Consider the following 72,089-nt stretch of genomic DNA (forward strand, 5'->3'; position numbering starts at 1 on the left):
GGGCCAGCAACGGGAACCTTCTTTACAGTATCAAACAGACGTGTGATAAGAGCAAGGATAGTCTGTCTGAACCGAATGTACCATTGAATCATATCATCAAAGTACTTGATATCATCCGCTGTGTTCTGCTTGCATCTGTGGATGATCCCTAAAACGTGCTCCAAACAGGCAGTGGTGTATAGATGTTTGTCAGCCAAGGCGAAAAGACATTTCTGTCCTTTGTTCTTGGTAAACATGACCGAATTCCTCCTCGAGTCAATCTTCCCCATCTGCATCATGTTGAGATCATTGGCAGAGCCAACAGGAGATATTGTAGGTTTCTTCTTAAATACGCTCGCAATCTCCTGATCCATCAATGCAACTTCCATGATGTAGCACACGAGAATCCTCTTGAAATGGTCGATGATCCGACCGTATTCAGCTTCGTTGGTGAGGAGAATGTTGTGCAAGATAATCCAATCATGGGGATTAAGGTTGGGAAGATCTGCAAGTGAGATGGCATGTTCGGTCTTGGCAGATCCCCGAAGTACCTTGAACCGAACGTTGATGAAGTTACCTTCACTGTACGGCTTCAAGACCCAAACGTTGACAATTTTCTGAGCGCTCCAAGTCTGATATTGGGGTTGAGCAGCCTTCAAATAGAAATCGATTAAGTCCCGATCAACCTGTGGATGAGGATGAGGGAACTCTGCAACGTTGGAAAAGGCATGAAAGATAAAAGCCTTTCGGGTCAGTGGCATGTCGAACTGTGAGTCGATAGTGTTAGACCGATCTAAAGAGATCACAGGTTCCAGCCACAAGATACTCGGTGTGTCGATGGCTTCTTTAATCATCCTCTCAAGAGTCCAGGAAGGAAACAGAGTTTTCCTGCTCTCAAGAAGGTCGTGGGCTTCCTTCTGTTTACGTTCGGCTTCTTCAGCCTCTCTTGCCACACGAGCACTGATGTCAGCCTCATTGTGTCGACTTTTGCGCTTCAACAAGTCGGCAATTGTTTCTTTATCATCATCTTCTTCCTCCTCAGCAATCTTTTTGCCTTTGTCTTTCACACCAGAACCGGAGGCTTGGCCTACTGGAGGAGGTTCGGTTGTGTGTGTTGTTGTGGAAGTAGGAAGTGGTTGAGACATTGTTTCCCTCTCTCCCCTTTTTTCAGAATGGACACGAAATCAAGGAGCCCTTCGATTTTGCTGAGTAGAGCGAGGGCGGGAGCGAGCTTCTCTACAAGGTCACGCCTCACAGTGTAGTTAAGAATTGGATCATGTGCTTCTAGGATGTTGGAGATGGCAGAGTGGACATCCGAAACACACGATTTGATGACCTCGCTTTCAGATCGAAGAGATTCAATCTCCTGTTGAGAGTTGGAGAGTTGAATGCTCTTGACCTTCAGAGCGGTAGTCTTCCTGGCTAGAACATCCATGAGAGTGTTCTCGGCAGCCAAATCTTCTTAAAGCTTGGAGAGACGTTCTTCGATGGTTGTTCGAAAAGCTGACTTGTCGTCAGAAATTGTTTGACGAAGAGAAGCAAAGGACTTCAACTCAGTTGCGACTGATGTTGCCAGCTGGTGGACAATAGGTTCTAGCGTAGTCTTGGCGGTGTTGGCACTCTCCTGTAGAGACTTCAACAGGGAAGAGGCATAAGTAAATAGTTTATCGACTTTTTCGGTCGCAGCCTGACAGGCTTTGGTAGAGGCATCTATGGCAGTGGTGGCTGAATCAAGTGAAGCTTGCTGAGCTCTGGAGAAAGCATCAACAATTTTCTGAACTGCAGCTTCAGATAGGGATGACTGAGAAGTGGAAGAGGAGGCGATGAGTGAGTCAATTTTGTCATGGAGCTCCTGGAGATGCCTTTTAGTGACAGGAGCGTCGTTATCGTCGTCGCTTTGTACTTGAAACGGGCTATAGTAGACCGAGTCAAAAGTCATATTCTCCCCGCCAAGGAGTGTTTCTTCCTCATCTGATGCGTGACCAGGAGAAGATGGTGGTGGTGAAGCTGGTGGTTCGGTAGTATGGGTAGGTTCGGGTAGGGTAGTTTGTTTGGGTGTAGGTGTGGGTTCGGTTTCTGGAGTAGTTTCGGGTGCTGGGGTGGATTTAGGTGCGTCAGTATGAACCCCCGTATCAGATACGTTGGTTCTAACATCTGCAGTGGTGGTTGTGGTTGCTTCGGTGAATATTGGTGGTGGTATTGGGATGGAAGTGGGTGGTATTTGAGTAGTGGAAGTTATGGGGGGAATAGAAATATGAATGGTTTTAGGTGGAGAGGAAATTGGAGAAGTAGAGACATGAACTTCAGGGGTTGGAGATCGTGGTGGAGTGTTACCACGTTGATAGCCTGCAGAATCAGAACTGTCACCCTCAGACTCGCTTGAGGAGGAAGCGATAATCAACTTTCGTCGCGGTTGGGTTTTTCTCCTCTTCTGATGTGGAGACTGAGCAGCTCTGGTGGGTTTCCTCTTCTTTGGAGACGGTCCTTTCGCCCCCTTGGCCACTTGTTTTCCCTTATCAGCCTTCTTTCCTCTTGGAGCAGGCTTGTCGGCGTCATGAATTGATTTTAGCATCTCCGGAGTAAGATCCCTCGGACCAGAACTTCTGAACTCCTTGTACGTCTGAATGATCATGTTGTCAGCCGGAACATCACCATACATCGTTTCTGGGATAGACCCATTGAATGGAAACTTAGAAGCATCCGACACAATGATCTTCGTGGTATGGAAGGTACCAATCGAAGACATTGGAGCACCAACGACAATGGGGACGTGGTACTTGTCCATCACCCATTTCGTGATAATGGTCCAGAACCGAGCATACGAGATCTCTAAGTGTCTGGAAGTGGAGGAGAGACTCTGAATAAGTTGTTGCCACAGAACTGACCCATAGTCCATGTTGATGCCATTGTAGATCCCATACATGATGGAGAGAAATAATCGACTGGCTCCATCAGACCCGGCGCTTCGTTCAGATAAACCCTTGAACAGAACAGTGAACATCCCATTCCACTATGGAGGTAGGCACGACTTCTTGAATTTCGTCACCGTAGTAAGCACCTCCGTGTATCCCATGTTGTAGAACATGTTGAACAGATGAACCATGGGGATTGATTCCGGATTGACCCTGGAAGAATCCACGTCAAACCCTAACAATGAGCAGAACCGCTGCTTTGAAATCGACGCCTTGTGCTCATAGACATCAAAGAAGATTCTGTCAACGACCTTGTCGTAGTGAGCGGTGGCAAAGATCCGTGACAAGAATTCCATCGGAACAGTTTCAGCAAAGATGGGGTACATGAATGCGTCATACGATTGAGGAGTTAAATCGATGATCAAGCTTTGCTGTGGGCGAATGGGCAAAATGTGGGACGTTGCGTGGACTGAAGAAGAATATGCCATTGTTTTGAAGAAAGTGGAAGAGATGATGAACAGTGAAGTTTGAAGGATTTCTGGCTCTCTGGAAATATAGGCACGGTAAAGAGGTAAATGGTGGGTTACTCTGCCTTTTATAGTGAGGGTAAAGGAGAGAGAAAAATCTTCCCAAATCTTCAATTGAAAAACGAAGGGTTTTTCGGAAGTGACTGATTCGTGACAGTTGGCGTGCCGATGATCACGCATGAGAGAGAATGTCAGGCCCTAATAACACGCCTTCCCATCAGGCGCCGTTTGGAGATGAAACGGTTCAGATTCGCACGCTTCCCTCTTGCGCTGTTTGAAATCAAATCGATTAGACTCCCGCCTGAGTCATTATGTCGTCATCTTATCCCTTTAGAATAAAACAACATCTTTTAAAAAAAATTCTCCCACGTGGATCAATATTTACCACATCCTTTAATAAATCACCAATCCAATTAAATGCCTTGTAATTAATAGAACCTGAGTTTTGGAAAATCAAAGATTTTCGTGCTTAGGGTGTAAAAGAAAAGAAATAAAGCAACACTTTTGGGAAAATATGTGATGTCAATAAAGACATGAAACAAATGATCCCGGGCACGAATCTCTTCCTTCAAAGTCAAGAGAGACTTTAAAGTGTTTGTGTGGTTTCCCGTTGAATATCGATCAGACACTTATTAAGAAGTGTTGAAAGGCTTCTTTTAATTAGGCTTATGAGGGTGGATATCGCTTCGATTCAAAATTCCTAATCTTGATATAAGACAAAAATCGAACGAAGTACTTGTGAGACCGGTGTAGTCTGTTGAACAAGTAGGTTGGAGATAATTTAATTTGGCTAGGAAATTTATAAAATCTCAACAAAAATTAAAATTGGATCCCAAGGGAAGAAATGTTATGGGTGTTAACAATTTCATAGGAATCACTCAAAAGAAAATTAGAGATTTCATGTTGTACGTTCGTCAATTCATTAGTGAAAGCTTGAGCAAATTAATTGTTCACCGTCAATGCATAATGGGTATTGAATTTTGGGTTTCACTTAGCACGTAGTGACACAAAGCTAAGATCATAAACACAGAAATTGTGCAACCATAAACCTCAGTGGTAATTTCTGAGAGTCTCAAGGGTTACGTTTGTGAAACGAATGTGATGGAGAAATGCAATGTAGATGGTGTAAAGAAATCAAAGTACCTCTGCTATAAAAGAAAACAGGACCAAGCAGAAAACTCATATCTCATGTGAGAAGAGAGTTAGGTAGCTCATGATTAGAATAAATAAGAAAGCCTAATTGGGAAGACAAGGTTTGTTTATACCAAGTCAGTAAGGCCTATTATTCAGAATCAAGTGAGGCTTTGGACACATACAACAGCATGCTTCTAGGGACACTTAGCTAATGAAATTTTATACCCACAAGAAAAGGAAAAAAAATAAAATAAATAAAATAAAATAAAATAAATAAAATAAAATAAGATAAAAAAAAATATTTTTGGAGTTTTTGAATTTATGAAAAGAAAAAAAATATTTTTGGAATTTTTGATAAAATAAAAAAAATAAGACACACAAAAAAATGGGAACCGAACCCGAGCGTTCGGTCTATATCGGTTGAGAAAAACTTTGGAACCGAACCCGAGCGTTCGGTTTATTTCGGGTGAGAAAAATTTTGGAAAATTTATACATAAGATCTACAACCAAGGAAACTACCTTTGAGTGATGAGCGAAAAGCAGATAATGCAACCGAACCCGAGCGTTCGGTTCATTTCAGTACATTAGCACAAGACCCGAACCCGAACGTTCGGTCTATTTCGCTTCTTGCTTTTGAGCTTGAGAGGTAATTTTTGGTACTGACTCTGATTCCATCATACCTAGCCCTTGTAGTATTTTGTTAAAAGATGCTTCAGGAAGAGCTTTGGTGAAGATGTCAGCCAGTTGATCAGTGGTTCGAACAAAGTGTATTTCGACGTTCCCATCTTCCACATGATCCTTAATGAAGTGATACCTCAGTGCTATGTGCTTAGTCTTGGAGTGTTGTACTGGGTTATGACAGATCCTAATTGCACTTTCAGAGTCGCAATATAGTGGGATCTTTTTCATATTGAGTCCATAGTCCCGGAGCTGGCTTTGGATCCAAATCACTTGAGAAGTACAGGAGGCAGCTGCGATGTATTCTGCCTCAGTGGTAGACAGGGATACACAGGTTTGTTTCTTTGATTGCCAACTAACCAACTTCCCGTCAAGGAATTGGCAGCCTCCAGTGGTGCTTTTCCTGTCGAGTCCACAACCTCCAAGGTCTGCATCTGAATAGGCTTGAACGAAGAAACCTGAGTTGGATGGATACCATAAGCCGAGAGAGGTAGTTCGCTTGAGATACCGGAGTATGTTCTTCACTGCAAGCATGTGAGGTTCACGAGGATTTGCCTGAAATCTAGCACAGTAACAAACAGAAAACATTATATCAGGCCTGCTAGCATTAAGGCACATTAAAGAACCGATCATTTGGCGATATAGCGTAATGTCGACTGCTGGCTTATCCAAGGATGGAGTGAGCTTGGTGCCGAATGCCATTGGAACTTTAACCTTTGAGTCTCCCATCATGCCAAATTTATCAAGGAGAGTCTTCGTGTAAGCTTCCTGGTTAATAAAGATGCCTTCGGGTCCCTGTCTAATATTTAAACCAAGGAAAAAGTTAATTGGACCCATTGAGCTCATTTCAAAATTAGTCTCCATCAGCTTTCTGAATTCAGCCGTTAAGCTAGGATTCGTTGAGCCAAAGATGATATCATCGACATAGATTTGAACAATCATAAGGTGGTTACCTTCCTTCTTACGAAAGAAGGTTGGTTCAACCGAACCTTGTTTGAATTTGGACATTTTTAAAAACTTGGTTAGCGTTTCATACCAGGCCCTCGGTGCTTGTTTCAGTCCATATACCGCTTTGTCCAGAATATAACAATGATTGGGGTATTTTTCATTGACAAATCCAGGTGGTTGCTCTACGTACACCGTTTCTTCGAGTTCTCCATTTAGAAATGCGCACTTTACGTTGATAGTTAGCTTTGTTTACTTCTTTTTATAGTTTATTTTAGCATATTTCATCCATAATCTAGTTAATTTTCATGCATATTTTCCTTTTTGTTATTTTATGACTATTTCGGGCACTTTCTAGTTTCGTGAGCTTTATTGCAGATTTCATGGAGACTAGTGGAGCGGGAATGTTCGGGACGTATGGAAAGCGATGGGAATTGGTGGAAAACAAGGATCTTAGGCTTGATGGGTGGTGGAGATGATGCATGGAGCGAGCTTGATGATTATTTGAAGGCTTGGAGAGAAATAAACATTTAAATTTGCAAGATGCGGGAGTATATTCAAGCATGCATAGATTATTAATCGGGCGAGTTTGCGAGATATGAATCATTTGGAGAAGCCAAATTGGGCTTAAATTGAAGAAAACTTGAAGAAAAATGGGCTAGGAGCTGATTGGGCTCGCACTGGGCCAAGTGGGCTATGCTATGGAGGCCCAAAACCTCAAAGATGCTACATTCAGGGACCACCCGCGCAACCCACCCGCGCAACAGCACGCGGGTCGCGCAACCTCCTGCAGGGGCAATTTCGGAAATCCATTTGGAAGGCTATTTGAGGAAGGTTGGTGCCCATCTTTTGGAGACTCTTAGACATCCGATTTTTGGAGATTCTCTCTGGAGTTTTGAAGACTTTTGAAGGCCAAGAACACTTGAAGAACATCATATTTTTACCTCTTGATTCCTGCTTAATGTTTGGTACAGTTTTCTCTAACTTTGTTTCTTTGGGTTTAGCCATGCTTGGCTAAACTAATCTTGGTTGACTTTTGGTTAATCCTTTGAACTTTTGTTGAATGTTGAAGAATCCATGAACATGTTCTTAAATCTTTATGGGAATGTTTTGTGTTTTAACATCTTATCACTACTTGTATGTTTTAGTTCATGAGTTTAAATGTGTTTGTGGTGATTAGTTGGCTAATTTCTTGATTAAGTAAAGGATCCTCAAATTAGCAAGCAACAAATGATTTTTGTGTTGTTTTTGCTTCACACAATCATAAAAACATTTCCTCCAACATGGTGGTGAAAGCATTTGACCCCTCTTGGATTTGGTGACTTTTTGGTTCTTAATGCTAGTTGACTTTCACTAATTACATGCTATTTGGAATTAGTGACTTTGACTAAGGAAATTGTTATGAGCTTCTCTAGCCATTTCAACAATTAAGAAAAGTCTAGGTAATCTCAAGCTCCTTGGATTACTATAGCCAAATTAAGGATTTAAATCAAAGTATTGCACCATTGGATTCTAATGATATGTTCTTCAAAAGTCAAAGTGAGGAAACTTTAAGTCAACCATCTCTCCCTCATTGGTTTTACATCAAACTCTTATTTTTGTTGCATTTGTCTATTTAAATCATTGTTAATTCTAGTTGTTTCAAGTATTTCAAAACACCAAAACCCCCCATTTTATTTTTGTTGTCATTTTCAAGTATTTTTACAAAGAGATTTTTCATAGAGTTATAAATTGAACCAATCTCCGCGGATTCGATCCCTTTACCACTATACACTATTTTAGTGTGTAATATTTAGGGTTATTATTTGTGTTGGCCTCGACAACCACCAAATTTTTGGCGCCGTTGCCGGGGATTGGTTTATTTTTAATCAATTTGTTTCTCTATGCCTAGATCTCATTGTGCAGGTACTCAAATTTAAAATCCCAAAATAAAAAAAAAAAAAGAAGTATGGTTCGGAAATGAACACTCCTTGCACCGAAGACCAACTTTCTGAGCTAGCTCAGTTAGTTATGATGATTGAAAGTAACCAAAGTGTACAGCCCACACCTCTTCTTCGTGATTTTTGCGCCCAAAATGGACATCATTCCGACATGTGTCCATATTTACAAGGAGAATGGGAAGAAGTGCAAGAGAAAGGAAGCTACTACTGGTCAAACCAATGGAGTTATGATCAGCCTCAACATGATCAATGGTGGGACAACAACCAAGTTTGGGAAAATAACCATTACCAAACCCATACCAAACATGGGGAAATAACCAATACCAACCAACTCCACTGTTCCAAGAACCCTATCCTTACCCTCCTCAACAAACTGAAACGCCAAGCATGTCCTTAGAGGACATTGTGAAAAGCATTGCCACTTCTACCCAAATTTTCCAGGAAACAACTCAAGCTAGCCTCAAAAGCTTAGAGCAACAAATAACACAAATTGCTCAATCAATTAGTATAATGGAAGCTCAAGAAAAAATACCATCTGAAAAGAGCCCATCGCATAGCGCATGTTCCATTCCTTTGAATGATGAGAAATTTTTTGATGGCCCAAGAGTGTTATATGAAGAAGAGGAAGAAGAAGTAGAAGTGGAAGAGGTTGTTAAAGAAGAAGAAGAAATTGAAAAAGCTGACAATGAAACTATAGAGGAAGTGATATGGGTTAATGAAAGAGAGGTTGAGCCGCCCACTAGCATTAAGAAACTAACTCCATTGGTAGACCAACCACAAGAGATGGAAGCGATAAATTTGTCGGACTCTTCAAAGGATACGTATCACAAGAAAGAAGACGCCCAACCGGTCACCTACTCAAAAACCATGTCAAAGAAGGAAGAGTTGGTCACCTTAATGAACAAGTACAAGAAAGAATATGGTTGGATGATTGCTATTATCAAAGGTTTGAGTCCGATATGGTTCTCCCGTAAAAAGAAAGTCAAATACAAGAAAAGAGTCTCAATGGAGGTGTGGAAATTAAAAAATGTCGACATGGGGAAAATTTACAAGGTTAATGGACATCGATTGAAGCCATTCAATGAAGTTTTTGATTCAAATGTCCAAGATGTCGTCCATTTGGACGCCCCAAAGTGTTAAAGTGAAGTTTGGAGGCGTCTCGCCAAAGACGTTAAAGAATGGCATTTTTGGAAAGCATTGTGTTTTTGTGTTTTTAATTTGAATAAATGAGTTTGGAAGATATTTTTGGGATTTAAAAGAGTTGTTTTTGAAGAAATCAAGAGTTTCTAGGTGTTTGGGGCTGTTCGAAGCAAGAACGGGTGAAAAACGAAGAAAAATGAAGCGAAAATGAAGATCAGCATCAGCGGGTTGCGCGACCCGCGTGCTGTTGTGCGGGTGGGTTGCGCGGCCAGGTGTGATGAAGCGACATTGGCCCAAGACTTAACTGCAAGGTCTGCGCGACCCGCGTGCTACTCTGCGCGACCCGCGCACTGTGCTGAGCAATTTGGGCTATTTTTGGCTATTATTTGACCAGGTGTTGACCAAAGGTTTTAATGAGTTGACCTTTTGACTTTTTGTGACCAACATTGACCGAAATTGACCCTTTTTGACCCATAGATTAAAATGTTCAACTTCCCTTCTTCTTCATTTAATCATCTTGACCTCCCACTCCATTCCTCTTATATAACCTTCCAGCAACCACCTCACCGGAAAATTCAAGATTGTCGGAGTTCTACTGGTTGTAATTTCACGAAACCACCGCCACAAACATCTCCCGTCATCCAATCCTCCGATTTAGGTCATTTTTGCCCTTACCTTAAGCATTGAGGACAATGCTTGTTCTTAAGCTTGGGGTGGGGCATTTCATTTTCCTTTTATTTTTTCATGCATTTTTAATTAGGTTGCATAACATTTTAGTTTTAAGCTAATTTTCATTCATTTTTTTAAATCCAAAAAGATTTTATTTTCTTCTTTTGTACTTTTATATTTTTGCATAACATTTAGCTTAGGGCATTAGCATTCATGCATTTTTGTTGTCTGTTTATTCTCACCCCTGGATGCCATGGAATAGGTTCACAGTTATTGTATCATTATTGGTCCAGGATCTTGTTGTTATCTCACCCATCGAATCGGGACCATTAGCTGCAGTTTGGGATTTCATACTTGGGATCAGATGCTGGTAGCTTAAAGGGGTAAGTGATCATGGCCAGGTAGTTTTCATGAAGAATTATGCATACAATACTAATGACTGTAGGATATACTATAGCAATGGATGTCTTAGCCTTGCGGTCACTACCGCCGAGAGGATCACACTTGATCATGTTTGAACTGTTAGGATGAAGCACTAGTGCTTGTCCCCGAGTAGAATCCATATCCGGTCTCTTTACATCACCATATCTTTTTGCGATTTTCTTAGGATTTTAGAGAAGTCTTTTAGTCCGCATGTGGACATTTTCATTATTTTTGAAAAAAAAAATCACAAATTTGAAGAGGAGCTTACAGTATATCTTTATGCTCCACACATGGTCATTTTCTCGCTTAGACCATTCGGATTATATTACTACCCTTTCGGTTCCACTTACACACTTTAGGAACCAAATTTTGAGTCAAAGGGTTGTTATTACATTACCTTCAAGTATAACAAAAAAAAAACAAAAAAAAAGGGGCAGGCAAATTCCCAGCTGCAGAAATCTGAGAAGGGTGACCGGTTCAATTATTGAACTAAATCTTCCAACATTTTGGTCACCCAACGTTTGATATTCATTTATTTAGGTATGTTTTATTGTATATAGATCGAATTGTTTTTCGCAAATTGGTGATGTTAGGGAGACTGTCGAGTCAGATACTACGGGAGGTTTGGGCCAACACCAAGTGATCCGATTCCTACAACGGTGCCCGAGCGATTAAACCTAGTTACACATGAGAGAAACCGGCAAACGTGAGATCAGAGTGTACACTTAAAGAAGAGCTCCACCCGAGCCCATCCAGCTGCTTTCTCCCTACTACAGATATTCTTCATTGTATGCATGTTCCATTGAGGCTGCGACTGCTCATCCCTCCTTACTCACCTAAAGGAGTTATCCTGGTTGTGGTTTATGGTCCCTTTGTCATCGGATGAAAAATTCGTGAGGTAATAGCAAGATCAATTCTGACCATGTTGACTAACGGTGATCAGGTTCTGCGGCTCTATCCATTCTTTTTATTTTCTCTAGGATAGTTCATCCCGAGTTCATTTTAGTATTGTCTTACTTGAGGACAAGTAAGGTTTAAGCTTGGGGTGATTTGATAGTTAGCTTCGTTTACTTCTTTTTATAGTTTATTTTAGCATATTTCATCCATAATCTAGTTAATTTTCATGCATATTTTCCTTTTTGTTATTTTATGACTATTTCGGGCACTTTCTAGTTTCGTGAGCTTTATTGCAGATTTCATGGAGACTAGTGGAGCGGGAATGTTCGGGACGTATGGAAAGCGATGGGAATTGGTGGAAAACAAGGATCTTAGGCTTGATGGGTGGTGGAGATGATGCATGGAGCGAGCTTGATGATTATTTGAAGGCTTGGAGAGAAATAAACATTTAAATTTGCAAGATGCGGGAGTATATTCAAGCATGCATAGATTATTAATCGGGCGAGTTTGCGAGATATGAATCATTTGGAGAAGCCAAATTGGGCTTAAATTGAAGAAAACTTGAAGAAAAATGGGCTAGGAGCTGATTGGGCTCGCACTGGGCCAAGTGGGCTATGCTATGGAGGCCCAAAACCTCAAAGATGCTACATTCAGGGACCACCCGCGCAACCCACCCGCGCAACAGCACGCGGGTCGCGCAACCTCCTGCAGGGGCAATTTCGGAAATCCATTTGGAAGGCTATTTGAGGAAGGTTGGTGCCCATCTTTTGGAGACTCTTAGACATCCGATTTTTGGAGATTCTCTCTGGAGTTTTGAAGACTTTTGAAGGCCAAGAACACTTGAAGAACATCATATTTTTACCTCTTGATTCCTGCTTAATGTTTGGTACAGTTTTCTCTAACTTTGTTTCTTTGGGTTTAGCCATGCTTGGCTAAACTAATCTTGGTTGACTTTTGGTTAATCCTTTGAACTTTTGTTGAATGTTGAAGAATCCATGAACATGTTCTTAAATCTTTATGGGAATGTTTTGTGTTTTAACATCTTATCACTACTTGTATGTTTTAGTTCATGAGTTTAAATGTGTTTGTGGTGATTAGTTGGCTAATTTCTTGATTAAGTAAAGGATCCTCAAATTAGCAAGCAACAAATGATTTTTGTGTTGTTTTTGCTTCACACAATCATAAAAACATTTCCTCCAACATGGTGGTGAAAGCATTTGACCCCTCTTGGATTTGGTGACTTTTTGGTTCTTAATGCTAGTTGACTTTCACTAATTACATGCTATTTGGAATTAGTGACTTTGACTAAGGAAATTGTTATGAGCTTCTCTAGCCATTTCAACAATTAAGAAAAGTCTAGGTAATCTCAAGCTCCTTGGATTACTATAGCCAAATTAAGGATTTAAATCAAAGTATTGCACCATTGGATTCTAATGATATGTTCTTCAAAAGTCAAAGTGAGGAAACTTTAAGTCAACCATCTCTCCCTCATTGGTTTTACATCAAACTCTTATTTTTGTTGCATTTGTCTATTTAAATCATTGTTAATTCTAGTTGTTTCAAGTATTTCAAAACACCAAAACCCCCCATTTTATTTTTGTTGTCATTTTCAAGTATTTTTACAAAGAGATTTTTCATAGAGTTATAAATTGAACCAATCTCCGCGGATTCGATCCCTTTACCACTATACACTATTTTAGTGTGTAATATTTAGGGTTATTATTTGTGTTGGCCTCGACAACCACCAAATTTTTGGCGCCGTTGCCGGGGATTGGTTTATTTTTAATCAATTTGTTTCTCTATGCCTAGATCTCATTGTGCAGGTACTCAAATTTAAAATCCCAAAATAAAAAAAAAAAGAAGTATGGTTCGGAAATGAACACTCCTTGCACCGAAGACCAACTTTCTGAGCTAGCTCAGTTAGTTATGATGATTGAAAGTAACCAAAGTGTACAGCCCACACCTCTTCTTCGTGATTTTTGCGCCCAAAATGGACATCATTCCGACATGTGTCCATATTTACAAGGAGAATGGGAAGAAGTGCAAGAGAAAGGAAGCTACTACTGGTCAAACCAATGGAGTTATGATCAGCCTCAACATGATCAATGGTGGGACAACAACCAAGTTTGGGAAAATAACCATTACCAAACCCATACCAAACATGGGGAAATAACCAATACCAACCAACTCCACTGTTCCAAGAACCCTATCCTTACCCTCCTCAACAAACTGAAACGCCAAGCATGTCCTTAGAGGACATTGTGAAAAGCATTGCCACTTCTACCCAAATTTTCCAGGAAACAACTCAAGCTAGCCTCAAAAGCTTAGAGCAACAAATAACACAAATTGCTCAATCAATTAGTATAATGGAAGCTCAAGAAAAAATACCATCTGAAAAGAGCCCATCGCATAGCGCATGTTCCATTCCTTTGAATGATGAGAAATTTTTTGATGGCCCAAGAGTGTTATATGAAGAAGAGGAAGAAGAAGTAGAAGTGGAAGAGGTTGTTAAAGAAGAAGAAGAAATTGAAAAAGCTGACAATGAAACTATAGAGGAAGTGATATGGGTTAATGAAAGAGAGGTTGAGCCGCCCACTAGCATTAAGAAACTAACTCCATTGGTAGACCAACCACAAGAGATGGAAGCGATAAATTTGTCGGACTCTTCAAAGGATACGTATCACAAGAAAGAAGACGCCCAACCGGTCACCTACTCAAAAACCATGTCAAAGAAGGAAGAGTTGGTCACCTTAATGAACAAGTACAAGAAAGAATATGGTTGGATGATTGCTATTATCAAAGGTTTGAGTCCGATATGGTTCTCCCGTAAAAAGAAAGTCAAATACAAGAAAAGAGTCTCAATGGAGGTGTGGAAATTAAAAAATGTCGACATGGGGAAAATTTACAAGGTTAATGGACATCGATTGAAGCCATTCAATGAAGTTTTTGATTCAAATGTCCAAGATGTCGTCCATTTGGACGCCCCAAAGTGTTAAAGTGAAGTTTGGAGGCGTCTCGCCAAAGACGTTAAAGAATGACATTTTTGGAAAGCATTGTGTTTTTGTGTTTTTAATTTGAATAAATGAGTTTGGAAGATATTTTTGGGATTTAAAAGAGTTGTTTTTGAAGAAATCAAGAGTTTCTAGGTGTTTGGGGCTGTTCGAAGCAAGAACGGGTGAAAAACGAAGAAAAATGAAGCGAAAATGAAGATCAGCATCAGCGGGTTGCGCGACCCGCGTGCTGTTGTGCGGGTGGGTTGCGCGGCCAGGTGTGATGAAGCGACATTGGCCCAAGACTTAACTGCAAGGTCTGCGCGACCCGCGTGCTACTCTGCGCGACCCGCGCACTGTGCTGAGCAATTTGGGCTATTTTTGGCTATTATTTGACCAGGTGTTGACCAAAGGTTTTAATGAGTTGACCTTTTGACTTTTTGTGACCAACATTGACCGAAATTGACCCTTTTTGACCCATAGATTAAAATGTTCAACTTCCCTTCTTCTTCATTTAATCATCTTGACCTCCCACTCCATTCCTCTTATATAACCTTCCAGCAACCACCTCACCGGAAAATTCAAGATTGTCGGAGTTCTACTGGTTGTAATTTCACGAAACCACCGCCACAAACATCTCCCGTCATCCAATCCTCCGATTTAGGTCATTTTTGCCCTTACCTTAAGCATTGAGGACAATGCTTGTTCTTAAGCTTGGGGTGGGGCATTTCATTTTCCTTTTATTTTTTCATGCATTTTTAATTAGGTTGCATAACATTTTAGTTTTAAGCTAATTTTCATTCATTTTTTTAAATCCAAAAAGATTTTATTTTCTTCTTTTGTACTTTTATATTTTTGCATAACATTTAGCTTAGGGCATTAGCATTCATGCATTTTTGTTGTCTGTTTATTCTCACCCCTGGATGCCATGGAATAGGTTCACAGTTATTGTATCATTATTGGTCCAGGATCTTGTTGTTATCTCACCCATCGAATCGGGACCATTAGCTGCAGTTTGGGATTTCATACTTGGGATCAGATGCTGGTAGCTTAAAGGGGTAAGTGATCATGGCCAGGTAGTTTTCATGAAGAATTATGCATACAATACTAATGACTGTAGGATATACTATAGCAATGGATGTCTTAGCCTTGCGGTCACTACCGCCGAGAGGATCACACTTGATCATGTTTGAACTGTTAGGATGAAGCACTAGTGCTTGTCCCCGAGTAGAATCCATATCCGGTCTCTTTACATCACCATATCTTTTTGCGATTTTCTTAGGATTTTAGAGAAGTCTTTTAGTCCGCATGTGGACATTTTCATTATTTTTGAAAAAAAAAATCACAAATTTGAAGAGGAGCTTACAGTATATCTTTATGCTCCACACATGGTCATTTTCTCGCTTAGACCATTCGGATTATATTACTACCCTTTCGGTTCCACTTACACACTTTAGGAACCAAATTTTGAGTCAAAGGGTTGTTATTACATTACCTTCAAGTATAACAAAAAAAAAACAAAAAAAAAGGGGCAGGCAAATTCCCAGCTGCAGAAATCTGAGAAGGGTGACCGGTTCAATTATTGAACTAAATCTTCCAACATTTTGGTCACCCAACGTTTGATATTCATTTATTTAGGTATGTTTTATTGTATATAGATCGAATTGTTTTTCGCAAATTGGTGATGTTAGGGAGACTGTCGAGTCAGATACTACGGGAGGTTTGGGCCAACACCAAGTGATCCGATTCCTACAACGGTGCCCGAGCGATTAAACCTAGTTACACATGAGAGAAACCGGCAAACGTGAGATCAGAGTGTACACTTAAAGAAGAGCTCCACCCGAGCCCATCCAGCTGCTTTCTCCCTACTACAGATATTCTTCATTGTATGCATGTTCCATTGAGGCTGCGACTGCTCATCCCTCCTTACTCACCTAAAGGAGTTATCCTGGTTGTGGTTTATGGTCCCTTTGTCATCGGATGAAAAATTCGTGAGGTAATAGCAAGATCAATTCTGACCATGTTGACTAACGGTGATCAGGTTCTGCGGCTCTATCCATTCTTTTTATTTTCTCTAGGATAGTTCATCCCGAGTTCATTTTAGTCTTGTCTTACTTGAGGACAAGTAAGGTTTAAGCTTGGGGTGATTTGATAGTTAGCTTTGTTTACTTCTTTTTATAGTTTATTTTAGCATATTTCATCCATAATCTAGTTAATTTTCATGCATATTTTCCTTTTTGTTATTTTATGACTATTTCGGGCACTTTCTAGTTTCGTGAGCTTTATTGCAGATTTCATGGAGACTAGTGGAGCGGGAATGTTCGGGACGTATGGAAAGCGATGGGAATTGGTGGAAAACAAGGATCTTAGGCTTGATGGGTGGTGGAGATGATGCATGGAGCGAGCTTGATGATTATTTGAAGGCTTGGAGAGAAATAAACATTTAAATTTGCAAGATGCGGGAGTATATTCAAGCATGCATAGATTATTAATCGGGCGAGTTTGCGAGATATGAATCATTTGGAGAAGCCAAATTGGGCTTAAATTGAAGAAAACTTGAAGAAAAATGGGCTAGGAGCTGATTGGGCTCGCACTGGGCCAAGTGGGCTATGCTATGGAGGCCCAAAACCTCAAAGATGCTACATTCAGGGACCACCCGCGCAACCCACCCGCGCAACAGCACGCGGGTCGCGCAACCTCCTGCAGGGGCAATTTCGGAAATCCATTTGGAAGGCTATTTGAGGAAGGTTGGTGCCCATCTTTTGGAGACTCTTAGACATCCGATTTTTGGAGATTCTCTCTGGAGTTTTGAAGACTTTTGAAGGCCAAGAACACTTGAAGAACATCATATTTTTACCTCTTGATTCCTGCTTAATGTTTGGTACAGTTTTCTCTAACTTTGTTTCTTTGGGTTTAGCCATGCTTGGCTAAACTAATCTTGGTTGACTTTTGGTTAATCCTTTGAACTTTTGTTGAATGTTGAAGAATCCATGAACATGTTCTTAAATCTTTATGGGAATGTTTTGTGTTTTAACATCTTATCACTACTTGTATGTTTTAGTTCATGAGTTTAAATGTGTTTGTGGTGATTAGTTGGCTAATTTCTTGATTAAGTAAAGGATCCTCAAATTAGCAAGCAACAAATGATTTTTGTGTTGTTTTTGCTTCACACAATCATAAAAACATTTCCTCCAACATGGTGGTGAAAGCATTTGACCCCTCTTGGATTTGGTGACTTTTTGGTTCTTAATGCTAGTTGACTTTCACTAATTACATGCTATTTGGAATTAGTGACTTTGACTAAGGAAATTGTTATGAGCTTCTCTAGCCATTTCAACAATTAAGAAAAGTCTAGGTAATCTCAAGCTCCTTGGATTACTATAGCCAAATTAAGGATTTAAATCAAAGTATTGCACCATTGGATTCTAATGATATGTTCTTCAAAAGTCAAAGTGAGGAAACTTTAAGTCAACCATCTCTCCCTCATTGGTTTTACATCAAACTCTTATTTTTGTTGCATTTGTCTATTTAAATCATTGTTAATTCTAGTTGTTTCAAGTATTTCAAAACACCAAAACCCCCCATTTTATTTTTGTTGTCATTTTCAAGTATTTTTACAAAGAGATTTTTCATAGAGTTATAAATTGAACCAATCTCCGCGGATTCGATCCCTTTACCACTATACACTATTTTAGTGTGTAATATTTAGGGTTATTATTTGTGTTGGCCTCGACAACCACCATACGTCCATTTGGAAGACCTCAAAGTTCTTGTGTGCAGCATAGGAAAGAAATATTCAAACAGATTCCAGCCTAGCCACATGAGCAAAAGTTTCCTCATAATCGATTCCTTCCTCCTGGCAGTATCCTTTCACCACTAGATGAACTTTGTTTCTAATCACATTGCCTTCCTTGTCCATCTTATTTCTAAAGACCCATTTGAGGCCAACAACCGAGGCATCTTGAGGAGTTGGAATGAGGCGCCAGACTTTATTTCTTTCAAATTCATTAAGTTCGTCTTGCATAGCTTGAACCCAATCGGAGTGATCAAGAGCAGTGTTAACTGTCTTTGGTTCAACTTTTGAGACGAAGGAGTTAAACATACAGAACTCTACTTTTGAAAATAAGGAAGTTTGCTTAGCCTTTAGTTGAGATCGGGTCAGGACCTTTTCAGAGACATTACCGACAACCTGTGAAACAGGATGATCTCTGGTCCATTTGACAAGAGGAGGGTAAATTGGATCATAGGATGGATCTAATTCAGCATTTACCATCTCTTCTAGTTCAGATTGACTATCATCGTCATAAGACATATCAGCATTCTCCCCCTCGACAGATGAGCTTTCAGGTGTAACTTGACTTTCCGGAGCTACAGGAGTTTCGGGTGGTGTTGAGCTTTCGGGTGTTGCAGGACTTTCGGGTGCAGATTGGCTTTCGGGAGCAGCTGAAGAATAGTTCTCCCCCTCAACATGTGAGCCTGGCTGTGTTAAAGAAGGTGGATCCTCCCCCTCAACTGAAGCATCGTGTTGTGGAGGGTCGTTGGAACTTGATCCTCCTTCATTCATTTGCTTGGCAGCATTTTCGATGAGTTGCTTCAGATGATCTACTTTGTTGTCTGCTGCACTAGCTTCCGAGAGAGTGGCCTTCTCTGGTTCATCGAATAACTCAACAAACTTCTCAAATAGGTTTGTAATCGAGGCTGTGACTTGGCCTGTTTGAGAAAAAATTTCTCCAACTGTGTCTTCACTGGCCTTCAGCTTTTTGACATAACTGTCATTGAAAGTTACATAATAAGTTTCTTCAATCTTCCTAGTACGTTTGTTCAAAACCCTGTATGCTTTCGAAGTGAGAGAGTATCCCAGAAATATCCCTTCATCGGCTTTCACGTCAAACTTGTTACGATGTTCTTTAGAATTGAAGATGAAACACCTTGAGCCGAATACGTGGAAAAATTTGACATTTGGCTTCCTGTTGTTGATGATCTCATAAGGAGTGAGATTAAAGCGTTTATTGAGATAGGACCTGTTCTGCGTAAAACATGTTGCAGCAATAGCATCAGCCCAAAAATATAAAGGTAAAGAGGCAAAAATTAGCATGGTTCGGGCCGCCTCACACAAAGATCGGTTTCGTCTTTCGACAATTCCGTTTTGTTGAGGGGTGTAGGGAGCTGAGAAGTTGTGACTGGTTCCTTTTTATACCAAGAAGTCTTCGAATTCTTTATTTTGAACTCCAGCCCATTGTCGCTCCTGATGTTGCGAACGACTTTCCTCAGTTGCACTTCAACCTGCTTGATAAACATCTTTAGCTTGAGAGTTGCTTCAGATTTGTGCTTCAGAAAGAACACCCATGTAAAACGTGAAAAATCATCAATGATGACAAGAATATACTTGCTACCGCCGATGCTTTCGATAGATGATGGACCACACAAGTCAATGTGAATTAACTCTAATGGTTCAACAACTTTAGTGTTTACAATCGATGGGTGACTATGACGACTCTGCTTCCCCATTTCACACGCAACACATAAATGTTCTCGATCGAATTTGAGCAATGGAAGACCTCGAACATGACCACTTGTGACAAGTTTGTTGATATCCTTGAAGTTGAGATGAGAGAGCCTTCGGTGCCACAGCCAGCTTTCGTCAGATTGTGCTTTGGATAACAGGCAGATAGCTGGATATCCTTTGATGGGTTTGAGATTCAGGGGAAACATTTCGCCTTTGCGCTCTGATTTGAGAATTACTCTTTTTGTTTTCTTTTCAATTATCTCTGAACCCTCATCGTCGAATGAGACCTTGAGACCGATACCTCCAACAAGTTGAGATACACTAATGAGGTTGTGTTGCAGTCCTTCAACGTATGCAACTTTTCTGATTGTGAAATCTCCATTTGTTATCATTCCATAGCCTTTTATCGTGCCAAATGAGTTGTTCCCGAACTTGACATTTCCACCGTTTGAAATAGACCGAAATTCCCTCAGCTCTTCCTTCCTTCCTGTCATGTGACGTGAGCAGCCACTTTCAATAAACCATTCTTCGTCAAACTGCTCGTCACTGATAACCTGCAAAAATTAAGCAGATTTAGGAACCCAAAGATTCTTGGGTCCACGTGAGCCTTTCACAGGAACAGGAATAGTAAGAGAGATGTCAACAAGATATGTTCTTTTTATTAAAGTTGTTTCATCTTTCTTTTTAATGGTGAAAACTTTAATTTTGTTGGGATTTGTTACAGACGGTTTGGGTTCAGGATTTGACGTTTGGGCCTTGGAATGCTTTTGATTAGTCTTGACTGCGGAAACCTTCGATTTTCCTTTCGAATCTGTTGAAGATTTTGGATTTTGAGTATGAACATAATTGGATTTAGAATAAGGTTGAGAGGAATTAGAAGAATTACAACGAGAGAAGTTAGACTGATAAGTTTTATTGATTTAAGGTCCTGAGTGACACTTTTGTTTTTGGTCATTTGTGGGACCGAATCTCGAACTTTGGTTGCTTTTGCTCTCTGAACCGAACCTATGCTTTCGGTGGCTGGTGTTCTCTGAACCGAACCTTTCCCTTCGGTTGTTGTGATCCTCAGAACCGAACCTTTCCTTTCGGTTAATATTACTTTCTTGCTGCCTAACAACACTTTTCTCTGACTTTGAATTTCTTTCATGATAAGAGAAATGGGCGTTTTGAGATTGCCAAAACTGTTTTCGTTCAGAGAGATTTTTCTTGTATCTCTGATTCCTTTGTTGCTTCTGATCCTTTACTTGCTTCGGCTGTCGGTGGATGTTGGCTTTTTGCTTTTGCTTCTTGTCAGCTGGTTCACTTTGAACTGATGATGTTTCGCTTGAAGGAGTGACTTCTTCTGCAGGAACTCCTTTTTCTTCAGGAACTTCTTTTGTACCACTAGTACTTGGCACGTCGAAGTTGTCAGGTTTGTTTAGTGGCTCTGACACATATCCGCCTTTGGTTTTCCAGGACGCCCGTTCTGACAGACCAACGGTTTCATCAGCATTGTCGATGGGGGCAGATCAGAAGAACTCATCACAGCCATCAGCATTATCTTCATTTACAATGGCTATGAGTTCGGCTGTCTGATGTTCGGTTACTCCTGTGACCTTATACACCTGATTTGGAGTCGTCCTTACCTTTTGGTATACAACAGCTTTTTCTTCAAGGATCGGGGACTTTTGTTGGGACAAACGAGCAAACTCCACGGAATTTTCTGAAATAAGATTTTTGTGGTTTTCGGGTTCGCTTTTGACAAACTCAGAACAGTCAATTTCATCCTCTACAGAAATTTCACTCGTATCATCATCCTCATTAATCTCAGATGCATTTTCAACATCAATTTTAGTTTCTGAACTCAAGTTGGCATTCAATGAGTCAAACTTTTGTATGGTTTCGGTCCTTAGTTTCAGTTTATCATTTTCATCCAAAAGATTTTTCAGCATGTCCTTATGGTCCTTGGACTTTATGAAAGATTCGATTTTGTCTAGACCATACATATACGTCGGATTTACATCCTCAGACGAAACTACACTTTCGCAATTATATGCTTTAGCGTCAATTTCATCTTCCTTAAACTCAAGAAAGGGCAAAATCATGCGATGAATTTTCTGTCCTATTTCACAGTTAAGATGAAGTTGAGTGATGTTAGAATAAAGACGCTTAGCAATCAAACAAAACACATTTCTTTGTTTCAAAAGTTTTAAATTGTCTCGTTGTAAATAAATGTTTTCGTCTTTGGATTTGATCAACTCCGACTCCTTCAGCTCTATCCACATCCTCCGTTCCTCACTCTTTGAAGACACCCTGCTTATTTGGTCAGTTAGGTTAGAATTGGTGACCCGTGTTTGAGTTAAACTGCTGTCTAGATATGAGATTCTTGAATTTACATTTTTTTAATTCTTTTTCATATGAATTTTGTGGGACTTTGAATGAAAAAAAATGGATTGTACCTTCTTGATTAATTCATCAAGCTCATTAAACTGCACGCTGAGAGGTTTTGCTGTGAAACACAAGTCCTCTCGCTCCTTCTTGTCTTCATTCCCACCGTCTGTGTTGTATCCCCTTATTTGAGATACATCCGACACCATCAGACACTTTCCACCGCTTCCTTCACCTTTCGCAACATAAGCCTTTCCATGAGATGGCTTTGTAACTTCATCATCCTCAAAATCGGTTGACCAGACTTCCACGCCACCGAACTCATCATCCGCTACCGAACCCTGCACAATTAAAGCATTCATAGAAGGGTTAGCAGTAGTTTTCTTTCTCTTGATCTCTTCCAGCTTTTTCATCAACACAGCTTCTTCATCTTTTTCTTCATCCTTTTCTGCCATTTTCTTTAGGACACAGTCTTTGGAATAGTGGTTCTTTCCTCCACAGTAGTAGCAGTTCACCCCAGAATCTCCTTCAGCTTTCGGCTCTTTCTTTGCTTCTTCTGCCTTCGGTTCCTCCCTCACTTTTCAGAACTATAGCTTCCCTGCCAATTCCGGTTCTTATTGGTAGGAAACCTTTTCTTAATAAACCTCTTTGGATTTGACACCATCATTGCATAGTCTTCAGTGGTAAGGTCATAGTCTTCTAAGTTAAGGTCTTCATCTTCCATCACACTTTTGCTTTTAGAAAGAAGGGCCAAGGACCCCAAGCTTGAAACCACATTCTTCTCCTGCAAGAAAATCTTTTCTTGGGATTTCAAAATTCCTACCAGCTTAGCCAATGAATAAGATTTGAATTGCTCATGAGCTTTAATAGTGGACACAACCGCTCTCCACTCAGATCTAAGACCATTCAAAAACGTAACTTTTTGTTCAATCAACTTCCTTTCAATATCGTGTTTAATCATCTTACTGAGAAGATGATTGAAGCGATCGAATGTCTGAGTAACAGTTTCCTCGGTATTCTGCTTAAATTCTCCAAACTCAGATAAAAGTAGGGTCTGAATGGAATGCTCCAGATCTTCGTCTGTGGAGTATAACTCTCGTAGCCTATCCCATATTTCTTTGGCAGTGCTGCATGAACTCACTAGCCTGAAAGTATCCGATTGAAGAGCGAATCTGATTAGTCTCAATGCTTTAATATTGCACTGAAACTTATCTTTTTCGTCTTGAGCAATATCTTTTACGTCCTTCAATAGATCATTATACTCTTTCTGAGTTTTAATGATTTTAGACGTTGCTGAATGAGCGAATGGTCCAGACACGATTGCTTCCCAGGTAAGATATCCATTGTCTTCAGATCCAATGACATAATCTTCAAAGTGATGTGCCCAAACTTCGTAATCCTAGGTGTAAAGGATGGGAATCTTCGTCGTTGATCCAATGCTATTTGAGATGTTTATGGGATTTGATTGTGACTCGTTCATGCTTGATCGTATGACCTGTTTGAAAGATCAGACTGTAATATATATAAGATTAGGGCAAAACAAATAAATGCTGAGTTACGTCAATTATGTGAAGACGACTCAATAAATATTAGTTAATGCGGAATAACCCTAATCGCAACCTTTTTCACAGAAAAGATGTGTATGAATTACACAGCCTCCTGCTCTGATACCAATTGATAAGATATTAACAAACTTAATGATCGATTAGATCTTCTTAACAGGTAATGCGATGAAGTAAAAACAGTAAATAACACAAGTATAGATCAAGATGTGTCGAATGATTAGATCAAACAATCCCCAGCAGAGCTCGACTAAGAACTTCCGCTGTAGAGGATTTTAGGGTTACAAGAACGATAGTAATAAACTTGCTGAATAATTCTCTGATCGTTCTATTCTATCGTTGCTTTCTAGGATGCATGCAAGCTCCTATATATACTAAACCCTACTAAACTCACGGATGGACAGACCCATACCGGAGATACAAAATGGACTAGCTAACGAGCCCAATAGACGCAATACATTACACAAAACACGACCCAACACGTACGTCTTTTATCATTAATTAATAGTTTAATGTTTGTTTTTCCTTATTCTTAATCGTTAATTATTTATATTGTTTAAATTCTTCATTTTTTTCTTCTTATATGTAGTATTGTTGATATGGATTTGAATGTTGAGTCTTCCATTAGTACTACACAACTTAACACTGATACCATTGTGGCCAAGACAGAAGATTACTACCTCGGTTTTCCAATCAAGAACATTGATGATATTCGAGATTACAATAAGGTATACTTAACAGTATTAATATTTTTCCATTAATTTTATAAATTTATAGCGCATAACACAATGAATATATATATATATATATATATATATATATATATATATGAATTTTTTTTATATATTTTAATTTTTTTTATAAAATAGGAAATTAGTTTGTCCATCATTGCTACTGTCATCGGTTTTGATTTAAACGAAGACTGGTATTCTTTTTATCGTTGTGACTGTTCAAAAAAGTTAAGTAAGAATGATGATAATACCAATGTTGAACCATTTAATTGTGATGGTTGTGGTGGAGTTTCTGATGTTTACAGCAAGTAAGTTCATAATTTTACATTTGTAAAATTCTTGTGTCATTAATCTATATTCGAATGTTTCCAATTTTATTTCATTGTCCATTAAAGTGTCATTTTATAATTTTTAGGGTAGGGGTCGTAATTCGTGTTCAATATGAAACTGAGTCTGCTTCTGTTGTATTGTTTGACCGTCATGTTAAAAATGTTATTCACCAGGGTAATAAGTGGTTGATGGAAAAAATATCAAAGGTAGCGTTAATTTTTTTAATCGTCAACTCATCTCTTATTTTGTTTTATGATATTAATTTTTTTAATATATGTATTAAAGAATTGAATAAATTCATTTTAACCCGTTAATGCATCAAATTCTTTTTTAACATAAAAATTTGTCTACAAATATGTTCTTCAATGAGTTATACTTTTTTCATGTGTTCCCTCGTGTTTAACAAACACGCATGTTATAATCTAATATATATTAAAAGAGAAACCTGGTGACATCACCTTCAACAATCAGGACCATTTATTGTGTTTCATTGATTAATTTCAACCATTGGATCATTTTGATGATGTCATCATAAAATTAAATTAAACTAATATTAACTAAATTAATTTGACTACTTTAGGAAAAGTTGAAAATTTATTAATGGTGACTGAAACTTTTAATTGGAATGTATTGGTGAAATAAATGTCAACATATTTGTCAAAACATAAATATGGTTCCTTCCATTTTAAAATCAAGTAATTTGTATATATCTTTCATTATTATAGAATTTGAAATCAAAAAATTCAAAATAGTATGATATGAATCATAATATTAATTTCTTCATATCATTTCCAAAATCGTTGTTCAAAATTATGTATAAGTATAAACTCATTTAGCTGTTATCACAATTTCATGAAATCAGGACTTTGCAGCATCACGTTCGAATACCAGCTTCATAAGGTTAACATTTTTTTTTGATTTATTGATTAATTTCTTACATTTGATTATAGTTTATGTGTTCAATATATGTATTAGTGGCTTATTAGTGAGTTTTTGATAAACATATTTTCTATTCTCACACACACTCTCTCCCTCTCTCTCTCTCTCTCTGTATGTGTGTGTGTGTGTTTGCGATTGTGTGCTTGTGTGTGTTTGGATTGGATTCTATGTTTGGATTAGATGAAGTAAAATTCAGTTTAATTAGTTCTGTGTTAATTGAATTGGATTATGTGTTTGGATTGAATGAAAAAAAAAATAGAGTACCTTCTCGAAGGGTTTAGTGTCTATATATATTAAAAGAGAAACTTGATGACATCACATTCAACAATCAGGACCATTAATTTTGTTTTCTTAATTAATTTTAATCATTGGATCATTTTGATGATGCCATAATAAAATAAAATAAAATTAATATTAACTAAATTAAGTTGACTACGTTTGAGAAGTTGAAAACTTATTAATGGTGATTGAATTTTTTAATTTGAATGTATTGAAGTGAAATAAATGTTAAAATAATTGTCAAAACATAAATATGGTTCATTCCTTTTTAAAATCAAGTAATTTGTATTTACCTTTCATAATTATAGAATTTGAAATCAAAGAATTTAAAATTGTATGATAATGAATATATGTATGAATTTTTTTATATATTTTTTAATTTTTTTTTGAAATAGGAAATTGGTTTGTCCATCATTGTTACTGTCATCGGTTTTGATTTAGACGAATGTTGGTATTCTTTTTATTGTCATGACTATTCAAAAAAAGTAATTAAGAATGATGGTGATACTAATGTTGAACCATTTTGTATTGATTGACCATCATGTTAAAGATGTTATTCACCATGCTAATTAGTGGCTGATGGAAAAGATATCAAATGTAGGGTAAATTTTTTAATCGTCAACTCATCTCTTATTTTGTTTTATGATATTAAGTTTGTTTAATATATGTATTGAAGAATTGAAAAAATTCATTTTAACCCATTAATGCATCCAATTCTTTTTAATATAAAAAGTTGTCCACATATATGGCATTCAACGATTTATACTTTTTTTGTATGTTCCCCGCGTTTAACGCGGGTTATAATCTAGTTAATAATACTAATACTAATATATATTGTATTGTAAATGAAAATTCAAAAACATTCATATTAAATGGCTTTTTATCGATGACGCTAGTAACACATATATGTTTGATGTTACGAAGGAAACTGCAAGAAGAACTTTACCGAATTAAGCAGACCATATATATATATATATATATATATATATATATATATATATATATATATATAACCTCGATTCTAGGTATTTTCCAGTTACACCCTTAATATGGAATTGTTTGCAAAATTGGTCCCAAAGAGCCTTAAGTGATAAATGTGCCTCTGTTGCGTACGTTGGGCACAAACTTGTGTATGTTGGGCGTACATGGTCGACACTGAAACCCTAAATTTTAGGGTTTGGAGCTTATTTAAGCACCATTAACTCCCACGACCTCTTACCCTCATCAGCCTCCACCCCTCATTTCGTCCATAGCAAACCATAATCTCTTGTGTGTACATTTTGAGATTGAAAGTGTGTGTTTTGGTTTCATTGAAGCAATGAGAAGATTGAAGAACCACCTTGGAATATCATGACCACTTAGATCCAGAAACACCTCACCCTCAAGCATCATTTATAGGTATAAAGTTTGAATCTTGATAAGCTAGTTGCTTAGATATTGCTAGATATAAAGTTTTGTGTTTTTTAGTCTCATGTTCTTGGTCTAAGTGAGTATGGATTACTCTAGACCAAATGAGTTGTCCTTTTGGACGTTTGGAGTGTTTAAACTGATAAAAATTTGATATTGGTCCTTCTTTTCCTTCCATACAAGAGTTAAAGAGTCTAAACGGATTATGGAGGTAGGGTTTTAGCTTTTGGGCGTTATCTACTCATAGAAAGTCATAAAGGTGGAAACTTTATGACTTAGAGCAATGTTTTGAGCCTATATATGTGTTTAGGTGGAATGTCTTAATGGAATAAGCTTATTTGAAAAGAAAATACGGTTAGATGCAGTACATCGGGGGTACCAAATGGTACGTTGCACGTACTGGGTTGAAGCCCCGATGGTCCGCCTGATCCTCGACTATGCCCAACATAAAATCTGAGTACGCAGGGTATACTCAGCCAACTTGACTTTTCCTTTGATTTTGACTTGTTGACTTTGACCTTTTACTAGGTTTTTGACCAAGTTTGACCTAGGGGCATTTTAGGTATTTTGAGCAATAGTTTGAGACAACGTCATTGTTTGCTGTACATGTGACCTGTATAGTTGGTATACGGATTTGTGTTGTGTTCAGTTGTCTTTTCAGACTGAGAGGTGAGTTTTCCTCATTATACTTGTGGGTCGAAAGCACCAATGTCTGCCTATTGGGTTATGTATCCTGGTATAGCGGATGTTGCTATGTTGTATTGATATGTTAGATATGTGTCCTAGTATATAGGATGTTTTTATGCAGTAGTGATCTATAGATCTGCATGTTTGTCTATTGACTAGTTATATGATTATCAGTTTGTTGGATATATGTTATTTGTTATGTATATGTCAATATAGTATGGTTGGTTTGAGGAAATGTTGGTTTGTGGTCGTGTGATTGCTTACGCTTCGAGGCAGCTGAAGCCTCATGAGGCAAATTATCCGATGCATGATTTGGAGTTAGGGGCCGTGGTTTTCGCCCTCAAGATTTGGCGGCATTACCTCTATGGGGTTCGTTGTTGTAACGCCCTAAGATTCAAGCTAGTCAATTTAGAGACAATAAGCGTCAAAAATGACTTTTCGATGGAAGATTATTTATAATGAATAATCTTAACCAAGTTATAGTATATGTCACAAGGGTTCCGTACATATAAAGAACGCCGGAATTCAAGTTATAATGAAGAAGTTATGACATGTCGAAGTTTCGCGACAAAACCGGCACGACTTTGTGTGACATAAAAAGTGAATTTTTGATAAATTACTTTTTAGCCTTAAAGATCTAAATGAGAGTCGTAGTATATGTTAAACCGAGAACGTACATAAAAATAACGTCCACATCTGACTTCGTATGAGGAAGTTATGATTTTTCTAAGATTTCGCATAACAGTACACAACTCGGAAATCGAATTTTAGATCGATCGATTTTTAGCCAACACAGCCTAAATGAGAATTGAAGATCTTATTAATGGGAGTTCAACGATAAAAAGAGAATTGAAAACAGAGTCTGTATGTGGAAGTTATGAATTTTACACGGTCGTTAACAGTGTAATCTTCTCATACTATTAAATTTAAAATTTGGTCGAGAATTAGCCAATGGAGTCCAAATAAGAGTTGTAGATCTTGCCAATACCTACGCGTTGATATAAAAAAACGTCAAAAGAAGAGCTCGTATGCGAAACTTACAGATTTTAGAAGATAATTAGTTTTTGGAATAACCAGGAGGTGACACGTGGCGCGATCTGAGCCACTGCTTCCTCACACAGCTTGGCACAAGATGATGACACCTGGCCATGAACGCCCAACATTTAGAAATGTAACGACCAAAAGGTTTTGAGAAAAAGAGCTTTCAACTCGAAAGTTATGCCCCCACAGAGCTCGGTTCCTAGCCAAACCTCCTAGTAAGTGAGTTATGCTTACCTTACTTTAAGTATAGCTTATGTTTAAGTTCAATATCATTATTATGAACTTATATACAATATATATATATATATATATATATATATATATATATTAAAAAATATAATATGCAAACTGTTATTATAATATCTTTTAACTACTCGCGGTATGGGAAATCTGGTTTGAAGGGCCGCATAGGGTTGTTGGATTTCAGAAGTGCTATAATGCCAAAATGGTCTTTCCCTTCGGTGTTTCATGTATGGCCCATGTCTGTACATAGTGGTTGAAAAGTATTGTTTAACACTTATAAAACAATATCGTTTGTAAATAGGCACTATAAATATTAGACTAAAATCTAGCGGTAATGATACTAGGTTTCGCCAAAGGAAAATAGAATTGTTAGAAGCGAAGCGCTGCCCGGGTTGGAATCATCAATTTAACAAGTAAGTGCATAGTTACTTTCATCTTACACAAATATGAAGTATTTTATATAAATTATGTGCTATGTGTGCATATTATCTGTGTTCTTGATATATATGTTGGATGAACAAAATATACATGTTTTATTCGATTTAAATTGTATACATATTTTATACCTATAATTATGATGGGTAAAGGTGGGTAGATTAAAGATGAGATGAGATGAGAGATGAAATATGAGATGAATGATGAGAGATGAAAGATGATATAGATGATTAAAGGTGAAAGATAATGAGAAGAGATGACCCAAGCGATGGCCGAGTCATCTAGCAGAGTATAGATGACAACCACAAACTACTCTAGACAATCCAGTGGAACACTAGCAGACTTGCAACCTGTATGTGTTGTGAACGATATGTTCATCAGATTTAACTTAAAAACCCATTTACATGTATTTTGGGTGGACCCCCTAAAATAGTATTGACAATAAAAGAGATAAACCTTGGCAGTTATGGACTTAGTGCCTAACAAATAATCTCGACAACTATGGACTTAGTTCCTGTTAAATGAACCCTGGCAGCGATGGACTTCGTGCCTATTCCTTAGGACGGTCCTTAGGAATGAATGAGTTAGTGATAAATGATTCTTAGAGTAGGTCCTTGAGAAATAAAGAAGATAATGGGGATGAGTAATTCGGTTAATTATTTGATGATGAAACATAATAATTTTATTATTGTGTGTTGAAAACCACATGTACTCACCAGGTTTCCCAACCTTACCCACTCAGTTATTTGTATCACAGGTGTCGATACGAAGCTACATTACACTGAGAGATTAAAGGACATGTAGATCACTAGTGTAAATGAATGTAAGGTATGTTTATGCTTATGTTTTTGTATTGACGATGACATCCCAAAGTTTTAATAAAAACAAAATACATTTCTTCATAAATGCTTTTATAATATATTTATCATGTTTTCTGGGAACAAATTCCACAATATTATTCTTTAAAAATGAGTACTCTAATTTTCAAATAAGCATAAATTAAAATTTTAAAATGACCGTGAATTTGGGGATGTCACAGTTGTACCATCTACACGGACCACAAGAGCTTGAGGTATCTGATGGATCAGCCGAATCTAAACATGAGAAAATGTCGTTGGTTAGATGTGGTGAAAGATTATGATTGTGAGATTCTTTATCACCCAGGAAAGGCCAATGTGGTGGCCGATGCACTCAGTCGCAAGGCGGTCGCGACTCCAATCAGAGATATATGTTTGAGGATAACCTTGATTACTCCATTGTCGGAGCGGATTTGTGAGGCTCAGGCAGAGGCTATGAAGGAAGAACACTGGAATAGTGAGCGCATTGTGGGTCAGGTGGCTTCCTTCGATTATGATAGTCGTGGATTGTTGACTCTACATCGGCGAGTATGGTTACCTTATTGGGGAGGTGTGCACCAGGTTCTTATGGAGGAGTCCCATAAGTCAAGGTTCTCCATTCATCCTGGGGCGACGAAGATGTATAAGGATCTTCGTCCTGACTATTGGTGGCCCTGCATGAAGCGGGATGTAGCATGGTATGTTGAGCGATGCCTAACTTGCAGGAAATTTAAGACCGAGCACCAGCATCCTCATGAAAAGATGTAGTCGTTGGAGATTCCTGTATAGAAATGGGAAGACATCACTATGGACTTTATCACGAAGCTTCCCAGGACTGCGCGCGACGTGGATTCTATTTGGGTCATCATGGATCATTTGACCAAGAGCGCATATTTCATTCCGATCCAGGAGAGTATTTCTGCTGAGAAGTTGGCCGAGATTTATGTCCGGGAGGTAGTGGTACGTCATGGTGTTTCGGTATCAGTGGTTTCAGACAGGGATGTTCATTTTACTTCCATATTCTGGAAGTAGTTTCATGACGAGATGGGCACTCATCTCTTTTTTAGTACAACATTTCATCGGCAGACCGATGGTCAAAGTGAGCAGACTATTCAGACCCTTGAGGATATGTTGCGTGCGTGTGTGTTGGATTTTGGTGGAAGTTGGGATATGTATCTTCCTTTAGTGTGATTTTTGTATAAAAATAGTTATCATGCCAGCATCGATCGACCTCCTTTTGAGATGCTATACGGGAGGAAATGCAGGACCCCGATTTATTGGGGTGAGGTCGGTCAGCAAGTTATGGGGAATACCGAGGTGGTGCTCAAGACCACTGAGCTGATTCAGTAGGTTCAGATCAGGCTCCAGACAACTCAAAGTCGACAGAAGAGCTATGTCGATAAGCGCCGGTCAGACTTGGAGTTCCAGGTGGGAGATATGGTTCTCCTGAAGGTGTCACCTTAGAAAGGTGTCATCCAGTTCAGGAAGAGGGGCAAGTTGGTCCCCAAGTATATTCGTCCCTTCATGGTTTTCGTCGGGATGGGCCGGGTTGTGTATCGTTTAGATCTTCCAGTTGAGATCAGTCAAATTCATAGCATATTTCATGTCTCTCAGCTACGGAAATGTTTAGTGGATGATTCTGCAGTTGTACATTTTGAGTATATCCAGGTGGATGATCGCCTGAATTATATTGAGAGACCGATGGCAATTTTAGATCGAAAGACGAAAACCTTGAGGAACAAGGTTGTGGAGCTGGTGAAGATGCAGTGGTTGCACCGTAAAGAGTCAGAGTGGACTTGTGAAGCCGAGGATGAGATGAGAGAGCACTATCCACAGTTTTTCGAGACGGCGGACTTCGAGGACGATGTCTGATTCAAGTGAGGGAGAATTGTAACGTTCGATAATTTCTAAGGTATTTATTTTAATTTAGGTTTATTTAATTGTTATGAGTTGGGGTTTGAATCATTGGATCTTTTCTTATTGGGATTAAGGTGTGCAGTACGCGGGACGTACCACCCTATGTACGTTGGGTGTACTGATGTGGAATGATTGCGGGTGCCATGCACGTACGCGCTGCGTACAAAGGAGTACGTGTAACATACGTGTCCAGTCCCCAAAACCCTAATATTTAGGATTTGAACACTATTTAAAGAACATTATGACCTAAGGATATTCTTTATCAGCCTCCCTTTTGTCCCTAAATAGCCTCCACGAAACCTTAACCCCATTGTTGAGTGTTATTGAGCTTGGAAGGTCTTTTGAGTACATTTTGGTGTGTTTGTCCCATTTACAAGTAAGATAAGGTTGGAGCAAGGTGGTGGTTCAAGGATAAGCTTGTAGATCCGGATTATCTACTCCATTTCTAGCTTGTGCAACGTATAAAGTCTTGATCTTGATCTTTAAAATCCTAGATCTCCATGTTGTAGCTTTTGGACCCTTATTGGTCCCATAGATGAGCTCTTGTGGATTATTTTCGTTTCTAGAGCTTAGAGTTGCTACTCTTGTTGGATTATGTGTCTAAGCCATAACTATATTTGGTGTGTACTTGATTTGATTATGAGCATGGTCCTTTTGGGTTGCTTTCACTCATGCAACTTGATGGGATGATTAATGGAGAGAGAGAGAGAGGGAGTAGGATTTATTATATGAATAATAAATCGGTACTCATAATGATTTTATTAATATATTATAAGTTTAATATATTATTTGGAAATCATATTATTAATTGGTAATTAATCAGAAATTAATCTAGTATTAATTTTCGGATTAAAGGAACTGATTAATGATGGAGGGGCTGTTTTGCAAATCATTGATAGTTGTGAAACTGGGCTTAGGACTCCTTGTAAGTGGAGTGGACGAAATTTATGGTTTACCCCATAAGATTTCATCCAAGGGCTTGCCAAGAAGGTCCATGGGTTGCTTTGGGCTTAAGTTAGGAACTAGGGTTTCCATATTCAAGTCCAGCTTAAAGGGTAAGCAACCTAGCCTTATATAAACCCTCTAAACCATAAGGAAATCGTCCCTAATTTTTTAGGAGTTGCCTTAGACGGTTTTCTTCTCTCATTTCTCATACTTGTCGTGTTCAATGTTTGTGACTCCATTATAGGTGCAACACTTGGGGCTCTAAGCTTTCAATAGTCAATGATATCCAAGGATTGTCCTTGTTATTACAACATAGCAAGTGAGGTAATCATCAAACCCTAATATATATGTGGATTTCGAAATTATATATACTAGATCTAGGGTTTTGCTTTGGATAGTTAATTTTCATGTATAACTTGAGAAAAACCTAAGTCTAAAGCATTAGGGTTGCATGTGCACCATAGGAATCTTGTAATGCTTAAAACCCTTCAACTATTTGTGTTCTTTGAGTCCTAGAGTCATAAAGTTGACACCTTGGAAGCTTTAATCCAACCATGTTTGAGTAATGGCCATTTTTATGGAAGTAGAATGTTATATTTCGAGTTTGGGCACATTTGGGGCATGCAAAGCCACCAAGTTGTCGACTTTATGGGTTAAGACGTTGCAAATGACTCATATCTATGATTGGGACTCTTGGACTTCAGTGGTTAAGAGCTTTTTGGAGAAATGACTTATTGAGTGAGTACGTTGGGCGTACAATCCATGCAGCGTGTACTCTTAGCGTACAACTGAGTACCCCCCACATACTCAGGCAATTAGGCTTGGTGTTGTTTAGGCCTCAGTTAGGGCCATTTTCTTGGACCTTGTTGCTTTGGGCCTTTTGGGCCATCTGGAATCAAGCTTTTAGATTAAGAAGTTTTAGTAGGCCTTAGGGCAAAGCCCATTTTGGGGTTTAGGCCCAATTTGGAAAATTAGGCCATGATTGTGTTGGGTTTTGAGCATTCTGACACTTCTAAGTGTACATGCAACCCTAAATACCTTGGATCTATGTTTTCTCTATTATACATGCAATTATGAACATCCAAGGTATTATCCTAATCTAGCATACAAAATAATGAATATAACAAGATAGAATACATACCTCTTTGATGCAGAATGTCTTCATGAAGCTTGAGTGTGTAGTGCCTCAAGTGTGACACCTCAAATGGTTCACACAACACCAAATACACTTGGAATAACTCGAGAGAAACTTGAACACTCCTAAAATCGGCTAGCCCTTTCTTATTATTCATAGTCGCCGATTTTTCCTAAAGAATATGATCTTATATAGTTGTTACAATTATGGTAAACCCTAATTGTCATGGCCTTCCATTTCCTTGGATCAATGGGTTCAAATACACCATGGAGCATCCATGAACCATCCTATGGGTTTTAGCCCAACTTGATTATCCATAGAGCATTAGCCCACTATACAAGTATGGATGATTTACACAATCAAACCATATATTTAATTAGTCTTCTTTTGATCACTTAATTAATTATAGATTAATTCTTGATCAATACTAATTAAATAATCCTATTAATATATTAGAACTTATAATATATTAATTAACCTTAAGTGTTATTTTTCTCATTATAGTCTATCCAAGTGCATGATGCCATGCAACCCAAATAGACCATGCCAGGTCGGGTCAAGTCTTACCGATTATAGTTATGGACTTAGACATTAATCCAACAGTCTCCCACTTGGATAAGTCTAAAACTATTATTGCAAGTATGACTTCAAGAACCGATTGGCAATCGTAGCTCTCAAAAGCTTCCGTCGAACTCTGACCTTGCCGATGAACTCTGACCTTTGTCAATGACTTGTCCATTAGATAAGTGATCATATATTCCTCCATTCTGGATATCGTATGGACTGAGACATGGATTATCAATCATTCTCTCTGTCCATTTGTTGTTTCCCGATTTCTGATTCATGATGACTGACTGATTGAACAAATCAAATCACTCCTGGCTTGGCCAAGCACTCACATGTGTCATCATTAAATCATCGTGGGGCCCACAAATATCGCTTTTATCCCAAAGGTAAAAGGAATGGATAAAATTCGACTCATATGGCTTGTTCCGCTACTTGTTGAATCATACATAAAGGCACGTTTTATAAAATCGAGTTACCAATGCGTTTTCGTGCAATCAATGTACTATCAGCTCACAGTAACAACTCATATCTCTAGGTTTGAAGAATATAAGATATTATCATGATCACTCGTGATAAAATCCATGAAGTGATTCAAATAAGCGCAGGTTGAATCCAATACTCAGAACCTATGAGCACTCATGAGTGTTGTAGCACAACTTTGTCCACCAACTTGGACCTCTACAAGCCAACCCATGACAGTCTTGATTCATATCTACTTCCAACATATGACCGACTGTGGATGGTTTGAATAACTTAGTCATTCCAGAAGAATAACCTAGTTATTATGGAAGTCAAAACATGCAAAGTGAAACACAAGAATAAATGAATCTAATATGGTCTCAGAACTTATGAATATAAATAAAAACACCTTTTATTTATCACCATATGATTGCACATTATTCATTGTATACTGTTTCCGCTATCAACTTTATTCTTGAATTTAAAACAATAGTTGTCCCATGCTCCAAGCATGTACGCTATGTTTTCTAAACACTAGTCATGCCATACACCAAGTATGCATACTATGTTTGTCTATGACCCTTACTTTGTGAAATAAACCAATTGACTAAACTTTCAATGATTCTAAATTCACACTCCCGAATTCTTATGGCAAATGCAGGAATTCCAAATTCATGCCATTTTACCTAAATCTGTTAGATTCTCAACTTATAAGCAATGATTCTCTTGTAATGATTATGTATAAAGTCACAAAGATCTGACAACAAACATTACAAAGCATTCCAAAGGAGATCAACTCCTTAGAAACATCCTTCTTGCATTAAGTTTCCTAATCTTATACAGACTTATTGAACAACTTCCACCAATGGGATCATTTCCATATTCCCTTTTTGACTATCACTTCTGAACAAGAGTTGCCTCTTTTCAGAATATGTCAATATGGTCCTTCCAACAATTAACACTATACTTCCAACTGTCCCTGAGCAACCAATCTTTGGTAAACCTTAGATTGTCCTCGACAATTGCTTAATCCTTTTAGTCATATCCAATTCTAGACCTTTTCCCTTCTTAATGCCCCAGGCATTTGGAAAGTTTTAGAAAGGATGAATATAGCACATGTAACCGATCCTATATCTGAAGCATATGGAACACGATTCATGATGTCTCACATAAAGACTAAACCAGTCTTTTGCTATAATATTTCCATTTCTATTTGCCAAGTTCTCATAATTCAAATTATGAAAAGGGATGTCGTAATCATAATCGAATTTTAGAACGCAAATAATGAACCCATATATAGAATTTCCTTATGTTGAGCCATTCTAACATGAAATTCACACACACACACACACACACATATATATATATATATATATATATATATATATATATATATATATATATATATATCCTTGACTAAGTTTGATTAAAATCTCAATCTAAGCTTTTAGAATTGAAATGAAGTATAATTTCCTCTCCCTTAATTATAGCAAAACAACTTTTTTCAACCCCTGCAGCCTCATGGATTGAAACTTTTGTTTTCTATAGTTAGCATTGCTAACTTGCAATAATTATCATAATTATCATGCTCCCACTAACATGATGATTATTAGAATAACACTTATACTCCCACTAGCTTTGACATGTACTCAGAAATCAGATGGACTTCTAGAAATCAATACTTTATTGGCTTTCTTACCAAAGTTCAGATTTCTGATACTAGATTGCTTTGATAAAACTTTATCAAAATCATACACCTTGCCTTAGATAGCTCACAGGTGTGTCTAAACAGTTATGAAGAGGGATGTCGTAATCATAATGTTTAGACCTTTTGTCATTCCCACAATTTCTATCTACTCAAAATCTACTTAGTGAAAGAGTTTCCTTACCATCATTTTCATGAATCGAAGAGAAACCTTATGACACTTAGATTTTATGGTGTAAGTGTTCCTATCCATGTGAATTTGTCAACACCATAATCACAGGACTAGGTTAGTGACAAATCCTAACTCATATGGATTGAACTTGTGTAATCTTAACTTCTTGCCACCTGACAGCTCAAGGGCCTGCCATTGCTTCCAAGTAGCTATGCAAACAATTGAGAACATGTAGAACTCAAATGTATAGCCAACTTAACTGGAATGGGCACAGAAATGTCAACACGATAGGTTATAAACCTCTAGTTGTGCGCTAGTGATGAAATACAGGTTTTTATTCTTGATTACTTCTTGAAACCCTTTCAGGATCTTTTAGACTCCCACTGTCCTCTTGATATATAAGACTATCTTGCCAAATATTCAAGAGATAGTGCAGATTCTTTATCAAGACAAACACTTCATACAATTGGCCTCAGTTGGTCTTTGTTTTATCCAAAACATCACAACTTACCAATTTCAAATGTACAAGAGTAGGACACTTTTACTATTACATTTGACAAGTGTTTTAAACCTTTCTTTAAGATATGTCACTCAACTTACAGTCTTGGAGTATGACTCTAAGACTTGTTTTGGAACGAAGTATGCCTCATCTTCTTGATTTAACCATTCCAACAATTCAAGATTCCTCTTCTTAGCTATCAGAATGCACTTAGAGGATGAATTGTGATAAGGTCTCAAAATCAGTAAGATGATCTTAAAACATGATACTAAAGTACTCTCCCATCTTTTCAGATTTGAGAAACTTTTATCCTTCTGCCTAATTTGATTCTTCTTATTCGTTCTGTCATACATTGAAACTTTTCCAATGTCTTAGAATTGTAAGTATAATCATATTTACTGAACCTTAGTAAATCATGACGAATAGTCTTATCCATCTTTTGTGGTGGACTTTGACAAGTGCACACGAAAGTTTACTTGATCCCTTAGTCCTTCTCTTGAGTCACATATACATGTGACCACGGAACTAGTCTTAATTTTCCAAAGTTGAAAATTCTCATACATCACACTCAACACCTTGTATGATTCCAAGTTTCGGTCCAATTGAAACTTGGGTGATGAGAATATTTCCTTATTTGGTAAATTTAGACATTACCACAAATGAAAGAATCAAATTCATATTTCCACTCTTGCTCTTAACGATATCTTATAAGCAACAAATATTTTCACAAATGCCATTGTAAGGATATTTTAAAATAAATAAAATCAAAAAATTTCCTTTTATTTTAAAACTTTGCGGAAAAAACTATCCTTATAGTGCAAAAGCACATGAAAACTTTGTTGTTATCTATTCCCCAACAATATATCATAACTCCTAAGAAGTAGCTCAAGAATCCGATCTTCAAACTATGCGATATAAATCCATCTACGCGATCAGATTCAGCATATTCTTTAAGTTTCTTCACTTTTCTTTGATTCTTAAAATGTCAACATGTGACCCAGTCACATCATGTAATAAGAATCTCCAAGTAGGAACTTAATAGAGTTAGACAATGGATTTTACCTGAAGTAGAGTCAAACTTATTGACTTTAACACCCTTAGGTAAATTTGACAGCTTCGCAACCAATGCCCTTTCCTTTTTGGCAATAGAACCATATGGATCCTTTGGGAATGGTACATGGGATAATCTCAGACTTAGCCTTTCTCTTTACCATTTGGTCAACCAAGTTGACTATGGCTGATCCCTTTCAATTGGCTGATCCCAAAAGGAGGCCAAATGATGCCCTAACTTCTTCATTTGACTTGGAAAAATGCATAGAACTTTGTTCTCTACCATTTAAGACCTTAAAACACAAAAGGAAGGGGCAAGTAGGAGTTTACGGCCATAAACTCCATGTTTACTGCCGTAAACTCCCAAAAATGGTCCATTTGAGGCCTTAAACCCTTCATATGCCCTAGATTTAAACCTAGCCTAATTCCATGAGTGATATAAGACCTTGAAACATCCAAGAGCACACCACCCATGAGTTTACGGCCGTAAACTCATGGTGATAGGGTCTTAGGGCCGTAAACTCTATAAAGAGTTTACTCTTGAAGAGTAAACTCCCTATCTAGGCCATACACTCCCTTATTTGCAACCCAATAGCCTCCTAGCACTTGACCAAAGTGTTTTCCGCTCATTAGGATGCGTATATGTGTTTAATTAGTATTATAATTGCTAATTGTATGTAAACATATGTCATCATATGTTAATAGGTCACTAAGTGTGTTCAAGTCTTCACTTGACACCGAGCATCCAACCGGCACTCCATCCGATCCACTTACAACAGGTGAGTTCATACCACTGAATTAACCTTTTAAATGTTTTTACATGATTTTATGGGGGGAATACAAGTTAAAACATGCTAGTTATCATATCAATCATATGTGATTAATAACCCGCATGCACAAGTATTTATTATACTTTCAGCTATTTTACCAAGTATAATACTAAAGAAGGTTTTTCCAAAACGTCTTTACTTGTTTAAATATTTTCTCAAATTATCTCTCGTGCTGTATGTCTTACTTCTAAACCAGTTACAACAGTGTTTTAAACAAATGTTTTATTTACTTATATTGTGTTATCAAATTATATTCAAAACGTGTTTATGAACGGTTTTCAAAGCTTGTTTTTACATAACTATATCAAGTCGTAAATTCTTATTTTTAAAAGGTTTTACCAAAGTTTTCTTCTATACTTCTATACTTATGTTTCGTTAAATGCATGCCTGTACTTGTATAGTTATATAAATAACGTTTAAAAGACTTAGGAAGGCTAGTTCGCCCTATTTCTTTTTCCTCGTTGGGATGTGGTCTGGTGGGTATCGGATATCCGTCCGAAGGTCGTTTAAACATTAATTATATATCATGTATACACGTATAGACATAAAGGTTTACATCGGCCAGTTCATTTCCCTTGGGTAGCAAGGGCATCCTTCCATTCATCATTCATAGATCAGAGACACTAGTAACTATTATAGGAATAGTTAGGAGGTTCTATTCACTCTTTATAGTACGAGGATTCCACAGGAGTCAGTTCATACACGAGTCTATATCATTTCTCCAACGCCTCTAATAGAATTCAGAATACGAGATGCATCTTCAAGACACGGATCTCCCCGTCGTCGAGTTGGTAACCAGAGTCTCCTGTAAGGAGACCGGGAATTGTGTGTATAAATCTATACGGGACTGACACTCCCGCACCCTGACTGCTAGCTACAGTCCACGGCCTACCAAGCCAAGGGGTGACAAATGTCATATTTATTCTGACGCTTGCAGGGCGTCAAGTACTCTAGTGTCAATCAGTATGGTTACGAGTATCTCCATGTTTACCTTATAATTCATGGCCTTAAGGTAAAGAGAATCTAACACTGTATTCTTGAAACAACCCACTTAGGATCTTCCCTTTGTTTTAGACCTTGCTAGTTGTATCTTTCATTTGATACTGTCTGGGGTCTGTGTTTCTTGGTTTTAGACCTTGCTAGTTGTATCTTTCATTTGATACTGTCTGGGGTCTGTGTTTCTTGGTTTTAGACCTTGCTAGTTGTATCTTTCATTTGATACTGTCTGGGGTCTGTGTTTCTTTGTTTTAGACCTTGCTAGCTGTATCGTACACTTGATACCGTCTGGGGTCTGTGTTTCCTTTTGTTAGACTGAGCTAGGCGTATCATTCATTCGATACTCTCCTGGATTCTATGATTTCTTTTGCCATAGTCAACAGTATTTTATGTTGAGGCATATGTTATTTTCCCTAATGTTTTTACTAGTGATATTCTCTTACTTTCTTTAAAGTCAAGTACCGTATTTTGGTAATGATAGTATTTCAGGGAAAGCTTCTCTTTAAAACATAACACTGTCAAGTCTTGGTAGAGGACTGCTTTTAATTAGAAAATATAGGATTTTTTGGAAAGGGCACTAATACACCGTAGATTCTAAACTACTACTTTTCATAAAGTTATTTTGAATCAAATACTTACTTACACAAATGACACTAAATACTTATGAACTCACCATCATTTATAAAAATGTTGATACTCGCTTTCAAAATAACTTGTATTCTTAGGTCAGCAGTAGACAGGTGCATCCCAGGAGCTTTTGTGGAGACAACCTAGTACCAAGTTGCACCTATATTATTACTTGTATTACTTTGATGTTGCTATGAATTGTAACTTATGTAAAACTGTTACTATTAATGCAATGGTTGTTCTACTTTGATTACTATACTGCATATGTTGTGATACTTGACATGACGTCATCCACCCCAGAACGTTTCTGTCATTCTGGTTTTGGGGTGTGACAAATTGTATGTGTATAGCGGGCGAGGACTAGTGACAAGCGAGGCATGAGAATAACATATTTGTATATCGAGTGAGGCTCGATGTCGGGCGGGGGCCTAGTGTATGATTTATTATGTATGGTATGGGGTAGTTTAGGGAACTCACTAAGCTTTGTGTTTACAGTTTTGAGTTTATGTTTCAGGTACTTCCAGTGGCAAGGGGAAGAGCTCAAGGTGACTGCATTGCTCACACCATATGGATTCTGTTTATGGGACACTCTTCGATTTTTCCTGATATTTGACATACTTATTTTATTTGGGTTGTATGAACTATGATTTGAAATATTGTTTTCACTTGAATGAAAAATGAAATTTTTGGGTCATATTTGGAATGTTACATGTGGGCTCATGGGTAATCCAGTCTATTAGCAGTGACCCAATATGCATGTTGTTATATGTTTGTGTGGGGGTATTTTGGGGGAACTCACTAAGATTTGGCTTACAATTTCAATTTATTGTTTCAGGCACTTCATATGATTGTGGCAAGGCGAATGCGTGATCGTACACATCCTTCGATGACATGTTTTTGGAGATTTCATGATACATTGATCATGGGATATTTGTATTTGATACTTGGTATTGATATAGGTTTTGTTTGAAAGTAATGATTTCTCTTAGTTTAAAAATGAAAATTTTTATCGTGATTTTGTAATGTTACAATAACAACACATGTTCCTTCTTCACAGCTAAATACATTCATTGCGATTAAAAAGACTTCAAACATTTTAGGCTATGTTTGGCGGACTAGCTGAAAAGCTAGCTGTTAAATAAAAAGCTAGCTGATAGCTGAAAAGCTAGCAGCTAGCTGATAAAAAATAATGTTTGGTAAAACTAGCTGAAAAGCTAGCTGAAATATATAAAATTACACAAAAGGACATGTAAGAATATGTGTTTCTATAATTAATTAAGGGGTGTATTTGGAAAATTTAAAAAAAACTCCTAAAAAGCTAGTCTAAGTAGCTTTTCAAAAAGCTAGCTTATCAGCTACTTTTTGGCTTACCAAACACGACAACATAAAAAAGCTCGAAAAATAAGCTTGCTTATTAGCTAGCTGTGGCGCACCAAACACAGCCTTAATCAAATAAATATGTTGTATACAAAAAGAAACTTCAAACATTTTACTCGACTCAAGGATACCATTAAATTAAAAAATTATATCAAAATATATTCTGACTTCGTACCAAGATATATTAGGTGTAAGTAACGTGACTTGCAATATTTTATAGTTTTTACTCGATCAAAAATACCATTGCCAATGCTGTCAACATAGATATGCCTGGTGCATTATAACAAACCAATAATACCATTAACAATACTGAAATATATGTTTGTACGGAGGAAGAGACTGCACACATTGTTGTTCTAAACAACCAAAAATACCATTACAAATGTTGATAACAAACGTATGTTTAGTGCAAGGTTTATAGAAATAAACATTCATATTGAAATTTATAACAATACATTATAAAATTCATTAAAGTTTTACAACCATAATTATTCATCAATGACATTGTAACATCCCAATTTTCAGTATAATTTTTTTATTTTTATTATAAAATTAAACATTGTTTTTCATAAAGTTATAATCAAAATAAAATCATTTGTTTGTAAATCATGATAAAAATAAGAGTTATAAAGAAAAGCATTGTGAAATCTTGAATCATAAAATTTTTATGTATGTTTGTATGGTCACGCCTTCACCTTCATACAATTTGAAGAAATACATGAAAAATATTTAATCCACAACTGTGAGCACAAAAATTAGTGAGTTTTCCAAAATATCACATATAACATAGAATAAACATTCATAACGAGTTTGTTTTCAACCCAATGGGTCTGTATCAACCTCAGGTTTGTATCAACCGAACCGGTGTGTCTCCAACGAACAGGTCCGTATCAACCATGAGTTTGTACTGACTCAACGACACATGTAAACATACAAGCAACAAACAATTCCATTCTAGTTCGGCTATACACACAACCTAGCCACAAAAACTATGCCATAAGCAATTCAGTGAGAAATTTCACCTTGAAGATAAACTAGATAATCACCACAACACACAAAAAATGTAAACATCAATCTCACAAACCACCTAACACTAAATAAAGGTTAAATATCAGCCCATGACCTAAACCCTAAAGTTTGACCCAAGGTTAAACTTAGTAAAAAAGTCAAAAGTCAACTCCCGGTCAACCAGGCGTGTTGTGCCATTTCCTGGCCACCCCGCAATCACTACACTACAAAATAGTCAGGTATTTCTCACTAAAAAGGCGCACATCAGAAAAACCAGAAGGTGTGCCGCGGCCCTAAAATACATGTTGTGTATTCTCTGTTTCAGCAACCCCAAAATGACTTAATCCATTAAGTCCAAGCTTCCAAATTTCATATATGAACCCAAATGATGTCTTAATGGACAATGTTTCCAAATTTATCCATTCAAACACTCCAAGCTAACTATATATAAAAAACCCTAGTTTCCTAAAAGTCCAAGATCTCATTTTCTTCATGTATGGAGTAAAGAGAGCTCTTGCATGCATTCTCTACTCCATCCCAATATCATATCTGAAGTAAAATATAACATAAAGATCATAGAGTTGTCCAGACTCCATAGGTCAAACCATTAAAGGGACCAAAACATCAAAATGATGTACTTAAACTCCAAATATTCTTACATCCAAAGACAAAAACTCAATAAAGCACGAAACCTTGTGACTTACAAGGGTCCATAAGTGTAGAAATGACATAGATCCACAAGATTCAAGCTTCCATGCACAACCTTTCTTGATTTCAACACCAAAATAAGCACCAAAAATGGTCTAAGGGGGAAGAATGAGCTCACAACACTCGAATGAGGCTAAGGTTTCTCTCAATGGTTGTTATAAGACTAAGGGAGACTGAGATGTAATGCCCATGTTTGTATACTAAGTACACCCCAAAAAATACATTTATCATTTAAAAGTTTACAACAGTTTCGGTGTACATTAGCACTTAAGAAGACAAGTAGTAATCACAAAGATAGTATTGGCCTCAAGTACAAGATCGAGTCTAGCGTCACAATATATTATCTGCAAAATAAATCATCATAGCAACATAAGCCTCACGTCTTAGTGAATAACAGTTACAATACCATAATCATATAAATTATATATAGTAATCAGTTAATCATCACAAATATGTAACTGATGGGCTTTATAGATTACAATAACTATCAGTTTGCAGAATTTCACTTAACAATTAAAGGCACATGCAACCTAAAGAATCTATGTCTTTATCACTTTGAGTGTAACATGCTATGAACAACAACATAATTTGAACCCTAATAAAACCCTAGTATAATCAAATACATTAACTAGAGTTACATACATTTGATTTGTTGTAGTAAACAAATCACTTCAAACTCCTTATAGAAAACCTTGGAAAACAAACACCAAAAATATCGTGCCTCTAATGGCTCACACCGAAAACCCTAGAAACCATAGAATGTGGAAGAGAGGGAGAAGAGACTAAGAATTTTTGTTCATATGCTTCTTAGAAGGAGTCATACGAAATTTCTAGCCCAAGGGGTCTTTATATAGTTGTTGGATATCCCTAAGAAACCATAGATAATGAAAACCCATAAATAGGTAATTATCTAGTTTCCTAATTATCCATTTGAAGCATTCTAGATAACCATAACAAGGTATCAAAATCGTCCAAGCATGGAGGTTTCTAGAATCTCTCTCTTGTTCAACTAATGAATAATTATAAAGCAACCCTTGTACAATCAATTAACTCCAATTGATCCCAAATTAATTCCAAATTAATTATAATCAATTATTAATTAAATCTAGTTGATTTTTTATTAATTTATTAATCATATAAATTAACAAATCAATTATATAACAATTGATCTCATGATAATTTATTAATTACATAATAAATTAACCTATCAATTATCAATTTATAATTAATGTATTAATCACATAACATATTAACGAAATATTTATCTTTCTTTATCCTAATATCATTTATAGTTATTTCAAGTTACGAGGGCAACCCAAATGGAACTTTGCTAATAGTTAAAGATTATACTAATTTAGTTATCGGCTTAGCCACATAATCCAACAATAACAACTAAATTACAACAATTGGTGGTATTCTCATATCCTCTTATTAGCTATAATAATAATAATTAGTGTTTAAATAATGGTCTATTATTCATTAATGATATTTCTCTCTTTATCATAATCAATTTCTCACTCGAAATCAATTTTCAATCGTGATCTATCTCAATCACGACCAGCCTTTTATTCAATATCTCTATTTATCTCTCCCTCTATTTCGATATATATTTATCTCTCCATCTCTTTCTCATAATCTATCCCTCTCAATGTTAATAAACATCTCTAGTAAGATCTATCTCTCACAATGATAATTAATCTCTCAATCATGATCTATCTATCAATCGTAGTTAATTTATTAATTAAAATCTATTTATGATAATGATTTAATTCATAGTAATGATTAGTTTCTCAACAACAATAAATTATTTAAATCTCTATATAATTCATGTATCGTATATCACATATATCATATATATATATATATATATATATATATATCATGTATATTACAAATCTAATATAAAAAATTACTCATAACTAGTCTATCTTTGAATGTGATCCATCTCTCGATTATAATGTATCTCATCAAGAATCTATCTCATTTATAAGTTATCTTTCAATGTTGCTCTTTAATAGTTGTGAGGTTCCCAACCAACATCAACTTGGTTTTTAGGAACAACAAAATAACCTAACATTAGCAATCATATATAAGTAATACCATACAACATCCTTTGGTAATTAGGGGCAAATTCGTCCAGTGTGAGATCATCCTTCACACATTTCATATATACAAAATTTCTCTTATTCAATAACCATTGCATCAATCTTTAATGAAATGCAAATACCATTAGGTAACTAATGATGTAACAAATTTAAAGTGTACCGTTATCCCATAATTAAACATGTTTTGTACCAATTTTATAGCCCATAACATCCTCTACTATTGCATTGACAATTATCCTTGTCCTAAAAAGCAATTACTAACCATAGGGCTGAATGATGACTACCACAAGTTCACCAAAAGCTACATTACAAATCCAATATTAAACATCCTATGCATCTTCAACCCACATAGTACATCAAATACAATCCATAGTGGAAAACAAAAAGCAATTAGTATTCATACACATGTAAAGTTCTATCCAAGCAAAATTACATAATTGTGTCTTACTCAATACATAGCGGTTCAAATGACACCCTCTTAGTAGACCGATATCCTTCATGCTAAGCATTAAGTCGATATATTGTAAGGTTCAAAGTACTCCATGGATTATGGCAACGGGCCCCCTTGATAAAGTGTAGGTTAAAAGTCCAATACTTGTCTTTTCCCTATAAATAATCATGTATTATTCATAATTAGGGTTAAGAGTAAGGCAAAATGTAGCCGCCAAACATTTTGAGGTTTCTTATGTAGAGTTAGATTCTTTAGTCTATTGTGAAAGTGTAATTTATTCCTCATGTTTTGAATAAATCGAGTGATCATTCGACATATCTTCTTTATTGTGTGTGTTCTTATTTTCCGTATATTGTTCATCAAATCACAATTAGGGTTTTAATCTCAACAAAGTGGTATCAGAGTGGGTCTTTGAAGATCTATTGATTTTTAAAGTATCGGTTCTTGGTTTGATGATTTTCTGCATAAGTTATTGAAGATTATAGGTGTTTTGGTGTATTGAAATCAAAATTCTGTTCAAGCTACTGTTCATGAATATTTATGGTGTATTATATTGTCCATCGTGGTATTTTTCTGTTCATGATGGATCTGTTCATTTGCTTAATGCAAAAATCAATTGATTTTAGTCCTTTGTGTTTGACCCAATTGGATCTATTCGTATCATATTTTGATCTGACCCAAACTCTTGGTTGATTCACTGTTCATGGTCCACATGCTTATTGTTGATCCAGTTTTTATTCTTTGACCCAATTTGTCTTCTCATTCGTTGTACGATGATAACTAAAACGTTTTAACTAAAAATGATATTATTGTTATGATAAAATTTTTTTGTTTGATTAAAAAAAAAACACTTTGAAAAGAATTTGCAACACCTCCTTAATTTTATTATTTCGAAAAAAAACCATTCTATAAAGATGAAACATATTAATCTTTTTTGAGGATTTGGGTGAAGATTATTAAAAAAATGTAGTCACCAAAGAAAATCAATGCCACTCAGATCGTTGATCGTTTGGTTACAAATAGAGTAAATTACAGGAATGGTCCTTATGGTTTGGGTTAATTTGCGTGTTTAGTCCCTAACTTATTTTTTAAACTCGGAAGGTCCCTAATATTTATTTTTGTTACGCTTTTGGTCCCTGTTGTTTTTTTTTCGTTACGTGCTTGGTCATTTTCTTACCTAAAAAGACTATTATTTAAATAGAAAAAAATAATGAGTAGATAATGTAAGGTGATGAGGGTTGGGTTAAATGCGTGTTTATTTAAATAAATTAAAAAATCAAAGGCAAAATAGTTTTTTTTAGGTAAGACAGGAACCAAGCGCGTAACAAAAACAAACGGTAGGAACCTTCCGAGTTAAAAAAATAAGTTAGGAACCAAATATGCAAATTACCCTAAACCATAGAGACCATTTGTGTAATTTACTCTTACAAATATATTTAAAAGCAGCTAAAATACCTCCAGTGTATGGTAAATAATATGAAAATCTTACAAGGAGTTGTGGCCTCGTGGATGATGTAACATCGAAAATTTAAATACAAAATCAGTTGAACCATGTTGATCACGGATGCCAGCATGTCATATCTCTGACCGTTGGATAAAAATCTCACAAATCCGCCTTCCAAATCCGGGGCTCATTTTTTTGGTTACGGATTGCCAGCATGGCATGCTTTTCAATCGTCAGATTAATTTAGATCTTACCACATTCAATTCAACCGAACACCACTATATATACTCTTCTTCCCTCTCTTGTTTTATCATCGAGCTTTCAAATTCAAAATCACACACATAAATTCAATCTCTCTATTACTATTCCAATTCTGATATCATGGAGTCCGGGAAGACAACAAAGGGTGCGGGAGGAAGGAAAGGCGCCGGAGAGAGGAAGAAATCGGTGACAAAGTCTGTTAAGGCCGGGCTTCAGTTTCCCGTCGGTAGAATCTCAAGGTTTTTGAAAAGAGGCCGATACGCTAAACGAACTGGATCTGGTGCGCCGATCTATCTTGCTGCTGTTCTTGAGTACCTCGCTGCTGAGGTTAGTATTCAAGTTCTTTTTTTTTTTTTTTTTTTTTTTTTTTTTTTTTTATATTTTAAAGTTTTGATTTTGTTTTATTAATTTTTTTCATAGTTGTTGAAATTAGCGATTGATTTGTTTTGCAAAATTGAAATCTAGGTTTTGGAGTTGGCTGGAAATGCAGCAAGAGATAACAAGAAGACGAGAATTAACCCTAGACATGTGCTATTGGCTGTGAGGAACGATGAAGAATTGGGAAAATTGCTTGCTGGTGTGACGATTGCTAGTGGAGGTGTTCTACCAAACATCAATCCAGTTTTGTTGCCCAAGAAATCTGCAGCTGTCGATGCTGAGAAGACGCCTAAATCTCCCAAAAAAGCCGCAAAATCCCCCAAAAAGGCATAGAATTTTGCATCCGGACTGGTGATTCTTGGACAAGTTGTATGAAATTAGCGTAGGTCAAATGTTAACAAAACTCCCCGTTTTGTAATATCATTATGAAATGAAATTTTTTGCATCTTAATTGCCCTTTTTTAATGTTTTCGTGGTGTCTTGATTTGCCCTTTGATTATTTCTTGTCATAGGTTTTTATTAAAAAGAAAAGTTTGAAAATGTTCGTGTTTATTCTTTAAATTAAATTCATTAAGATTTTTGTTAGTGCCTCCCTCTATGACATCTTTCTATCGAGTTCCAAAGTTCATTAATTTATTTCTAGAAGACAATCTCAAGTTTATTAATTCATTACTTTTTGTTAGTACCTCTTTTGGGTACTTTTGGGTATTATATGGGTTCCAAAAATTGGAGAAGCAACACTAAAGTTGTTTGTGCAAGGTGTGTTTTAGTTTTAGGATTGAGGGTATATCCGTCATTTTGACTATGTTAGGTTTTATACAGTTCTATGTTTTTTAATTTTTTTGGCAATTAAGGGTATATCGGTCATTTTGATTATTTTCAGATTTTATGTAGTTTTATCTTCTTCCTTTTTTTGCAGCTGAAGTTATCTCAATTCCTATAGTTGATGATAATGACTCATTGTTGGATGTACACTCTCGAAGGTAAAAATATTAATATTTATTGGTATTTTTTTTTGAGTTTAAAAATTGTTTTTATCGAATTAATTTAGTATTTTTTTACAGTGATATTATTGATTTGGCAAAAGATAAACTTTAGGGAAAATGACTTATATGGGTAACTATGTTTCAAAATTGTTCAAAAAATACCATTCAAGTTTGGTGCGTTCAAAAGACACCATCCAACTAAAGCATTTGTACAAAAAACACCAACGAAGTACATTCTTTGTTCAAATTTGATTTTGTGTAACCGACAATTACCGGTAAAAAATAAGTAAAGGAAAAAAAACAAGAGGAAATGACTTAAAGGGGTAACTATGTTTCAAAATCGTTCAAAAAACACCATCCAAGTTTGGTATGTTCAAAAAACACCAATAAACTATATGTTTTGTTCAAATATTACCCACCAGTAACTGGCCCTTACAGGTTAAATGATGACTTGACTTAACTATTATGACATGGCGTAATAATTATTGACAAAACAATAAATGATATATTCCTTCTTTAAAAATCGATTTAGGGTTTCTTAATAAACGAATGACTTCATATTCTCCTATGATTGCTCTTCTTCTTCTAAAGTGATGATCTCAAATTCAAGTCCAAAACCCTAGTACTTGACTTAAGACAAAAAGGGCTCCTTTACCCATGTCTCAATAAGCCTCCCTTCGACTAATGCCCAAATCCGTAAAAAGCCTAAAAAGGCATCCAAGCCCAACTACAAGGCCTCTAAGGCCCAATATGGCCCAAGAACCCCAACATGACCTTAAGCCTAAAAAATGACCTGCTACAATTAGGTGGGACTGAGGCCTAAGTTAAACAAGTCCATGCACATGCCCAATATATGTTGAAGCCTCTACGATCTGGATTTCAAGCCAGTACGCTCGACATACTTCTAGCGTACGCCTATTGTACTCGGCTAGGGTCAAGAACCGTCAATCTTCTGAAGACCATAACTTCTTCATTCTAAGTTCGATTTCGTCATTCTTTATATCCATAGGAAGCAAACGAGAAGCTCTACACTTCTATAAACTCCCCCTTGCCTTACAAAATTTCAAACATAAACCTAAACCTCATAAAGGCTCGAATTGATACTTATTGATATGTCCTTGGGCTCCAACACAAACCGAACACTCGGTCCCCAAAACCTACATTATCCATCACCAAATGGGCATTACAAACACCACGACTTGTTACAAACAAATATAAATTCGAATACATCGTACACAAGTATCGGAACCATATCCCAGGAAACATGCAAAAGAAATGATATAAACAATAAAATAGCAAGGAAGGGACAAGAGACGTGCCTATCTATAGACCAGATAATAAATGAAGGACCAGTCAAGACTATAAACTCTTCTAACAACGAGCAACCTATTAGGCCTTAGATGCCTTGTAGTTGGGCTTGGATGCCTTTTTGGGCTTTTTATGGATTTGGGCCTTAGGGGGGAGGGAGGCCTATTGGAGCCCTTTTTGCCTTAAGTCAAGAATTAGGGTTTTGGACTTGAGTTTAAGATCATCACTTTAGAAGAAGAAGAGCAATCATAAGAGAAGATAATGTCATTCGTTCATGAAGAAACCCTAAATCGACTTTTAAAGGAAGAATATATCATTTATTGTTTTGTCAATAATTATTATACCATGTTATAATAGTTAAACCAAGTCCTCATTTGACCTGTAAGAGTCAGTTACCGGTGGGTAATATTTGAACAAAACATATAGTTTGTTGGTGTTTTGTGTACAAAAAGTTTACTTAGATGGTGTTTTTTGAACATACCAAACTTGGATGATGTTTTTTGAACGATTTTGAAACATAGTTTCCCATTTTAGTCATTTCCTATTGTTTTTTTTTTTCCTTTACCTATTTTTACCGGTAATTGCCGGTTACCATACGGTCAAATTTGAACAAAGAATGTACTTCGTTGATGTTTTTTGTACAAATGCTTTACTTGGATGGTGTTTTCTAGACACACCAAACTTCAATGTTATTTTTTGAACGATTTTGAAACATACTTACCTATATAAGTCATTTTCCCTAAACTTTAGGCATATTAACCTTGAAGAAATGACTATTCATCATGCAAGTACCATTCGATCATTTAACCTTATTTATTTAAATCTTGAGTCAATTAATGGAAACTTGAATGAAATTAAAATTGTAAATAACAAGAAATTGTTATTTATAAAACTAAACAATAATCCATTATGTTATAATGCTACATAAAAAATTAAACTAAAATTAAATACGGTGATCTCAGGCTTTGAATCATACAAAGATGCCATATGGGTCTACGCTTAGATTCTCTGCATAAAGTCACGAAAAGATTAGAAAAACCAGGTACATACATACTTGTACTCGCCTTTATATATATATATATATATATATATATATATATATATATATATATATATATATATATATATATATATATATATATATATATATATATATATATATATATATATATATATATATATATATATATATATATATAATGGAAATTGTTTCTTATGAATAGTGAATTTTTATAATTTTTGTCTATATTAGTCCCTGGACTTTATGTTGTTTTTTGGCAGAATTGGTCCTTTTACTTTGGCAACTTTGGTTCTCATTTTTTAGCCATTTTGACACTTTTTGTGCGCACGGAACACTCTATCATAAATAATAATTTTTCTTGTGTTGACTTATGAATTGATAAATAATAATTTTTGGATATCTATGAAAATCTTCATGTGTGGTTTATTTTTCTATTATGTTTTTGGATTACAAGTTTTTATAGTTGGTTATTTATTAAGGGTTGTGTTGCTTTTTGAAACACACACATACATCACTACTAAATCACATGGTCTACATTACAAAATGTTACATTCTTGATGATATAATATATTCTTATTCTTAACATTTCCATTATAGTGTTCAATGAGGACCGTAGATAAGGGAAACGAAAACTGTGATGATTCCCAAAACCCGATAGATATAGAAAAAGGTATGTCGTTTATATGAGTATATATTTGCATTTATAATATATGACTATTTATCCAAATAATATATTTGTCGAAAATCGAAAAAGATACAATAGAAACTATTATGCACGAAAAAAGGAGAAAAACAAAATGAGAAGGATAGCTAACGGTGAAGGATGTAGTCAACCTACAACACTCACAAGTTGCACTACAATGGAGACAAACGAAACAAATATCAACGAAGATTCCTCTTTGAGTGTTATAAGTGCTGCTTAGAGGACGAGTACTTATAATAAAGAATATTATCAACGAAGAAAGGAACGAACTATGATGACAAAAAGAAGAGTATACGCCTTTCAGGAGGATCCGTATGATTTTGTTTACGAAAATATCCGTATGGAACATCGTATATTAAAGGCTCAAAATCCTTGTGTTTATTGTGGAGCAAAGCGACTACAATATGAATTCCGTACCTTTTGTTGCATGAGTGGGAAGACAAAACTGACACACTCCCCTATTCCCACAGAATTGCACCAACTCTTCACAAGGCAAGAGCAGCTAGAAGAAAGCTTCAGGTACAATACAAGGCGAATACCCGCGCGTTGCGCAGAAACACCTATATAGTTGAAGTCTTTACAAACATATGTTTTTTTTTTTTTTATAAAATATAACAATAACGTTATTGTTAAATTTGATATAATAATTTGTATACTAAATTGATATAATTTATATATTATTTTGAATTATATGATAATATATAAATCTATTATAACTGCATAATCTCAATCGTTTGTATGACTTCTGTTAGCGAGTTACTTATGAATACATTTAAATATAATATCTGGTTTAATGTTATTTATAGTTGTTGTTATTAATAATTAATTTTTAAAATTTATTTGCTTAATATTTTAATTTCTATCATCATAACTTGTTAAAATATCAAACATTGTTTTTTTTTTTTTATTTTAAAGGTAACAATATAATTATTTATATAGATTTATTTTTAACTATTTTTTTTGTAAATTATTTTAAGCTACTTATTTGAAATTTTTTTCACGATTATAAAAATATCTTTAGGAAATATTTTAGTTAAATTGATATTACAATTTAGTTTTTGCATTCATCACTACAATTTATCACTTTTAACTATTACAAAATATTCTTTGGTTTTTTAAGTGGAACTGAAATTTATATTTAAGTTGACACTGTAATTTTATATTTAAATTAACAATTTAAGTATTTTGTTCAAACTGTTCAAAAGTTGTAGCTTTAAACTGATAATGGTTTACATATAACAACATTTTAAATCTATTAAATTAAGTATAATATGTTAAGACTTAAAGACATAAGTTTATAAGTATAAGTAAAGATATTATTTTAAAATTGAAATTTAGTTTATTTATGAATACACTTTAGGTTTGATATTTACTTAACCTTAATAACCAACTTATAATCATTATTAGAAAGACACTACAATTTATCATTTTTAACTATTTACAAAATATTTTTTGGGTTGTTTAAGTTAAACTAAAATTTATATTTAAGTTGACCCTATAATATTATATTTAAATTAATAATGTAAGTATATTATACAAATTGTTCCCAAAATTGTATCTTTAAAATGATAATAGTTACATCCAACAATATATTAAAACTAATAAATTAACTATAATATGTTAAAAGTTAAAAAACATAACTTTATAAGTAGAAGTAAATATATTATTTTAATATTAAAATTTAATTTATAGATGATTACACTTTAGGTTTGATATTTATTTAACCTTATTAACCAACTTATATTTATTATTAGAAAAAATTGAAAAGTCAAGGAAGTTTCAAATGAATGTGGGGAAATGAAAAATACATGTGAGTTTCAAATGAATGTGGTGAAAGGAAAAATGCATCATTTATAAGTAGAACTAAATATATTATTTTAATAAAAAACATAATTTTATAAGTAGAAGTAAAAATATTATTTTAATATTGAAGTTTAGTTTATATATGATTACACTTTAGGTTTGATATTTATTTAACCTAATTACCAAATTATAATTATTATTATTATTATAAAGAAATTGAAAAGTCATGGGAGTTTCAAATGAATGTGGTGAAAGGAAAAAATAATCGGGGTTTCAAATGCATGAGATTCAAGAAAAAATGCTAGCTTTATAAGTATGTATGATAATGACGTATAACTCAAACTTTTCTTTCGCATCACTGGGTGTAAAGGTGGATAAAGAATTGGCCAATATGAATTCTGGAGTTTACACTTTTTGTGCGCACGGAACACTCTATCATAATATCGATCAGTTAATTTCAAGGGATGGAAAATCGAGGTATTTACAGTTGTATTTTTATGACGGTGAAGCTGAAATATCACAGAGATCCTCCTGGAAGAATGTTGATAGAAGAATCATTCAAAAACTAACACGTATTCTAGCTTCGAATCCGTACGTTAGAACATTTAAACGTCTTTCTGATCTAGGACCGCTTGATAATTATAGAGTGACTTTGAATGCGTCGGTGGAACTTGACCAAAGGGTGTACAATAAGCCGACCACATCTGAGGTGTGAATATTAACATTTATCTTTATTCATTTTAAAATTAAATGTGTCATATTTATTATTATACATATCATATTAATCACCCTATTGAACTACACCTTTGCATAGGTTGCTGGTATTTGGGTTGAAGGAAATGACAACATCACTGCATATAAAAGAAGTATTATTGTCTATGGGAGGTATAACTATAGTACTAAAATTCAACCTCACTTTGGTTGTTATGATCCTTTGTCGTATCCTTTATTCTTTCCCAATGGTGAGTCTGGATGGCATCCTAAAATACCAAGATATGGCGTCGCCATGGATGAAATTCATAGTGACAATGAAGATAATGATGAAGGTTTAGAAGGTACGCCTTTAACATTCTTTTACATATTTAAAACATGTAACAGCTATTTCCTTAAATATATGGATATCAAATTTATATTTTTCACATAAATTATGATATCACAGAATCTACTTCAAAAAAAGGTAGAAATACTGTAAGTATGCGGGAGTACTATTGTTACAAGTTCCAGATACGGACGAATGATAATGTGATTTTGATGGGAGGGAGATTGTTCCAACAGTTTGCAGTAGATACCTATATAAAGATTGAGACTACACGTTTGGTTTTTGTTGAAAAGAACCAAACAAAAGTTAGAGCCGATTTATACCAGGGCGTTGTTGATTGCTTCAATGCCGGTGAGGCTCAACCAAGTAGGATTGGACAGAGAGTTGTGTTACCTGCAAGTTTCATTGGAGGTCCACGTGACATGTGCCAAAGATTTCTGGATGCCATGGCTTTAGTTCAAGATGATGGGAGGCCTGAAATATTTCTTACAATGACGTGAAACCCAAAATGGAAAGAAATCGATGATGAGTTATTGCCTGGACAGTCAACTCAAGATCGACCGGACCTTGTTGCAAGAGTTTTTCATGCTAAGTTAGAGGATCTCAAGGTACAGTTATTGCAGAGACATATAATCGGTGTGGTGGGGTCATATGTGTATGTGATAGAGTTTCAAAAGCGTGGATTGCCACATGCACATTTCCTCTTAATAATGACCCCTAGATATAAGATGAATAATCCAGACGATTATGACAAACTTGTGTGTGCGGAAATTCCCGACCCAATAAGGTTTCCTGAAATGCATGATCTTGTCAAAAGTCACATGATGCACGGTCCCTGTGGTAGCTTACGAGAAAAAAGTCCGTGTATGCAGGGTGTGCCAAAAATATGTCGTTTCAGATATCCTAGGCAATTCAATGAAAATACATCACAAGGAGAGGACTCATATCCATTATATAGAAGGATAAATAATGGAATTGAGGTTACTGTAAGAAATACATCATTGGATAACAGATGGATGGCTCCATACAACCTGAAGTTGTTAATGATGTTTAATTGTCATATCAACGTTGAGGTTTGTTCGAGTATAAAGTCTGTGAAGTACCTCTTCAAATATGTTTATAAGGGCCATGACAAACAAGTTATCCATATTGATAAAGACCAAGAAAATGTTGTTATTAATGAGATAAAAAAGTTTCAAGACACACGTTATGTGTCCCCTCCTGAGGCATTATGGCGAGTTTTTAGCTTTCCTCTTTCAAAAATCCACCCTTGTGTGATGGCCTTGCAAATACATCTCCCGAATCAACAGTTGGTTAGGTTCAACGACGGTGACAGAATGGAAGACATTGTTGATAGGGAGAAAGAAAAAGATTCAATGTTGACGACATTTTTCAAGAAGAATAAAGAAGATTCAAAAGCGAGAGAATATTTGTATAAGGATTTTCCCAAACATTTTACATGGAATCGGAGCAACCATTGTTGGAGGATCCTGGCACATAAATCAATGGTTGGTTGACTTGTTTATGCTAATCCAGCTGAAGGAGAGAGATACTACCTACGCCTGCTTTTGTGTCATATCACCGGGCCTACCTGTTTTGAAGATTTATACACAGCCAATGGTGTATTACACCCTACATTTCGAAAAACAGCTCTTGAAAGAGGTTTAATAGAGACGGATGATAATTTATCACAGTGTCTTGAAGAGGCTTCCTTATTTCAATTTCCCAGCACACTTAGAAGGTTATTTGCGACGATGCTGATTTTTTGTGAACCAGGAAATGTTCGCAAGTTATGGGATGACCACTATGATTCTCTTTCCGAAGATTATAGGAAACAATATAGATGTGCCGAGCGAGTGCAAAATATGGTCCTCATCGACATTAGAGTCTTCCTAGAATCTATGAGTAAAAAGCTTAGTGATTACGACCTTCCAAATGTCAGTGCACACATTGATTTACAATCAAGAGGCTATCGTGAGGTGCAAGAAGAATACTTTATAAATGTGGAATATGAAGACTTACATGCGCGGGACTCTCTCAATCCAGACCAGAAGTTTGCATATGATGAGATAATGAGGCATGTGGATCAAAATATTCCGGGTGTCTTCTTCATAGATGGTCCCGGTGGAACTGGAAAGACATTTTTGTACAAAGCTTTGTTGGCCAATATTCGTGCCCGTGGTCTTATTGCACTTGCAACTGCCACGTCAGGTGTTGCGGCTAACAACATGCCAGGAGGGAGAACAACTCATTCACGATTTGGAATTCCCCTCAATCTTGATAATGACTCGATGAGCAAGATCACTAAACAAAGTGGGAAGGATCAGATACTTCGCGAGGCAAAGGTAATCATATGGGATGAAGCAGTAATGGCTAAGAGGCAGGCAGTAAAAGAAGTTGATCGGACAATGCAAGACATCACAGATGAGAAGCTCCCTTTTGGTGGAAAGATAATGGTTATGGGAGGTGACTTTAGACAAGTGTTGCCGGTCGTGAGACGTGGCACTCGAGCACAAATTGTCGACTCTAGCTTACGAATGTCACCTCTACGGGCTTCAGTTAAAAGGCTTCGATTAAATATCAACATGAGAGCGGTAAATGACCCATGGTTTTCTGATTTTTTTATTATGAGTCGGTGATGGAAAGGAGGAAACATTGGACGAGTCCTATATTCGTATACCTGATAACATGTCCATTTGATACACTGATAAAACTAAATCAGTGGACGCTCTGATTTATGCAATATTTCCTTCTTTGCAATCCAACGATGCCGATTCAAAATTTATCATTTCGAGGGCGATATTGTCAACTAAAAATGAATGTGTTGATGAGATTAATAATAAGTTGATTGAATGATTTTCTGGCGAACAAAAAGTTTACTATAGTTTTGATGAAGCGGAAGATGACAAAAATAACTTATATCCGATGGAGTATTTGAACTCGCTAAATGTTAGTGGTGTACCCCCTCATTATCTTCGGTTAAAAACTGGGTGCCCTGTAATACTTTTGCGAAATATCGATCCTTCAAATGGGTTATGTAATGGCACCAGATTGATATGTCGAGCTTTCCAACAAAATGTCATTGATGCAGAGATAGCTGTTGGCCAACATGCTGGAAAAAGAGTGTTTTTACCAAGAATTCCTCTATGTCCGTCTGACGATGAGATGTTCCCATTCAAACTTAAGAGAAAGCAGTTTCCAATTCAGCTTAGTTTCTCTATGACAATCAATAAAGCTCAGGGACAAACAATTCCAAATGTAGGTGTTTATCTACCAGAATCGGTATTCTCACATGGCCAGCTTTATGTGGCGTTGTCCAGAGGAATATCACGTGTCAATACCAAGGTATTAGTAAAGCCGGAAAAAACGTTTGATAATGATGGAATCTACACATCAAACATTGTGTACAAAGAAGTGTTATGTGATTAACAATGTACATTCAACAACTTATTATTTGACAATTTCTTCAAATATGTATCTTAGATGCTTATTTGATGTTTAATGCAGGGCTAGCAGATGAAGCAACATGATTGCAGATTGGTGTAACTTATATATTGGACATATTATAAATGTATAAAACTATATGGTTGCAGATTGTTGCTATTTATATATTGTAAAATCAAGTATGAACTATTAGATGCATTATTTGAGATGCAGACTCAACTTTTGTCGTATTGTATAACTATGCACCTAGCAAGAAACTATATGTTGAAATGAACTATTCGACACAAAATAGTCTAACAATTGGCCGCAATGAATAACTCACGTCTAAAGGAAACTAATAATCACATTAAAACTATCTTCCGAAAGAAACTTTTTACCGCCCGGCGCTTAGCGCGGGTAAACGGCTAGTATTATATATATATATATATATATATATATATATATATATATATATATATATATATATATATATATATATATATATATATAATGGAAATTGTTTCTTATGAATAATGAACTTCTACAATTTTTGTCTATTTTAGTCCCTGGAGTTTATGTTGTTTTTTTGGCAGAATTGGTCCTTGTACTTTGGCAACTTTGGTCCTCATTTTTTAGCCATTTTGACACTTTTGGTCATTGTAATCGATATTTTTACATCTTTTAGGAACCTTTTAATATTTAAAGTTTGGCCACAAAACTTTAACCCTTTGACAACTTTGATCCATTTTCTATTTAGGAACCTTTTAATTTTTAAAGTTTGGCCACAAAACTTTAACGGTTGACAACTTTGGTCCTCATTTTTTAGCCATTTTGACACTTTTGGTCATTGTAATCGGTATTTTTACATTTTTTAGGAACCTTTTAATATTTAAAGTTTGGTCACAAAACTTTAACGGTTTGACAACTATGATCCCTTTTCTATTTAGGAACATTTTAATATTTAAAGTTTGGCTACAAAACTTTAATGGTTTGACAAATTTAACGCTTGAAAACTTTGGTCCTCATTTTTTAGCCATTTTGATACTTTTGGTCTTTATAATCGATATTTTTACATTTTTTAGGAACCTTTTAATATTTAATGTTTGACCACAAAACTTTAACGGTTTGACAACTTTGATCCCTTTTCTATTTAGGAACCTTTTAATATTTAATGGTTGGCCACAAAACATTAACGGTTTGACAACTTTGGTCCTCACTTTTTAGCCATTTTGACACTTTTGGTCCTTATAATCGATATTTTTACATTTTTAGGAACCTTTTAATATTTAAAGTTTGGCCACAAAACTTTAATGGTTTGACAACTTTGATCCCTTTTCTATTTAGGAACCTTTTAATATTTAAAGTTTGGCCACAAAACTTTAACGGTTCGACAACTTTGATCCCTTTTCTAAAAACTTGCTAATTCCTACCGCTTTAATTCTTTAGCCATTTTCACACTTCTGGTCCTTGCAGTCAAAACTTTTACTTTTTTTCATAAAAACATGAACAAAACGGTCCGGGTCAAAGCCCGGGCTTGTCATCCTTGCATTTTCTACGTCTGTCATATTTATCGATTCGGAAACAACATTGAAAGCTTTTGGCCCCCGCGTAGCGGGGGTAACCTTTCTAGTTTATATTATGTTAATGTTTTGTGTGGATAAATAATAAGGTAAAATGCATTTGGGTAAAATTATAAAAACTGATAAAAACCATTGTTTCTATTAAACAACGAACATCATGCTTATATATTCAGACATTCTTTATTAGTCAACTAAAAATATTACATTTGCTGAAATTATCACCGATGAAATGGATAATTAGCACTTAGCAGGAATTATGTTTCATTCCCTAAAATGATCCCTATTTGATTTATGTTGTTATAACTCTATTCCTATTTCTAAATGCAAGGTAAGTAAGATGTTAATCTTTTAAAATGTAAACATGTATGTAGTAAAAACATTATTTTAATCTGTTACTATCATTTATAATCCGATTTGTAATTTTAGCTTTTGTAATTTGTTTGAAACAGGTCATGCATGTCTGTCTATAATAGGATCAAGGAGAGGTGGTCATCAGGTATGTATGTTCGTTGGAGTAAAAAAAAAGGGAGTTGCAAGATTAGGTGAAAGGCACATTTTTTTTTCTTAACTTTACTAATGAGGGAGGGTATAACTGTCTATTGCATCATTGCAGATTCATTGTTGAAGGGCCCATGGACAAAAGGGTGGATGACCAAAAAACGATTTAGGGACAAAAAAATTCAAATTTTTGTTCCATGTCCAAATTGTGATATAGCACACGGACTTAAACTAAAATTAACTCTATCATGTAGCCGAGAAAAAAGTTACTGTTTAGATTGCTATTAAATGGTTAAAAAAGTAAAGTATATTGCCCATAAAAAGAGTAAAGTATGCTGCTGTTTTCTGCGATTTTCCCTATTTTTAATGTTTATTTTTGGTTATTTATATACAAAAAACATTCCTTTTGCTCTCCCTATTCTGTCGAGTGTAAAGCATGGTTTTTTTACTAGTTGTTGTTATTATTATTATTATATAGAATAAAAAGCAATAGCCTTATGAACAGTTCGGTTACCTTGTTTTTTTAATACATTTCTCCTTTGCTACGTTGCTTCCCCATTGTTTTTGCGTTTCTTTCTATCGGTTTTCTTCTTCATAGTTGACCCAAAAGCCCTCTCACCACCACCACCACCACCGTATACGCCAACTGCTTCTTAAAGAAACCGTTATTAAAGAGAAAGATCACCGTATTCTATAGGGCTCTCACCACCACTGCTCTATACGTCGTCGCTCCTACCACCATCGTATACGTCGTACCTCTCCATCAATACTTTCTGCACCAAAAAAAATACCTAGCTCTCAATGCCTCCAAGTATCTAAGAACAGAAAACGGGACTAGAAATATCAACACCAAATAATTACCCAAGCTTCCCAAAACCGACTTTAACAAAGTAAGCCAACCACGAAAAGAAAGACATTTGGCCTTCCAACCCGACAACCTACTCCAAAAGCGATCTAAGATAAAAGACCAAACATTAACCTGAGACATGTTGTGACCCATTGGTACACCTAGACGAACAAAAGGAAGAGAATCTGATGCACACCCCACCCTCTCTGCAACTACCTCAAATTGAGAAAAAAAAACCTACCAGTACTATCAATTTGCTTTTATGCAAATTGATTCTAAGACCCGATGCAAGAAAGAAGCATTTCATAATTTGAACAATCCGATTATCATTCTCAGGATCCCAAGAAGACCACAACACCACCAAATCATTAGCGTAAAATAAGTGGAAATTTCAATCCTGCTAATGCAGATCCCCCTATAGATATTTTCCAGATGCACCCGAACAAAAGCAACATGGAACTCTCCATAGTCGGAATAAATAAGAAGGAAAAAGAGGATCAAAGTATCTCAAACCCCTATATAACTAAAATTCTTTGGTAGGGGACCCATTAACCAAGACCGAAGCCCTAGCCGACCGCAAGAGCTCCAAACTCTATTCATACCAAATCGAACCAAATTCCATGATTTGCATAATCTCAAGAAGGTACTCCCACAAAATAGAATCATACATCTTCTCAAAATCCACCTTAAAAATCGTAAGTGGATTTCTACAAGCCTTACTATAAGCCACCACCTCTTTAAGAAGAAAAAGACCATCCAAAATTTGTTTGCTTTTAACAAAGGTGATTGCTCAAAACTGACAGCACTGTCAATAACCTATGCCAACTTATTAGCCAACGATTTATGAATAATATTTATTGGCATCCAATTAGACTAATAAGTATAAAATCTATGATAGTGTTCAGGTGTTTAACTTTCAGAATAACAGTAAAGAAAGACGCATTACATCCCTTCGAAATTGAGGAATGACTATAAAAATGCGAGACAAATTCCACTACATCATCAAACACCAGATCTAAGTAGCGTTTTATAAAACCAAAAGAAAAACCATTAGATATAAGTGATTTACATGACCCGCAATCCAAAACCACCCTTTTAATTTCATCTCAATAAAAAGGAACATGAGGAAACAGTGCCTGAGACTCAGATAAGGTGCTAAAATAACTCGCCTCAGTTATTGGACCATATGTTCCACATTATGTACACCTAAAAACCTTACGAAACCAAAATGTTTCCCCATGCGAAACTTCTTATTAGAAATACAAACATCCACTACTTTGCCTAATTGAGCACAAACATGCTACATATCACTGGTTTGAACGAAAGCAGGGAAATTCGTAACATAGAAAGAAAGAACGTCAGAACTCACATGTTGCTTATTACTCCTCACATTCACATCTCGTTGTCGCCTTTAATTTGTTGTGTGCCTTTGGTTCCTGTACCATAATTTTGTTGGAGAATGGTGCCCACAATCACAACAATTGATAATATTACTAGTAATGGTAAGGTCATTTTGGGTTACACGCAGGGGCAAATTTAAGCAATAAATGACATGTGAAATTATATAGACTTGATTTGTTAACTAATTAATAGTCTTTAATTAATTAAATGAAATCTATAAGCTCTGGAATGTTTTGGAGGATTAAAGAACATAATTTAAGCAGTCCGATATTACCAATTATATGGATAATTATTAGGTGACTAAATAATTATCTTTTAAGGTTTTACACCCTTCCCTATAAATAGAGAGACATATGGACGAAACTGGATGATGAGTTTTCTCAAAACCCTAATCAAATTTCGGCTGTCTCTTTTTATTCCAGTAACCACCAAAATCACGACACCACGTCGTAATGGCTTCATGGCCACAACCTGACGACGTAGTTCCAGCAGATCCGAGTTTTGGAATTCTCGTTCAATGTGTTCGGAAGTTTGGTTGTTGTCGGATGTCGCTGATCTGAGTGCTTTGGGTGAGACTACGAAAGAGGAGTTCTACGTTGGACTCTTAGCGCTCATAAATTAATCAAGGATTTTACGAGGGTTTTGACGAACCTTAAAAGGTATGTATTCTAATATATTAAATTTTCAATTGAGAGGTTGTTCATAGATCCGTTTTAGGTCCTATTGAGGATTAAAATATGTTGCTTTCACTATCCCTTATTGTTGTCTAATGATCCTCATAACCCATCAGTGGTATCAAAGCGGTCTGTACATATCTATTGCACTTTAGGATTTTCATTCTTGTGTGTTTAATTGTGTTTGTATGCTTAGATTTGATGTAGGGTATAATTTTAAATAGTTTTGCATGATTTAGAAACTGAACTTGTAACACTCGTGTCCAGATTGGATAAACTTAATCGTAGAAAGGACCTAAGATAGAGTTTTGAAGGAAACTCTGTGCCACGGCGTGGCCAAGGAAGGCCACAACATGGCATTGGTTAAATGATTCGCATGATATTTTGGACCAACACGACGTGGCCAAGGAAAGCCACGACGTGGCAACTGATCAGGCCCAAGCTCACGACTCTTTTAGGGATCCCTTCGTATTTAAGCCTCCCTAACTCAGTTGTAGGGTTCGTGTTTTTGACTCTATCCCCCAAACTTAGAAAAACCCTAATCCTTTCTCTCTTGGTGGTTTTGGCTCATTTTGAGCTAGTTTTGGTGTTCCTTGAAGCTAAAGGAGGAAGAAGGAAGAAAAAAGAAACAAAGATCAAGCAAGCAAGTCTCCGTTCTTCTCCCTAGCACTCTCCTGGACCATTGTAAGTGTCTAATACTCGATTTTTATCATGCTAGGTTGCTAGATCTTGAGTTTTGTCCCATTAACTTCTGGTTCTTGTTTGTTGAGAAGATGAGATCTCATAAATTTTGCCACTTTATGAATCTTTGGGCCATTTGGAGTATTTTGTGCCATGGATCTGGACGTTGGTTGGATTTTTGGTCCATGCATGAGATTAGGTCATAAAACCCTCATTGTGACCTAATATGGGTTCAAGACATGCATTGGACATGCATGTCTATAAAGCACCAACTTTTAAGTTAGTTATGGTGCTAGAATCACTTTTGGAAAGGATGGATTTCAAACTTTATGGAATAAGTGCTTATTGGTTAATTTCTTGCATTATTAAGCCTTTTTGGGACATTTGGATGGTCCTAATGGATAAAGTTAGAAAATTTATCCATTGGACATGCATGTCTATAAAGCACCAACTTTTAAGTTAGTTTTGGTGCTAGAATCACTTTTGGAAAGGATGGATTTTGGACCCTACTGAATAAGTGCTTCTTGGTTAATTTCTTGCATTATTAAGCCTTTTTAGGACCTTTGGATGGCCCTAATGGATAAAGTTAGAAACTTTATCCTTCAAGATAACATTTTGGACCAGATTTGAGCCTTGGGATTCTTGGAATCAAAGAAAACAACTTAATGCATTAAGTTGTTGGAACCTCGGCAACCACGACGTGGTCCTAGGTCACCACGACGTGGCGGCTAGGATTTTCCCGCCTGTTTGGTCGTATAGGGACAACGACGTGGCCCAGGAATACCATGTCGTGGCGACCGGTTGAAGTCAACATTGACTGTTGACTTTGACCATTGACCTTGAGGATTGACTTTTGACTTGCAGACATTTTTTTCAGCTAATGACAGGCTGGAATTTTCCCGCCTATTTGGTCGTATTGTGTGATTATCTAGGTGGCGTAGCACCAATTGTGGGATTTTGAGAACATGTTGGCTTTTAAGCTGCTTTGCGAGGTGAGTTTCCTCATGGTACTCGTGGGTTGAAGGTACCAATTCTGTCCCACTAGATTATGTTAGTAGGATGATAGTTGTCTTCATGACAATTTCATGTTATGTATGTTTATGGTTGTTGTCTTCGTGACTTTTGCTGATATGATTGTATGCTTAGCTGTAGGGGTGAAATAGACCCAATACCAGTTGAAAGATACTGAAGGGTATGAAATAGACCAAATACCGATTAAAAGATACAGCAGGGGGTGAAATAGACCAAGTACCGGTTGAAAGATACCGAAGGGGGGGTGAAATAGACCCACTACCGATTGAGAGATATCGTGGGGGTGAAATAGACCTAGTTATGTTTTGACTGTTATGTATGCATGGTATGGGGTATTTTGGGGGGAGCTCACTAAGCTTCGTGCTTACGATTTTCAGTTTATGTTTAAGGTACTTCCATCTTGAAGGGGAAGGTCTCGGCTTGATTGTACTGCATCTGCTCATGTTTTCCGCATTATGTAATTTTGGGATTTTTACTCTGATATTATTTCACTATGATACACTTTCGGTTGTTTTGACATGATTATTGGATGTTTTGAAATGAATTAAAAATGAAATTTTTGTTTGAAATTTTTGGAATGTTATAGAACTATATGAAAAAAAACCGTGTTTACTATGTTCTAATCACCACAACGTGGTAGGTCTTCCTCCACGACGTGTTGGGTCTGATTAGAAAAATGCGTTTTTGTGTCACCACGACGCAGTGGCTACTATGCCATGACATGATAACACTTTTCACATATTTATTTGGTTTATTAAAAAAATGTTAGTTGCCTCGTTTGCTTTCCCTTTATGTTATCTGTCTTGATTTAGTTCAACATGTAAAATTTTCAATTTTACTAAATTTGGAAAACATTATACTTCTTGGTTTAATTAGTTGATTAAATGTTTAATTAAATAATTAAAAGTAATTAAAAGTCACAAAATTGGATCTTGATTGGATGTAATAATTTTTGGCATTGCGTCCTTACATGTCCAATCAGAATAAATAGACATAAAATTTAAATGATTTAAATTACTTTATGTATGTATATATGTATGTATGTATGTATGTATATATATATATATATATATATATATATATATATAAATGGTAAAATTGTTTTATATATGACATGTTCCGATACAGACCATAAAGCATAAACGATAACATTACAAGTCATTCAACAAATATATACATATACAGACTTGTAAACAAAACAACTCGATGATTCATCCATCTTACGCCCTTGCGCCACTTCCTGTAATACAAATAAAACTGAGTGGGTCAGGCTTGGGAGTCTGGTGAGCATATAGGGCTTTCAACCCACAATAAATAAATTATATTTAATTTCACCAACCAATCACTATCCCGATTACCCATTCCCGTTATCCTCACTTTACGTCCCTAAAACAACATCTATCTTAAGGGACCTAATCTAGGATTTTCATCGGGGCGGACATTACTGCTAAGGGGTTTCCTCAACAATAGATATCCTAAAGGCAACCATGAGGGGGATAGAGTACACCGGTGAACACATCGTTCACAACACCTACATGTTATTAACCTGCTAGCTTTCCACAGGACTGTCTAGAAAGAGTCTGTGGTCGTTATCCATACTCCGCTGAATAACTAGATCAACAACAACAACAACATCGAGGCCTCTCATCTGTTTATTACACACCAACTATCTACCCATGTTCTACCCAACATATTAGTAGATAAAAATATATATTTTCTTACATAGTTTAAAAACATGTATAGCATTTTCATTCAATACATATTCCACATAACAGATGAGGCACACCCACATAACACGTATTTCATAGAAAATAATCAGATCTATGAGATAGAAGAGAATGAATATACATTCACACATATAACAACAAAATTATACACATAACACGTATTTCGTAAAAAATACTTCATAATTATGCGTTAGAAGAAAGTAACTACACACTCACTTGATCAGAAGATGATCGGGCAACACTACAGCTTGTAGAAGTAGTATTCTTCAGCAGATCCGGAAGATCTTCACAAAAACCGGACTCCTCGCGGGCAGAGCTTCGACTTGGGAATCTTACTTCTCGGAATCTTCGGGACTTCGAAACTTGCTTCGGTGCTCGGGAATAATACCGGGGCTTCGGGGTACTTCTGGCACGCAAAACGATGCAAAACGGGAGAGAGAGGAGAGAAAAAGAGCAAATGAGTCGGTTTCCCTCGCATCCTATTTATAGGAGGCTGGAGCCTCGGAGTACGCTGGACGTGCAGCAGTACGCGGGGCGTACGCGTCCGAATCATCATGACATGCGTCATCCGAAGAAATCGAGTGCGAGGGACGTCACGCTTCACTGTACCGCTAAGTCGAAACTTCAATAAATCATAACTCCTCATACGAAGTCAGATTTGGGCGTTCTATATATATTTGGAAACCTCGTTTCAACTACTGCAACATTATCCAAAGATAAGTAGTTTATTTTACACTTAAATTTTGATGCTTATTTTTATTCTTAATTAATCAAACCACATAATTAAGCAATTAAGCACAAAACGCATAATACTCAATGGGTTACAAAGGTTAACCTAGACTATTACATTAATGATAATGCCTAGACTGGAAACGCGGGCGTTACAATTCTCTCCACCTTTGAATGATTCCGTCCCCGAAATCACACATCAACAAACAAATGCGGATAGCGACCCATCATGTCACTCTTCGTCTCCCAGTGAGATTCGACCCATTCGTGTGTTTCTATCGGACAACCACTAACTCGACCATCTTGCGTCGCAACTTCTTAGTCTTTCGGTCAACGATTGCCTCTGGTTCTTCAATCAACGTTTTGTTCTCATTGATTCTCAACTCCGAAAGTGGAATCATGTCGGGAACTTCCCCCGTGAACTTCCTCAAATAACACACATGAAAAGTGTTATGAATTCCATTCAGTTCTTCTGGTAGTTCGAGCTTGTAAGCTTGGTTCCCAATCATATGAAGAACTTTAAACGGTCCAATAAACCTTGGACTTAATTTTCCCCTTTTACCAAATCTTATAAGTCCCTTCCACGGCGAGACTTTAAGCAAAACCGAATCCCCAACTTCAAAAGTCATCGGTCTTCGCTTTTTGTCAGCATAGCTCTTTTGACGATCCTGAGCTGCTAACATTCTTTCCCTAATTATTTTCAACTTTTCAGCAGTTTGATGAACCATCTCCGGTCCCATAAACTGCTTTTCCCCAGCCTCAAGCCAACAAGACGGCGTACGACACTTCTGTCCATACAAAGCTTGGTAAGGTGCCATCTTAATGCTCGAGTGAAAACTATTATAGGAAAATCCTACCAAAGGTAAATGTTCATCCCAGTTACCTAGGAATTCCAGAGTACATGCTCTCAGCATATCTTCAAGTGTTTGTATCGTTCGTTCGCTCTGACCATCAGTCTGCGGATGGTAAGTTGTACTTAAACACAACTTGGTACCCAATTCCTCTTGTAGACTTTTCCAAAACCTCGAGGTGAAACGACTATCACGATCCGACACAATCGTTAACGGAACACCGTGAAGCCTCACAATTTCCTTCACGTAAGAATTTGCAAGCTTCTCCATAGACCATTTCTCCTTAGCTGCTATGAAATGCGCACTCTTAGTGAATCGATCAACGACCACCCAAATCATGTCGTGACCATTCTTTGTTCTGGGCAGTTTAGTGACAAAATCCATAGCAATGTCTTCCCACTTACCCATAGGCACAGGCAATGGTTCTAAACTCCCGTACGGTTTCTGATGTTGTGTCTTTACTCTCGCACAAGTCACACACTCAGCCACATACTTTGCATCATCAAGCTTCATCGTCGGCCACCAGTAGTAGGGTTTTAGGTCCCTATACATTTTAGTGCTACCGGGATGAATCGAGTACATGGTTTTGTGAGCTTCTTCCATCAGAAGATCTCTGACTCCTCCTGTATTAGGTATCCAAATCCGATCTAGGAACACCTTCAGTCCATGACTGTTTACACCGAACACCAACGTTTTGCCCAAACGTTCCTCCTTGCGGTCATTATTTTTAGAAGCTTCCTCTTGAGCTTTCTTTATACTTTCCACAATGGTCGAGACAACTTCAATTCTCAACGCTCTTGGCCTTTTAATTTCAAGATTGACTTTCCGACTGAGAGCATCAGCAACAACATTAGCCTTACCGGGGTGGTAAAGTATCTCGCAGTCGTAGTCTTTAAGTAATTCTAGCCAGCGTCGTTGCCTCATATTCAATTCCTTCTAACCAAAGAGATATTGGAGACTCTTATGATCAGTGAAAAGTTTGCAGTCCGTGCCATAGAGGTAATGCCTCCATATCTTCAGAGCGAAAACCACCGCTGCCAACTCCAAATCATGAGTCGGGTAGTTCTTTTCATGCTCTTTCAGCTGTCGAGACGCATATGCGATCACCTTTTCTCGTTGGGTCAAAACACAACCCAATCCAACCCCAGACGCATCGCTATAAACAGCGAAGTCTTCAACTTCATCGGGTAAAGAAAGTATCGGTGCCTCACATAGTTTCTTCTTTAGGTTCTCAAATGCTTCTTTATGCTTATCACTCCAAGCATAGGTAGCTCCTTTGTGGGTCAAAGCTGTCAACGGAGTAGCGATCGAAGAAAAGCCTTAGATAAACCTTCGGTAATATCCGGCTAATCCCAAAAAGCTTCGGATCTCCGTGGGACTTTTCGGTCGTTCCCACTTCATTACACCTTCAATCTTTGCTGGATCAACCATTATCCCTTCCTGGTTGACCACGTGACCCAAGAATTGGACTTCACGAATCCAAAAATCACATTTGGAGAACTTTGCATACAGCTCCTCCTTCTTCAAAACTTCTAACACTTCTCACAAGTGTCTGCCATGCTCCTCTTGGCTTTTCGAATAAATCAGAATGTCATCTATGAACACTATCACAGATTTATCTAGGAACGAATTACAAACCCTATTCATTAAATCCATGAATGCTGCTGGAGCATTGGTTAGTCCAAACGACATAACCAAAAACTCGTAGTGTCCATATCGGGTTCTGAATGCAGTCTTCTCTATATCATGGTCTCTTACTTTCAGCTGATGATATCCTGACCTTAGGTCGATCTTTGAAAAATAACTTGAACCTTGCAGTTGATCGAACAGGTCATCAATCCTCGGCAACGGATATCTATTCTTTATTGTTGCCTTATTCAACTCTCGGTAATCAATGCACATTCTCATACTTCCATCTTTCTTCTTCATAAATAACACCGGAGCTCCCCAAGGTGATGAACTAGGTCTAATGAAACCCTTGTCCAATAACTCCTGAAGTTGCATCATCAGCTCCTTCATCTCCGTCGCTGCTAATCGATAAGGTGCTTTTGCAATTGGCGTTGTTCCGGGCAACAAGTCACTACGAAATTCCACTTGTCGATCAGGCGGTAATCCAGGAAGATCTTCGGGAAATACTTCCGGATAATCACACACAACGGGAATATTCTACATCACCTTTTTTTCCTTCTTAGCATCGATCACGAATGCTAAGTATGATGTACACCCCTTGGTCAAACATTTTCTGGCTTTCATTAGAGAAATGATTCCAGAATTTACTCTGCGTTTATCTCCATACACCATAAACGATTCTTTCCTAGGCGGGTTTACTTTGACTATTTTCTTCTTGCATAAAATCTTGGCATCGTTGGCGCTAAGCCAATCCATTCCAAGCACGATGTCGAAACCATTAAGTTCGATAGGCAATAATTCCTCGTAGAACTTATTCCCATTCAGATCAATTAAGATGTTTTTCATACGATGGCTAACAGGTACAAACTTGCCACTAGCAACTTCGACTAATAAGGCATTATCTAGTCTAACAACAGGCAAAGCTA

General features: G+C 36.5%; 5 protein-coding genes across 5 annotated transcripts; all 5 read left to right on the top strand.

The window, feature by feature from the left end:
• The first annotated feature begins 32,136 nt into the window (after positions 1-32,136).
• Positions 32,137-32,469, top strand: LOC145076171 (uncharacterized). The gene has a single exon (XM_079022141.1). It carries the CDS (start codon positions 32,137-32,139, stop codon positions 32,467-32,469), a length of 333 nt encoding a protein of 110 aa, XP_078878267.1.
• A 16,425-nt stretch (positions 32,470-48,894) lies between these two features.
• On the top strand, positions 48,895-49,682 carry LOC145074039 (histone H2A.1-like). The gene is made up of 2 exons (XM_079020483.1): positions 48,895-49,180; positions 49,319-49,682. Exons 1-2 carry the CDS (start codon positions 48,974-48,976, stop codon positions 49,562-49,564), a joined length of 453 nt encoding a protein of 150 aa, XP_078876609.1. The 5' UTR covers positions 48,895-48,973; the 3' UTR covers positions 49,565-49,682.
• Positions 49,683-55,377: 5,695 nt separating this feature from the next.
• Positions 55,378-56,591, top strand: LOC145076172 (uncharacterized). The gene is made up of 3 exons (XM_079022142.1): positions 55,378-55,761; positions 55,867-56,107; positions 56,212-56,591. Exons 1-3 carry the CDS (start codon positions 55,378-55,380, stop codon positions 56,589-56,591), a joined length of 1,005 nt encoding a protein of 334 aa, XP_078878268.1.
• Positions 56,592-56,801: 210 nt separating this feature from the next.
• LOC145076173 (uncharacterized) lies at positions 56,802-58,947 on the top strand. The gene is made up of 3 exons (XM_079022143.1): positions 56,802-57,570; positions 57,628-58,557; positions 58,814-58,947. Exons 1-3 carry the CDS (start codon positions 56,802-56,804, stop codon positions 58,945-58,947), a joined length of 1,833 nt encoding a protein of 610 aa, XP_078878269.1.
• A 69-nt stretch (positions 58,948-59,016) lies between these two features.
• On the top strand, positions 59,017-59,520 carry LOC145076174 (uncharacterized). Its single transcript, XM_079022144.1, has one exon. The coding sequence runs from the start codon at positions 59,017-59,019 to the stop codon at positions 59,518-59,520; it is 504 nt and encodes a 167-aa protein (XP_078878270.1).
• Positions 59,521-72,089: the final 12,569 nt, after the last annotated feature.

The sequence above is a fragment of the Lactuca serriola genome, chromosome 9, assembly GCF_051521515.1.
Source record: "Lactuca serriola cultivar US96UC23 chromosome 9, Lser_US96UC23_V15, whole genome shotgun sequence".
Classification (NCBI taxonomy): domain Eukaryota; kingdom Viridiplantae; phylum Streptophyta; class Magnoliopsida; order Asterales; family Asteraceae; genus Lactuca; species Lactuca serriola.

Bases quoted from the DNA above. Each gene is read 5' to 3' on its own strand.
- LOC145076171 (XM_079022141.1), top strand. From the start codon at position 32,137: ATGGGCCGGGTTGTGTATCGTTTAGATCTTCCAGTTGAGATCAGTCAA.
- LOC145074039 (XM_079020483.1), top strand. From the start codon at position 48,974: ATGGAGTCCGGGAAGACAACAAAGGGTGCGGGAGGAAGGAAAGGCGCC. The intron at 49,181-49,318 runs GTTAGTATTCAA...ATTGAAATCTAG, and splicing joins TTGAGTACCTCGCTGCTGAG to GTTTTGGAGTTGGCTGGAAA.
- LOC145076172 (XM_079022142.1), top strand. From the start codon at position 55,378: ATGACGTATAACTCAAACTTTTCTTTCGCATCACTGGGTGTAAAGGTG. The intron at 55,762-55,866 runs GTGTGAATATTA...ACCTTTGCATAG, and splicing joins ATAAGCCGACCACATCTGAG to GTTGCTGGTATTTGGGTTGA. The intron at 56,108-56,211 runs GTACGCCTTTAA...ATGATATCACAG, and splicing joins TAATGATGAAGGTTTAGAAG to AATCTACTTCAAAAAAAGGT.
- LOC145076173 (XM_079022143.1), top strand. From the start codon at position 56,802: ATGACCCCTAGATATAAGATGAATAATCCAGACGATTATGACAAACTT. The intron at 57,571-57,627 runs GTTGGAGGATCC...ATGCTAATCCAG, and splicing joins ATGGAATCGGAGCAACCATT to CTGAAGGAGAGAGATACTAC. The intron at 58,558-58,813 runs GTGACTTTAGAC...AAACTAAATCAG, and splicing joins AAAGATAATGGTTATGGGAG to TGGACGCTCTGATTTATGCA.
- LOC145076174 (XM_079022144.1), top strand. From the start codon at position 59,017: ATGGAGTATTTGAACTCGCTAAATGTTAGTGGTGTACCCCCTCATTAT.